This window comes from Rhinoderma darwinii, chromosome 1 (assembly GCF_050947455.1).
Source record: "Rhinoderma darwinii isolate aRhiDar2 chromosome 1, aRhiDar2.hap1, whole genome shotgun sequence".
NCBI classification, from domain to species: Eukaryota; Metazoa; Chordata; class Amphibia; order Anura; family Rhinodermatidae; genus Rhinoderma; species Rhinoderma darwinii.
In genome coordinates, this window is record NC_134687.1 from 409,079,096 (window position 1) to 409,151,184 (window position 72,089).

Here is a 72,089-nt window from a genome sequence, read left to right on the forward strand (position 1 = left end):
CAGCTAGTATCGAATGATAAAACAAAAGCGTATTGTGCTCATCTTTGGAAAATGTTTTGAACAGGCACAACTCTGTGGTAGGGTAGGTACCTCACAGCCGAGCATGAAGCTGCTTCACAGACAGTATGAGAGGCTGAGGCTGGAAGGAAAGGGGATCATTTCAAAGAGCCATATCTCAGGCTGTGGACCACTTAGAACAGTGAAAGATGAGATTCTAATCGTTCATATGACACCAGGATCACATTTCTAGCTGTGAAACAAACGGAGATATCACTAGTTGAATGAAAGGTGTATACTCTCATGATCCCGGGGTATGTGGACCCACTAGGTGTACCTGTAAGCGTCCAGACAGACACTGGGTGTAGCAGACGCTTTGGCACAGATGATGCTTGGCGAGGCAGACAACACTGGACATGGCAGATGACATAACACAACTCTAACACTAGACTTCAACTCTGGAACAAACACAGGTACAGGATACGGGAAGCAGGATAAGGAAACACTGGGAACAGGAATACAACTAAGGGTAGACAACATGGGTAGACAACAACAACAACGCTCAAGCTAGGAGTAGAAGGGCAGAACCCTTTTTATAGTCCAGGGTGATCTGGGGATTGATTACGGAACTTTTTACATGTTCGCACACCGGCAGGAAGTCAGAGGACTGCGGCCGCCGGGAGGAGAGAGAAGGTGGCGGGCCGTTGCTATTACAGTACCCCCCTTATGCACCCTCTTCTTGGGTCCAGAGCGTGAGAGAGTAGGGGCATTAAGGTTCTCTTGTGGCTCATAAGCCAGATTTTATGGGGCATTTCTCGTGGGGAGCAACTCCTAAGTGATGTAATACAATTAAGTCTCAGACTGGAACCTCCTCTATCCTTCTCCTGATCACTTAATTTAACCCGTTAGTGACCGCCCCATAGTGTTTTTACGGCGGCTACTAACGGGCTTTATTCCAATGCATAGTCCTTTTTATAGCGCTGCATCGGAATAAATACACAGAGCAGGGAGCCATTAAATCTCTCTGCTCTCAGCTGCCAGAGGTAGCTGAGGGCTGTGGGTCTCCCTGCTCTAACGGGTGAGATCGATACCAGTATCGATCTCACCCGTTTAACCCCTCAGTTGTTTTGGAGAGAGGGAGGGAGCTCCCTCTCTCTCCCACCGGCAACCGGATCGCCAAGTATCTGTGTCTCCGATGGCAGCCGGGGGCCTAATAAAGGCCCCCAAGTCTGCCTGTAGTGTATGCCTGCTAGGTCATGCCTGGGGCATGGCCTAGCAGATGCCTGTCTATTTTACACGGACAGGCATAATACATTGCAATACAGAAGTATTGCAGTGTATTATAAATGCGATCGGACGATCGCGTAGTGAAGTCCCCTAGTAGGACTAGTAAAAAATTGTAAAAAAAACTTCCTCTTACAATCTTCCAAACTGCTTTATTATTAAAAAACAAAATAAAGTAAAAAAAATCACACATATTTGATATCGCCGCATCTGTAACGACCCCAACTATAACGTTTTCACATCATTTAACCCGCACGGTGAACATCGTAAAAAATAAAATAAAAAACAATGCAAAAATTGCTGTTTTCTTTGAATCCTGCCTTAAAAAAAATGTGATAAAAAGTAGGATCTACTCCAAAATGGTACCAATAAAAACTACAAGTCGTCCCGCAAAAAAAAAAAACACTCACACAACTTCATTGGCGAAAAAATAAAAAAGTTATGGCCCTTCAAATATGGAGACACAAAAACAAATAATTTTGAAAAAAAGTGTTTTTACTGTGTAAACGTAATAAAATATAAAAAAATCTATATAAATTTGGTATAGTTGCAATCACAACAACCAGGTATTGTGTTATTTATACAACACTGTAAACGGCGTAAATTTAGGACGCAAAAAAAGTGTGCCGAAATTGCAGGGTTTTTTTCTATCCCCCCCCACCAAGAAAAAGTTCATAAAAGTTAATCAATAAATTCTATGTACTCCAAAATGGTGTTATTAAAAATTGTAGCTTGTCCCGCAATAAACAAGACCTTATACAGCTATGTCCACGCAAAAATAAAAAAGTTATAGCTCTTTGAATGAGACGATGGAAAAAACATAAAAAATGGCTTCGTCATTAAGGTCTAAAATAGGCTGGTCATTAAAGTGTAGCTAAACGTTCGACAAACTTCATAGTGACATGTCAGAAGTTTGGATTGGTGGGGGTCCGAGCACGGAGACCCCCACCAATCGCTATAATGGAGCAGCTGAAGCACTCGTGTGAGTGCTCTGCCTCTTAGTTTCTGTTCTGCTTTTTTCGGAAAGCCTATGTATCGGTGTACGGGCTCAGACTTTGCATTGAGTCCGTACACCGATACATTTATTTCTGGAAAATGCCGAACAGACTCGAAGCGGCTGAGCGCTCACACGAGTGCTTCAGCTGCTTCGTTCTAGCGATTGGTGGGGGTCTCCGTGCTCTGACCCCCATAAATCCAAACTTCTGACATGTCACTATGACATGTCAGAAGTTTGTCGAACGTTTAGCTTCACTTTAAGGGGTTAAACAATGGATTAATTCTGAAAGTGAAAAACCGCTTCATGGATACAGCATGCCATACCTGGCTACACCATGCCATTAAGGATACCCCATGTTATCCTCTCCCTGTCCTATTGCTAAGGTATAAGTATAGAAATAAAACGTTACAGGTTTAGTTTCTGGTCTGAATTTTCTTTTCTGAATTTTTCTTTTATTTCCACTGAGAAGTTATAATTTACACAGTTATAACACGCTGCCACACCATTTATCTGACGCATGCCTCCAGTAGTCCAATTGTAATGCATGCTGATCCAGAACTTTACATGAAACTTAACCTCAGTATTTAATATTCCCACGTTTCTTGAGTCCCATTAGCAAACAAACATGCTAACTTTTATTCTGTTTTGGGATAGCATCTTGAAAGCTGCTGATAACTTAGCCATTGTGCAAACACCAGTTTAATCTTTGTGATTATAAGGCATAGCAGTTTTTACCCCAAACACAATACCAATGTACACCACGTTCCAAATTATTATGCAAATGTTATTTTTCGCTGATTTTCCTAAATAGTCGATGCAAATGACAGTCCGTATAATATTCAAGCCATCAAAGGTTGGAGTATAATGCAAATTTTATTGAACAAATCTAATGATAACAGATTTTTTTTTAGAAGTAAAAAACTCAAAATGCACTTTTTCAAATTATTATGCACAACAGAGATCAAAACCATTTTAAAGGTTGTAAAGAGAACTAAAATGGTAATTTGTTGAATTTGCAGCATCAGGAGGTCATATTTACAGAAATTAAAAGCTCTTTCACTCAAAAAAAACTTAACAGGCCAAGTTACATGTTAATATAGGACCCCTTCTTTGATATCACCTTCACAATTCTTGCATCCATTGAATTTGTGAGTATTTGGACAGTTTCTGCTTGAATATCTTTGCAGGATTTCAGAATAACCTCCCAGAGCTTCTGTTTTGATGTGAACTGCCTCCCACCCTCACAGATATTTTGCTTGAGGATGCTCCAAAGGTTCTCAATAGGGTTGAGGTCAGGGGAACATGGGGGCCACACCATGAGTTTCTCTCCTTTTATGCCCATAGCAGCCAATGACACAGAGGTATTCTTTGCAGCATGAGATGGTGCATTGTCATGCATGAAGATAATTTTGCTACGGAAGGCACGGTTCTTCTTTTTGTACCACGGAAGAAAGTGGTCAATCATAAACTCTACGTACTTTGCAGAGGTCATTTTCACACCGTCAGGGACCCTAAAGGGGCCTACCAGCTCTCTCCCCATGATTCCAGCCCAAAACATGACTCCACCACCTCCTTGCTGACGTCGCAGCCTTGTTGGGACATGGTGGCCATTCACCAACCATCCACTACTCCCATCCATCTGGACCATTCAGGTTTGCACGGCACTCATCAGTAAACAACACGGTTTGAAAATTAGTCTACATGTATTTCTGAGCCCACTGCAACCGTTTCTGCTGGTGAGCATTGGGGATGGCCGAATAATAGTTTTATGCACACTTGCAAACCTCTGGAGGATCCTACACCTTGAAGTTTGCGGGACTCCAGAGGCACCAGCGGCTTCAAATACCTGTTTGCTGCTTTGTAATAGCATTTTAGCAGCTGCTCTCCTAATCCTATTAATTTGTCTGGCAGAAGCCTTCCTCATTATGCCTTTATCTGAATAAACCCGTCTGTGCTCTGAATCAGCCACAAATTTTTTCATAGTTCAATGATCACGCTTACGTTTTCTTGAAATATCCAATGTTTTCATACCTTGTCCAAGGTATTGCACTATTTCACGCTTTTCGGCAGCAGAGAGATCCTTTTTCTTTCCCATATTGCTTGAAACCTGTGGCCTGCTTAATAATGTGGAACGTCCTTCTTAAGTAGTTTTCCTTTGATTGGGCACACCTGGCAAACTAATTATAACAGGTGTCTGAGATTGATTACAATGATCCAAAGAGCCCTAAGACACAATACCACCCATGAGTTTAATTAAAAAACTAATAATTAAATGTTTATGACACTTAAATCCAATGTGCATAATAATTTGGAACGCGGTGTAGAGGCATTCTAGTGTAAATGCACCAGGGTAAACCATAAGTAGCTTTTGACACTGCACCAAATATGACTATATGCACTCTGAGATTTTAACAGAACATTTACCACTAAGGATATAACACATCATGGACAGCATTTTTCAAACCAAAAAATACCAAATGTCACATAACACAACTTCAGAGCTCTCATTGCTGCCATGTACGCCTTACTTATGAGTGTCAACAACTAGTGACCTTCACCCCATAACTCTACATAAAACACTTTTTAGTTTGCAGTTCTGATATTTACATACATTATAGTTATAAACCCCAAACAATATAAACAATAAGGCCATAGCTAATAATATTAAACCTGCTATCACCAATCTTAGTACCCCCCACCCCCAGGTTTGGGTCCCATCAGTGCACTGACAAGTCCCGTACATCTTCATCTTTTTCTGTCTTCTGTACTTCACTGATTGTCATCCTGAGGGTATGTTCACGCAACCTATTTTCAGTCGTTTTTCGGGCCGTAAATGTCCCGAAAAACGGCCGTGTAAAAAAACACCAGCGAAAAATAAGTGCATGTCACTTCTTGAGCCATTTTTGGAGCCGTTTTTCATTGACCGCTCCAGAAAGGGCCGTAAAAAATGCGAGTGGCTTAAAAAACGGCTGAAAATCATGAGCGATTTTCCCTTTGAGCCTGTGCCATACGTTGCGGGTGTCAGCTGTGCATTAAAGCTGACACCCAGGACTAACGGACAGGAACAGCGATCGCGCTGTTACAGGAGCTTGTTAAAATTACAATATACTGCAATACATTAGTATTGCAGTGTATTGTACCAGTAATCTAATGATCGCTGGTTCAAGTCCCCTAGGGGGACTAATAAAATTCGTAAAAAAATAGAAGTTAATAGTTATTATTGAAAAAAATTAAATAAATATTTAAAGTCCAAAAGAAAACCTTTTTCCCAATTTTTTCACTAATGCAATGTAAAAAATAAAAATAATACACAAAATTGGTTTTCCTGCGTCCGTAAAAGTCCAAACTATTACAATATACCATTATTTAACTCACACGGTGAACGCTGTAAATAATAAAGAATTTAAAATGACAAAATTGCTGTTTTTTGGTCACCTCAGCTCTAAAAAAATGTTAGTAAAAAGTGCTCAAAAAGTTGTACGTAACAAAAAATGGTACCAATAAAAACTACAGTAGGTCCCGCAAGAAATGAGTCCTTACACCACTTTATTGACGAAAAAGAATTTTTTTTATGGCTCTTGGAATGCGGGGAGTGAAAAACGAAAATAAAAAAGCAAAAAATGGATCAGTCCAGAAAGGGTTAATTAATTTCTAATAGAAAAGCATTTATTACCACATGTGGGGTAATGCTGTACTCGGGAGAAATTGCTTTACAAATTTTGGGGTGCCTTTCCCTCCTTTATTCTTTGTGAAAATTAAAAAATTCAACATTTTAGTGGGAATAATGTTGATATTCATTTTCACGGCCTAATTGTAATAAATTCTGAAAAAGACCTTTGGTGTCTAAATGCTCACTGTACCCCTAGATAGATTTCTTAAGTGGTGTAGTTTCCCAAATTGGGTCACTTTTGGGGTAGTTTCACTATTTTGGTCTCTCAGGGGCTTTGCAAATGCGACATGACACCTAAAAACTATTTCAGCTAAATCTTAGCTCCAAAAGCCAAATAGCGCTCCTTCACTTCTAAGCCCCGCAGTGGGTTCAAACAGCAGTTTATTACCACATATAGCGTATTTCCGTAATCGGGAGAAGTTGCTTTACAAATGCAGGGGTGTTTTTTCCCATTTATTCCTTGTAAAAATTAAAAATGTCTATGTTTTTTCAGAAAAAAAGTAGATTCTCATCTTCACAGACTAATTCAAATACATTTAGCATAAAAACTGTGGAGTCAAAATGCTAACTATACCCTTAGATAAATTCAGTGTGGGGTGTAGTTTTCAAAACGGGGTCACTTTTGGGTGGTTTCCATGGTTTTGGTCCCTCCTGTTCATTGCAAACGTGACACAGCACTGAAAACGAATCCAGCAATATCAGCGCTCCAAAATCCAAATGACGCTCCTTCTCTTCTGAGCCCTGCTGTGGGTCCAAACAGTAGTTTATTACCACATATGGGGTATTTCTCCTTTATGCCTTGTGAAAATTAAAAATGTCTATATTTTTTCTGAAAAAAAGTAGATTTTCATCTTCACAGACTAATTCAAATACATTTAGCATAAAAACTGTGGGGTCAAAATGCTAACTATTCCCCCTAGATAAATTCATTGAGGGGTGTAGTTTCCAAAATGGGGCAACTTTTTTTTTTTACTGTTTTGGCACCACAGACCTCTTCAAATCTGACATGGTGTCTAAAATATATTTTTAAAAAAAGGAGGCCCCAAAATCCTCTAGGTGCTCCTTTTCTTCTGAGGCCGGTGCTTCAGTCCATAAGCATACTAGGGCCACATGTGGGATATTTCTAAAAACTGCACAATCTGGGAAATATATATTGAGTTGCATTTCTCGTGTAAAACCTTTTGTGTTACAGAAAAAACTGTATTACAAATAAATTTTGGCAAAAAGAAATGAAATTTGTAAATTTCACCTCTACTTTTCTTTCATTCCTGAGAAACGCCTAAGGGGTTAAAGCACTTTCTGAATGCTGTTTTGGATACTTTGAGGGGTGCAGTTTTCAAAATGGGGTGAGTTATGGGGACTTTCTAATATATAAGGCCCTTAAAGCCGCTTCAGAACTGAACCCTGAAAAAATGGGCTTTTGAAATTTTCTTGAAAATATGAGAAATTGCTGCTAAAGTTCTAAGCCTTGTAACGTCCTAGAAAAATAAAAGAATGTTCAAAAAATTATGAAAACATAAAGTAAAGATATGGGATATATTAAATATTAACTATTTTGTGTTGTATTACTGTCTTTCTTACAAGCAGATACATTTAATTTTAGAAAAATGTACATTTTTGCACATTTTCTCAATTTTGGTATTTTTCCACACATATTACATTTATCGACCAAATTTTTTTACTAACATAAAGTACAAGCCTTTTTCTCTATAATGTCCCTCTCTGATTTGGTGAGTCTAGTTTTTACTGAAGATTCTAATCTCAAAAAATCCTTGTGATTTTTGAATTTTTCTAGCTTGGTCCATGTATTGTTAATGAGTTGGGAAAAATGATCTGCTAGAGAAGATCTTTTTTTGAAAAGACACTCTAACATACCTCTCAAACATGTAGTCATATATTCACCCCATTCTTGTGAAAAGGACATATCATCAGGAAATGCAGATAAAAAAGGCATTCTTAAACCTCTAGGTAATAAATTCTCAACAAGATACATTTTAAGAAATGTGGCATATAAATTATGCATAAGTTCAGCCTTGCTGTAGTCTTCACATTCTAAAAAGCAGTCTGTCATATGTCTGGTTTCTTCTATGGTATATACTCTGGAACGTATTTTCCTTGTGGGAGTTCTTATCTCTGATGGAGTGATGTCAGTGAATAATTGGATTCGTTTATTCCTATTATCCAGAGGATGATGAAAGTACTCCATCTTATGAAGAAAGTTGTTATGTTCGTAATCACCCCGGTATGCTTGCCGTATTTCTCAAAGAGAAGACACTCCTGACTGGGTACTTCTGATACTTTGATCCGGTATAGTTTGGAAATATCCGGTGTAATGATGCTTGAAGAAAAGCAAAAAAAGAGACAACGCTCCTCTAAGGTAATACTGTATGTGCTGGTGGTATGTTTGATATACATATAATGATAATGGCAAATCCTTCCAAAAAATTAGTTCCCTTTTGGCATCATCCAGTACCGGCACAAAATTCATCCTGTAAATATCATGTATGTCTCTCCCAATATAGATCCCAGATATTTGATCTGGTCTTTTACAATGTTCAATCCAATCTCTCGATTCCATCCCACATCCATCTGTTTATCCAGCAATAAAACCTCAGTTTTTGTGCTATTAATTTTATAACCCGCCAAATTTTCAAACTCGTGCAGTCTTTCTAATATTTTCCCTATCTGCTCTTTTATATTGTGTACAAACAAAATCAAATCATCTGCAAATAAAACGATTTTAACTCCCTCTTCCCCAACTTTTATACCTTCTATCTGTGAAGACTGTGATACATATCTCCCTAGAGGTTCAATAGTTTTTTTTGAATAATAATGGTGATAAAGGGCATCCCTGCCTTGTGCCACGATACAATCTAAACTTTTCTGATATGACTCCTTGTGTAACTAATTGTGCATATGGATGATGATACATAGCATTAATTGCTGCTAAAAAAGAACCCTTTATCCCTATCCTTTGCATCACTTTGTTGAAGCAGGAACTTTACTATAAATTATATCTGCTATAAAAACAATCACCACAATCATGAACAAGTCATTAAAAAGCTTGAACAACCAAGCAGAAGACGTTAACGCAGCCTCAGGATTTGAATGGCCCTTCACAGCTGTTTTTTTTAGACCAAAATGGATAGCAGGGATCAATCCGAAGAACTGGCAGGTCAACAAGCACCTCCTACCAAGAAGTACAAGTCTGGAAGCCATAAAACAAAAGAGAAGCAGTTATTGGAAGACAAAATCAAGAAGCTACCTTCCATCGATCGCTTTTTCAGGAAGAGCACACATAAATAAAATAAAGAGTCTTCCATTTCTACTAGTCCTGATGCTGAACCAAGTGTCAGTGCTCCTCTAGAATCATATTCCAGCATTGAGGAAGGTGGTGATCTCCACACCAGCAAGTCCTGCCCTATACATTATGGACCTCTGCCAATGATGATCTGAGATACCAAACCATCAAAAGGGGTCCTAAACAAATGAAACTTGAAGATTTCCCACTCCACAGATTTTCTGGATAGTACAAAGAGACAATTCTCTTCTGTTCAATATTAAAGGTTGATAGGTACTAGAGAAAAGGTTGCATGTGATTGGCTCATTTACTCAGTGCTTGGAGAATCCTTATATTGTTTTTGTTGCAGGTTATTTGACAAAGATGCTAAATCAATATTCTCCAGCCCAGGTGGATTTCATGTAGCCATATGTCAAATTATGCCAAATGGGAAGGAGCTGGAGGCAAGCATAAGATCAGAAAGAACTATTGATAAAGATTTGCACCATCAACTACGCCTGGAACAACAATGATGGCGTGAAGTATTCTTGCGGTTACTAAAAGTAATTCGATAGATGGCTAAAAATAATCTGCCATTCAGAGGCTCATCGAATACTGTATTTACAGAGCATGTGAATTTTTCTTCAGTTACTGGAGCTGATCTATGAATTTGATCTGGTTCTGAAGGAACACTTGCAGCATGCTAAAGAATGAACTAATGTGCATTATCTGAGCAAGGATATGCAAAACAAGTTTCTACAATTGATCGCAGAGGGAGTGATTGAAATAATCATACAAAAGGTGAAACAAGCTAAATTCTTCAGCATCATAGTGGACTGCACACCAGACATCTCCAAACAGGAGCAGTTGTCACTTGTGCTGCGATATGTGGACATTGACGAAATTTTCAAAGCAGTGGCGGTCAAGGGAAGCTTTCTGGAATTTGTGCATGTCACAGACACAACTGGAAGAAGTCTTGCAAGTGTTGTTTTAAAAAAAAACAACAGAACAACATGGATTATGTGTGTCAGATATTCGAGGTCAGTGCTATGACAATGGTGCCAATATGAGGTGACAATACAAAGGAGTGCAGGATATTGCTTTAGAAAGAAATCCCTATGCCTTCTTTGTACCATGTTCTCCACATAATTGGAACCTTGTAATTGTACATGCTGCAGAAAGCTCCAGCCAAGCCAATCGTTTTTATGACCTCTTGAATCGCATTTATACGTTTTTCTCTGGAGCAACCAAGAGGTGGGAAGTGGCCTCAGAGCATTTGTCCCAACTGACACTAAAGGCTCTCTCTCAGACACGGTGGTGTGCTCGTCTTGAATCAGTGAGATCCGTTTTATTACAGTTTCCCCAGCTTGTCGAAGCTTTAGAAGTATTTTTACATGGTACTAAATATTCCAGTCAAACATACAGCAAGGCAAATATTATATTGGATTCCAAATGCACATACCCTTTTGTTGTCTCGTTATGTGTATGGTATGATATTGTTCTGCAGGTTAACCAAATTAGCCTGGCTGTCCAAACAAAAACTATTAACCTTTCTGACGTTATTCCACTTGTTGAATCGGTTACTACTGCTTTTACAGAATATTTGCTGTCAGGTTTCAAACAAGCAGAATGTAAAGCTGCAGGTATTTATGAGAAGCTTGATATACCCAACACACAGAATTAGGAAAAAAACACGACAATGCAGTGATAACGATTGTCAGGAACCAGCATGCCAGCAGGCAAGTGGATCATCATTTTTAAATGCAAGGACAGAATTTGAGGAGTCCTTCTTCAAGCCTCTGCTTAAAACCGTCCTTGAAGAAATAGAAAATAGATTTACATTTTTGAAAAGATTTACTGCCAAGTTTGGATTTCTTAATGACCTCAAGAAAACAGCCACTGACTTGTCTGTGTTAGAGCGCCATTACTTAAAGAGGCTCTGTAACCAGATTTTGCAACCCCTATCTGCTATTGCAGCAGATAGGCGCTGCGATGTAGATTACAGTAACGTTTTTATTTTTAAAAAACGAGCATTTTTGGCCAAGTTATGACCATTTTTGTAGTTATGCAAATGAGGCTTGCAAAAGTCCAAGTGGGTGTGTTTAAAAGTAAAAGTCCAAGTGGGCATGTATTATGTGCGTACATCGGGGCGTTTTTACTACTTTTACTAGCTGGGCGTTCTGACGAGAAGTATCATCCACTTCTCTTCAGAACGCCCAGCTTCTGGCAGTGCAGACACAGCCGTGTTCTCGAGAGATCACGCTGTGTCGTCACTCACAGGTCCTGCATCGTGTCAGACGAGCGAGGACACATCGGCACCAGAGGCTACAGTTGATTCTGCAGCAGTATCAGCGTTTGCAGGTAAGTAGCTACATCGACTTACCTGCAAATGCCGATGCTGCTGCAGAATTAACTGTAGCCTTTGGTGCCGATGTGTCCTCGCTCGTCTGACACGATGCAGGACCTGTGAGTGACGACACAGCGTGATCTCTCGAGAACACGCTGTGTGTCTGCACTGTCAGAAGCTGGGCTTTCTGAAGAGAAGTGGATGATACTTCTCGTCAGAACGCCCAGCTAGTAAAAGTAGTAAAAACGCCCCGATGTACGCACATAATACACGCCCACTTGGACTTTTACTTTTAAACACACCCACTTGGACTTTTGCAAGCCTCATTTGCATAACTACAAAAATGGTCATAACTTGGCCAAAAATGCTCGTTTTAAAAAAAATAAAAAACGTTACTGTAATCTACATTGCAGCGCCTATCTGCTGCAATAGCAGATAGGGGTTGCAAAATCTGGTGACAGAGCCTCTTTAAACTTCTCAGATTCAGCAGTTGATAGAGAGGTTATGTTGGAAGAACTGAAAACACTGGCTAGGATGTTGCGTAATCATCTGTGTCCAAAGGAGACTTTACAGTATGTCGTCTCTCACTCATTAAATTTAGCGTTCCCAAATCTTGTTTTAGCGTTGCAATTGTTGTTAACGGTACCCGTTTCAGTTGCATCAGCTGAAAGCAAACTGAAGCTTATTAAGAACTACCTTAGGTCCCAGATGTCTCAAGACAGGTTAAATGCTTTCGCAATTCTATCAATTGAGTCACAAGAAGCAGAATGTGTCGATTTTAATAAAGTTATACACCATTTTGCTTCTGAAAAGACAAGAAGAAAAGTTTTTTAACTGTTCATATATTTTTGTTATATAACAAAATAGTTTTCCTAGCAGATGAGCCCTTTTGTCTCATGTGATGTAACAAAATTTGCAGTTCTTTGATATCTTGCACTTTACAAATGTTTTGCACTAGTGTTTTTCAAAGATTACGTCTTTACAATGTTTTCGAATAAAATGTTTTCATATTCACTGTCTAGTTTCTGCCTTTATACCGCGGCCGCTCGAGTTACACTGCAAAGGGGCCCACTAAGGCTCTGTTGCCCAAGGGCCCACATAAACCTGGTGTAAAGGGTTTGCATGACACAGGTTCTGTGTCGACGCCCGAGGTTAATCAGCCCTCATCAGCTCCAAGGTCTGCTAGGGTGACGCGATCTGTTACCACTCAGGCTTGCAGGCTGAGGAGAGGGAGAACCTATCACAGCCAGGCCTGACGGTTCTAGCTCCCGCCCTTGGTCTATTTATACCCTCACTTGCAGCATGTTCCTTGCCTGTGATTCTCTTGTTTCCTGGCTCTGCTATTCCTGCTATTTACATGATTGACCGCTGTTACTAGAGATGAGTGAACTTATCAAAAGTTTGGTTCGGCTAGTTCGCCGAATTTCACGCAACAGTTTGATTCGGACCGAACTAGTTCGGACCGAACCTGTAATTTCCGTGCGCCGAGCATGGTACTGTCCAGGGTGCTGATAGAGTTAATGGGCTGCACTAACTCTTTCAGCAACCTTGACAGTACATGCTCGGCACGCGGAAAATACAATTTTAATGTAATAAAAAAATAATAATAATACGTTCATACTTACTTTCCTCCCATCCAGCCTCCAGCGATGACGTTTCATCCATGTCGTCGCTGCAGCCAATCACAGGCTGTAGTGGCGGTCACACACGTCATGATGACGTCAGAAGGCCGGCCTCCAGGGATGACGCTTCATCCCACGTGACCGCCTCTGCAGCCAATCACAGGCTGCAGCGCACTCTACACTACACTACACTACATTACATTACATTACATGCGTTGTGGCGCAGATGACGTAATCATATCAGGCACACGTGATTACGTCATCTGCGCCCACCGCTCTGTTATTGTGAATGGGAACAGTAAGAAGAAAAGTGACGGGACCGTTCAAATCTTCGTGGGAACGTCTTAGGTGAGTTTATTTATGTATGTATGTTTGCATGTATGTATGTATGTATGTATGTATGTATGTTATCATGTATGTATGTTGTCATGTATGTGTATATGTGCATGTATGTTTGCATGTATGTATGTTTGCATGTATGTATGTATGTATGTTGGCATGTATGTATGTATGTATGTTGTCATGTATGTATGTGTATATGTGCATGTATGTTTGCATGTATGTTGGCATGTATGTATGTTGTCATGTATGCATGTATGTATGTATGTTATCATGTATGTATGTTGTCATGCATGTATGTATGTGTATATGTGCATGTATGTATGTATGTATGTATGTATGTTGGTATGTATGTATGTTGTCATGTATGTATGTGTATATGTGTATGTATGTATGTATGTATGTATGTATGTTATGTATGTATATATGTGCATGAATGTTTGTATGTATATTTGCATGTATATATTTTCATGTATGTTTGCATGTATGTATGTTTGCATGTATGTTGGCATGTATGTATGTTGTCATGTATGTAGTCATGTATGTATGTATATATGTGCATGTATGTTGGCATGTATGTATATATGTGCATGTTTGTATGTATATTTGCATGTATATATTTTCATGTATGTATGTATGTTTGCATGTATGTATGTTTGTATGTATGTATGTTTGCATGTATGTATGTTGTCATGTATGTATGTGTATATGTGCATGTATGTTTGCATGTATGTATGTTAGCATGTATGTATGTTGTCATGTATGTATGTATATATGTGCATGTATGTTTGCATGTATGTTGGCATGTATGTATATATGTGCATGTTTGTATGTATATTTGCATGTATATATTTGCATGTATGTATGTATGTTGGCATGTATGTATGTATGTATGTATGTATGTATGTATGTAGGTATGTTGTCATGTATGTATATATGTATGTTGTCATGTATGTATATATGTGCATGTATGTTTGCATGTATGTTGGCATGTATGTATATATGTGCATGTTTGTATGTATATTTGCATGTATATATTTGCATGTATGTTTGCATGTATGTATGTTTGCATGTATGTATGTATGTATGTTTGCATGTATGTTTGTATGTATGTTTGCATGTATGCATGTATATATGTGCATGTATGTATGTTTGCATGTTTTTATTTTTGCATGTATGTTGGCATGTATGTATGTATATATGTGCATGTGTGTATGTTTGCATGTTTTTATTTTTGCATGTATGTTTGCATGTATGTTTATATATATGTGCATGTATGTAATTATGTTTGCATGTATTTATGTTTGCATGTATATTTGTGCATGCTTGTATATATGTATGTAAGTATCTTTGCATGTTTGTATGTATGTATGTATGTTTTCATGTGTGTGTGTATGCATGTATGTATGTATGTATGATAGTTTGCATGTATGTATGTATATATGTGTGTATGTTTGCATGTATGTATATTTGCATGTATATATGTGCATGCTTGTATATATGTATGTATGTATGTATGTATGTTTGCATGTATGTTTGTTTGTTTGTATATATGTCTGTATGGCCATGTATGATACTGTCTGCTGGCGCCCTGTATCTAAGTCAACTTCGCGGCAGGCTTCTTTACATGGTATAACAGTCAGTATCACACATTAAACTGAATCTAAGCCTACGACATGTTTTATTTCATTATTACGTCGGTTTCGAGGACTACTTAGATGACGTTTTTTTTTTCTACAATAAAATGGTTAATGAGGGTTGTGTTGGGGGTGCTTTATTTCAATAAAATATTTTATCTATATCTTTGTCTTTTCTTTTCAAATTTTATTACTACCACTTTAGTAATGGCCGCTGTCTGAGTGACAACATCCATTACTAAGGCAAGGCTTAGTGTTTGCCGGTGCAGAGGATAACACTAACCACCATTATTACCCCGGTACCCACCACCACCAGGGGTGCCGGGAAGAGCCAGGTACGATCCAGTACCCGACCATCTGTTGTGCTGGTCGGCCTCTGTGGCGGCCGCAGGCTGGTATTATGAGGCTGGGAAGGGCCAAAAACAGTGGCCCGTGCAAGTAGGCAGGGACTGAGTTGCGGGTAGATTAGGGCTCACTTGTCATCTCCCCACCCCGTACCATTACATAATCACAGACCACATACCTTTTCGTACCCTGGTCCCTGACTCTACTATGGATCCCCTTGAGGCCCTGGCTCAGCAAATGCAGGGTCTCTCCCTACAGGTCCAAGACCTGGCTCAGAGGTTCAAACAGCGTGATGCTAACCAGGTAGTCCCCTTCACCTCACCTCTTGAACCACACCTCTTTTTTCTCTTTTCGGGGGAGTTGTAGACTCTATTTCCAACTAAGACCCCACTCCTCATGTTCTGAGAGCCAGCGAGTGGGTATAATTAGGTCCCTTCTCCAGGACGGCCCCCAGGAATGGTCCTTCTCCTTGGCTCCTGACGCCCCTGAACTTTCTTCTGTTGACCTTTTTTTTCTGCTCTCGGGCTCATCTATGACAAGACTGACAAGACTGCCTTTGCCGAGAGTAAGCTGGTGACCTTACGTCAGGGTAAGAGACCCGTTGAGGAGTACTGTTCTGACTTTAGGAAGTGGTGTGTAGCTTTTTGGTGGAATGACCCTGCCTTGAGGTGCCAGTTTAGATTGGGTCTGTCGAACGCTCTTAAAGACCAGTTAGTTAGCTATCCCACCTCTGACTCTCTAGATCAGGCTATGGCTTTAGCGCTACGTCTTGACTGATGTCTCCGGGAATGACGACTTGAACGTTCTGGAGCCTTCACTTCTGGCTCCCCTATGATGGCTCCAGAGGTTCCGCTGCTTCATTCTTCCACGGGAAACTCGGATGAACCTATGTAACTCGGGGCCTCCGTGTCTCCCCAACAAGGTAGAGATTTCCGCAGGAAGAATGATCTCTGCTTCTACTGTGGGGATGACAAGCACCAATTGAACTCCTGTCCCAGGCGCAAAAATAATCAGCCGGAAGGACTTCCGCGTCTAAGTGACCATCGGGGAGGTCGCTTGGACGCACAGGTATTTCCCGTTAACATGAAGCCTAATAAAATCTTGCTTCCATTTCATGTCTCTTTTGATGGAAGGTCTGCCACCGGCAGTGCCTTCGTGGATTCAGGGTCTGCTGCTAATATTATGTCTGTGGAATTTGCCATGTCTCTAGCTATGCCACTAATTGATTTGCCTAAACCTGTCCCGGTAGTGGGTATTGACTCCACTCCGCTTTCTAATGGTTATTTTATGCAGCATACCCCTGTTTTTGAACTCATTGTTGGCTCCATTCATTTGGAGCAGTGTTCTGTGTTAGTGATGCAGGATTTGATTTTAGGCCTCCCTTGGTTGCAGACGCATAATCCCACTTTTAGCTGGAATACTGGTCTTACTAAATGGGGTAATGAATGTATGAAGTCATGTTTTTCTATTCATTTGGTTTCTCTCGCTGAGGAGGTGATCACTCTACCTGAGTTTATTCAGGACTTTGCGGATGTCTTTTCCAAATAAGCCTCCGAAAAGTTACCTCCTCATAGAGATTACGATTGTGCTATCGACTTGGTACCAGGAGCTAAGTTCCCTAAAGGAAGGATATTTAATCTCTCTTGTCCTGAACGTGAAGCCATGGGAGAATATATCCAGGGAAGCCTGGCCAAGGGTTACATTCGCCCCTCTACTTCTCCGGTAGGTGCTAGCTTCTTCTTCGTGGGGAAGAAGGATGGTAGTCTTAGGCCGTGCATCGATTACCGAAGGTTAAATAAAATCACTGTAAGGAACCAATATCCCCTTCGTTTGATTCCTGATCTCTTCAATCAGGTTCAGGGGGCCCAATGGTTCTCTAAGTTTGATCTTCGGGGGGGCTTATAACCTTATCCGGATCAGAGAGGGGGATGAGTGGAAGACTGCATTTAATACACCCCAAAGTCATCTCGAATATCTCGTCATGCCCTTTGGGTTGTGTAATGCTCCCGCGGTCTTCCAGAATTTCATAAATTAGATTTTAAGAGACTATCTGGGGGTATTTCTTGTAGTGTACCTTGATGATATACTTGTGTTTTCCAAGGACTGGTCCTCCCACATTGAGCATGTCAGGAAGGTGCTCCAGGCCCTTCGGAAAATCAAACTGTTTGCAAAAATCGAAAAATGTGTGTTTGGGGTGCAGGAGATACCATTTTTGGGTCAGATCCTCACTCCTAACGAATTCCGCATGGACCCTGCCAAGGTTCAGGCTGTGGCAGAATGGGTCCGCCATGCCTCCCTGAAGGCCTTACAGTGCTTCCTGGGGTTTGCTAATTATTACAGGAGATTTATTGCTAACTTCTCGGTCATCGATAAGCCTCTTACGGACCTAACTCGTAAAGGTGCTGGTCTCCTCCACTGGCCTCCGGAGGCGGTTCAAGCTTTCGAGATCCTTAAGAGGTGCTTTGTCTCTGCCCCAGTGCTGATTCAGCCTAACCAAATGGAGCCATTCATCGTGGAGGTTGACGCTTCCGAGGTGGGAGTGGGTGCTGTCTTGTCCCAGGGTACTAGGGCTCTCACCCATCTCTGTGCCTATTTCTCCAGGAAGTTCTCCTCCACTGAGAGAAACTATGACGTTGGCAACTGCAAACTCTTGGCCATTAAATGGGCATTTGAAGAGTGGCGCCACTTCCTGGAGGGGGCTAGGCACCAGGTAATGGTTATTACTGACCACAAGAATCTGGTGTTCCTAGAATCTGCCCGGAGGCTAAACCCGAGACCAGCTCGATGGGCATTGTTTTTTACGAGATTCAACTTTGTGGTTACCTATAGGGCTGGGTCAAAAAATATCAAAGCTGATGCTCTGTCACGTAGCTTCATGGCCAGCCCTCCTCCTGAGGAGGATCCCGCTTGTATTTTGCCCCCAGGTATAATCATATCCTCTGTGGATTCAGGCTTAGCCTCCGAAATTGCAGCTGATCAAGGTTCTGCTCCCGAGAACCTTCCTGAGAACAAGCTGTTTGTTCCCCTGCAATTCCGGCTAAGGTTGCTCAGGGAGAATTATGAATCCACACTATCTGTCATCCAGGCATCCTGGGTACCAAGCACCTAATTTCCAGAACCTATTGGTGGCCTGAGTTGCTTAAAGACGTTAAGGCCTACGTCGCCGCTTGTGAAATTTGTGCTAGGTCCAAGACTCCCAGGTCCCGACCTGCGGACTTACTATGTTCTTTGCCCATTCCCCAGAGACCCTGGACCCATTTCTCTATGGATTTTATCACCGATCTGCCTCCATCCCAAGGCAAGTCGGTGGTGTGGGTTGTAGTAGACCGCTTCAGTAAGATGTGCCACTTTGTACCCCTCAAACTACCCAATGCCAAGACGTTAGCTACCTTGTTCATCAAACACATCCTGCGTCTCCATGGGGTTCCGGTCAATATTTTTTCCAACAGAGGGGTACAATTTGTTTCATTGTTTTGGAGAGCTTTCTGTAAGAAGCTGGAGATTGATCTGTCCTTTTCCTCTGCCTTCCATCCTGAAACTAATGGCCAAACGGAGAGGACTAATCAGTCTCTAGAACAATACTTAAGGTGTTTTATCTCAGATTGTCAAGATGATTGGGTCTCCTTCATTCCCCTCTCTGAATTTTCCCTTGATAACCGGGTCAGTAGCACGTCGGGGGTCTCCCGCTTCTTCTGCAGTTTTGGGTTTAATCCACGGTTCTCCTCCGTTACAACTGGTGGTTCCAACAATCCAGAGGTAGATGTCATTCATTGGGAACTGTGCACAGTCTGGGCCCAGGTTCAGAAGAACCTTGAGGTGTCCCAGAGCATCTAAACGACTGAGGCAGATAAAAGACGTTCAACTAACCCCCTATTTGTGGTCAGGGATCTGGTGTGGCAGTCTTCTAAAAATTTACGCCTTAAAGTTCCGTCCAAGAAATTTGCTCCCCGATATATATAGGTCCGTACAAGATCATTGAGGTCCACAACCCTGTCTCCTTCCGGCTGGAGTTACCCACGTCTTTTCAGATACACAACGTGTTCCATGCCTCCCTCTTGAAAGGCTGCTCCCCGTCCTTGGCTACATCGAGGAAACCTCCGGTCCCTGTTCTCACTCCTGATGGGGTAGAATTCGAGGTAGCCAAGATTGTGGACAGCAGGATGGTCCAAGGCTCCCTCCAGTACCTGGTCCATTGGAGAGGATACGGGCCTGAGGAGAGGACTTGGGTACCCGCCCGGGATGTTCACGCCGATTTATTGCTCAGGAAGTTCCATCTTCGGTTCCCCAACAAGCCAGGCCCACCTAGGAAGGGTCCAGTGGCCCCTCATAAAAGGGGGGGTACTATAAAGGGTTTGCCTGACACAGGTTTTGTGTCGACGCCTGGGGTTAATCAGCCTTCATCAGCTCCAAGGTCTGCTAGAGTGACGCGATCTGTTACGACTCAGGCTTGCAGGCTGAGGAGAGGGAGAACCTATCACAGCCTGGCCTGACGGTTCTAGCTCCCACCCTTGGTCTATTTATACCCTCACTTGCAGCATTTTCCTTGTCTGTGATTCTCTTGTTTCCTGGCTCTGCTATTCCTGATATTTACCTGATTGACCGCTGTTACTTTTTGACCCTGGCTTGCCTGACTATTCTCCTGCTCTGTTTTGCTACTGCGTACTCTCCTGGTTTGATTTGGCTCATTCACCACTGCCTGTTGCTCATGGTTTTCCGTGGGCAACTGCCCTTACTCCCCTTACTCCCCTTTGCTTCTGTGTGCCCTTGTCTTGTGTTGTCTGTCTTTGCACTTACTGAGCGTAGGGACCGTCGCCCAGTTGTACGCCGTCATTTAGGACGGGCCGTGCAAGTAGGCAGGGACTGAGTTGCGGGTAGATTAGGGCTCACCTGTCGTCTCCCCACCCGTACCATTACACCTGGAGCCGGCCCTGTTCTCAAATGGTAGATTGTTACACAAGTTTGGGTAAGACTTAAGGAGTATAAGGTGACATTTACAAAATTTTCTTCACTGTGGTATATTAAGAATCTTAAAGAGGTTAGAAAACTGACGACACCTGCCTTTTGGGTTAAAAAAGGTATTACTAAATTATCACAATTATTGGATATCGGTAAATTTATTAGTTTTAACCACTTAAAGGATTTATATGCACTGACTGACAATATGGATACATTTAAATATCTCCAAATACATCATGTATTACGTGCAGAGGCTTTGGAGTCGTTTGTAGTGGATAATTGGACATTTTCCTACATTTTGGAAAGCACAATAACTAGAAAAGGGTGTTTAGGAAAAATTTATAAAAACTTAGGACTGTCATCTTAAACATTTACTTACTTGAGGATAAGAGATTAAAATGGTCTTGGGATTTGGGTAATATCTCTGAAATTTAGACTACTCTATTTAGTTCTAGGCTGAGCTCTTCATATAATTTGGTATAATATTAAATATTATACAGCATATACTATACACCAAACTTTTTGTATAAAATTGGTAAACGTGACTCTTCAATCTGTCCTAAATGTGGAGAACAAGACGTAGGTCTAGTTCACCTTTTGTGGCGCTGTCCAAAACTGTTCAGTTTTTGGCAAAAAGTTATAGAACATATCGCCTCGATTTATGATCTTCCTGTGCAATTGTCTGTTAATAACCGTGTGTTGGGGCTGTGGGAATCCTCTCTGGGTACTTGGCAGACCACTATGTTTATCAATTCATTATTTATTGCAAAATATTGAATCGCCAAAAATTGCCTGGCCAAAAATTCTACACAAGTATTAATGGGGAAGAAATTAGTTAATGAGATGATTTCTTTAGAAATATGTGACTTCAGGAAGAACACTGGTAGGGAAATTACAAATCTTTAGGAGTGTTGGCATAGTTAAAATGTTTGATTTTTTTGTTTGACTTTTTTCTCTTTTTTTCTCTCTCTATCTTCCGTCTCATCGCCCTCTTGTGGGGTTGGGTTAAGGGGTTAAGAGAAATATAATAATAATTTTTATGTCTTATTGTATCATTTGCAGATAATGTCTGAAAATTCGGTTCGGTACTCGTGGTTTTGCATATACAGCAAGATAAACATGTACCTTTTCCATCTTTTGTGCTTATAGTAGACATGGTTTGAAATATGATATTGTACAAGTGGTTTATGTTTATGTATTTACAGTAGATATTTGTTTTTGAAATAAAGAGATTAATAAAAAAATAAAAATAAAACAACAACAAAGTTATAACAACAGCATGTGAGGCATGTCAGATTTGAAAAATTTGGTTCGGTCAGGAAGGTCAAAACTAGCTGCAGCGGCCAAATTTTAAATATCGAGTTCAATAGGAGCTGTATAAATCCAGATGCAGTGAACTCTCTCTTGTGGTAGCTGCAAGCAGACAAATTTGTATCATGTGCACACATCTGTAACAGAAAACCAGATCTCCATCCCCTATAAAGGACACTGGACCTATTTAGATTTCATAAAATAAAACTCCCTTACCATAGACCACCACTATTAACTAATTCACGATCCTAAACAACTTAATATTAACAACCATGTACAAAATGCCAATTTTGTTCACAGCAGATTTGAGGGAATGTTACAGATCTTGCAGGATGTCATGGATTTGCTGCAAATTTTCACCGCTGATTTCACCCATTTCAATGTAAATGATTTTTTAACAGATCCACAGTGCATTTGACAGACTTGTGCAATATCCACAATGGAAATGTGTGAATTTACCCTATTTATATAATTATATGATATTAAAGGTTCACCAGTAAACCACCCTAAATCTCCGCAGATATTAGATGTTAAACCATAAACACACTACCACCATGTTTAAAGGGGTATTTCCAAGATAGGTAATCAGTATATGATCGGTGGGGGTCCAAAACCTGGCCCCTGTACCGATCAGCTGTTCCAGCTGCCTCCGGCACCGTAAGTTATGCAGGGGTCGGTGCCGGAAGCTGATGGCTATGACTACTGAATAGCGACCATACTGGAGTACTGCAGCTCTGCTCCTATTCAAGTGAATAGGAGCAGAGCTTTAGTAACCCAGCACGGCCGCTATACAGTGTACGGAGCTTTCTGCTTAACTTCTGCCGCAACAGCTGATTGGTTCAGGGTCTGGGTTTGGGACCCCCAACCAATCATATACTGATGACCTATCCTGTGGATAGGTCATCAGTATGAAAAAACCGCCCCAAGCCCTTTAAATAAATATTTAATCTATTAACCCTTTCCCGCAATGTGACTTAATAGTCCGTCACAGGAGTTGTCCTGTTAACGCAAACTGACGGACTATTACGTCACAGCATTAACAAAACCGAGGGCTGCATCTATCGTGTTTACAAGCCGATAGGAACCCTGCAATGAAACCATGGGGTTCCGATGACTGCTCCGGCAGACTGGAAGCCTAACAATGGCCTCCCGTCTGCCAAGTGCGGATGCCTGCAAGGTCCCGCCCAGACATCAGCCATTGGTGTCTGCTGTATGTAACATGTAAATGGAGCTTATTATATACACATTTGCTTTTGCAATATAGACTGTTTTCCCAACTAACCATAAAAAATATATAGTAACTTTTATTAGGCTAGTAAACAAAATAGACGAACCACATATAGATTCAAAATTAAACGTGCTTGCTGCTGAACTTAGTAACACCGTAGGAAGCTACCCACGCTGAGTAACGAATACTATATCAAAGAGGCTGGCGGCTGCAGAATGCCACGCAAAGTCTAAAGTGCAATTGGTGAAGACCGCAACAGAGGCACGTTATTTTAAAAAAGTAGAAAGAGCCCCCCCGACATGTTTCACCACACAAGTGGCATCTTCAGGGGTACTGGGGCTAATGACAGCGCGCCGCCGATTTCCGGAACTAAAATAGAGTCCGAAATGACGTAGTTTGAGGGAAATCTCCCAATCCAATGTTGCCAGCAGAGTAGAACCTCCCATAGTTAAGACAGGCACTCCAATCATCCTATGTGAGTTTAGAGACGATAGCCAATGGAGTAATTGTATAACAGACCAATCAGGTGTCAGCAGAGAGGTCGAGCCTTCTTTAGTGTGATAGACATTCATATTAGCCAATAGGAATGCCATATGAGTGGCCAATGACGTAGTTGGATTCACGCATGCGTATATGGACATTTTGTCAAGATAATGAAAATAGCTATTAGCCCGATGTACAGGCCGGTAAGTATTAACCTGACGTGATCCATGGACTTAGTATGCTGGATATCTTCGATGTATTATGCAGATTCCTTTATCAAATAGAATCCAATCATAATCTAATGGAATTGGACCGAAAAACCGGAGAGTAACATAGCTGTCAATTTGTTGTAATAAAAACTACATAATGGTTCGTCAATATATGTAAATGAGAAGTAGTAATCAATATTTGTCATGGTATTACAGAAGAGGTAAAGATCTCTCATAAAAGCAGAGACCCCTCTAATGTCAGAACACACTATTGTAGAGAAATGTATTCGTATTCAACAAAATATTTTATTTTTTAATTTTTTAATTGTGAAACCCAGTTGTAAAATTGAAGAATAAAGAATCCTTGGTTAATGTTTATAAAAAGGCTGCAAAGGTGAAGCCTTCCTTCAATCCCATAGAATTCAGAGTGCCTAGCCGATGGATCCACCTAGCTTCCTCCTGTAATAATTTATGATCGAGATTTCCTGCTCGTGGACCCAGTTTGATCTGGGTAATGCCCCAAAATTTTAATGATTGTGTATTTCCATCATGGACAAGTTGGACATGTCTAGATAGAGGGGTGTCTTCTTTGTTGTTTATAGTAGAGAAATATTTAGAGATTCTTCTTCTCAGTTCTTGAATAGTTTTGCCCACATAAAGCTTGGGGCATGGGCATTTTGCCCCATAAACTACTCCACTACTTTGGCAAGTTATAAATTGTTTAACCTGATAGACTTTATTATCTAGAGGGTTGCAAAAACTTTTGGTACTGGGCATAGATGGGCAGAAGGAGCATCTACCGCAGGGATGAGATCCTATAACTGTCGATTTTAGCCAGCATTTGGGTGCTGATGAGGGCTGAAAATAATGACTATGTACGAGATAGTCAAGTAAGTTTTTACCTCTTCAATAGGTAACACTAGGATTGATGAAAATTTGATCACAGAGAACAGAATCTGCACGGAGAATAGGCCAATGTTTTTGTAGAATTTTAGGAATTTGATGAGAACAAACATCAAAAGTACCCATACATCTGACCATCGAAAGGGATTGTGCAGATTTTGCAGAATTACGCAAACTGTTAGTTTCACACAAAAGATCTTTTCTATCTGTCGCCCTGGCCCTGGCATAGACTCTGTGTAAATGTTTTTTAGGATAGCCACAGGCAAGGAATTTTGAAAATAACCCATCGCATTCGGTTTTAAATTATTGTTCATCTGAACAATTCCTTTTTGCTCTCAGGTACTGTCCAATTTGGATGCCCCTCTTTAAGGAGGGAGGGTGGTGACTCTCCCAGTGCAAAAAGCTATTGGTAGCTGTCGATTTTCCGTGAGATATTGGTTTGAACACCACCACTAGGGTCCAGGGAAATTTTTAAATCAAGAAATTTAATTTTCGTTTGATGAGTCTCAAAGGTGAATTTCATGCCAATTTGGTTGCTATTGAGTATTGACATGAAGTCAATGAATAAAGAGCGATGACCATCCCAAAAAAAATCTAAATATCATCGATATATCTACCCCAGAACAGAATGTGACAAGCAAAACACAGTAGGTCTTCAGAAAAAACAATAGTGTCTTCCCACCACCCTAAAAATAAATTTGCATAGGTGGAGGCACAGGCTGTGCCCATAGCAGTGCCTTTTAATTGGTGATAGAATTTTTTGTCAAAAATGAAATAATTGTGAGTTAACAGAAACCAGAGAATTGACAGTACAAATTTGTTGTGTGTATGAAATTGTGTACCTCTGGTGCTTAAAAAATGAGTGACGGCTGTGAGACAATTTTCATGTTGAATTTTGGTGTATAAGGACTCAACGTCAATACTCGCGATCATGGTGGTTGGAGTGAAATGGATCTCCTGGATCCTAGTGATGGTGTACTTAGTATCTCTCAAATGTGACGGTAGGGATGTGACAAAAGGCGCCAGGATTTCGTCCACATACAGACTAATTCCTTGTGTGAGGCTGTCGTTGCCCGATACGATAGGCCTGCCAGGGACAGGGCGAATGGTTTTGTGGATTTTAGGTAACGCATAAAAAGTGGCAATGGTAGGGGTAGCATTAACCCCTTAATGACCGGGCATGTTTGTACCTTAATGACCAAGCCAGATTTGTCAAATCTGGTATGTCTGACTTTATCAGAGAATAACTCTGTGAAAGTTTTGAATATCCAAGTAATTCTGACATTGTTTTTTCGTCACATGTTGTACTTTATTTTAGTGGTAAAAGTAGACTGATACGATTTGCGGAAATTAATTAAAAAATAGAAAAATGGAAGAAATTTTGTAAAAATTACCATTTTCCCCTATTTTTAACTGCAATATGTCACATATGTACACACATACTGTACAATTTTTTTAATTAAATATATATTTCTATCTCTTTACTCCATTTTGGCAGCACTTTTGAAAAAATAAAATAAATTTTCAGCAATTTAGAGGACTTACAAATTGAATAATAATTTTATAAATTTTGAAGTACATTTTGTTTTCCGGCACCAAGCCAGGTTTTCAGAGGCTCATAGGTCTCAGAGTGATGGAGACCCCCACAAATGACCCCATTTAGAAAACTAGACCCCTTAAGGTATTTACCTAAGGGTATAGTAATTATTTTGACCCCACAGTTCTTTGCTAAATTTAATGCATATCAGGTGAAAAAAATAATAATTTCACTTTTTTCATAAAAGTATTTGTTTGAAGACCGATTTCTTTGTAAAGCGACCATGAAAATGAAGAAACACACCCCAAAATCAATCACCCTCTTTCTCCTGTTTTCAAAAATACCCACATTGTGGCCCTAATGCGTTGTTTGGACACACGGCAGGGCCCCAAAGGAAGGGAACACCCGGAGGCTTTCAGGACTCATATTTTGCTTGAAAATGTTTTAGGCCCCAATGTACATTTGGAGAGGCTTTGAGCTGCCAGAATGATAGAAACTCCCCATAAACGACCCCATTTCGAAAACTAGACCCCTTAACGTATTTATCTAGGGGTATAGTTAGCATTTTGACCACACAGGTTTTTCGCTAAATATATTGAAATTAGTTTGTAAGAATTAAAATGTACTTTTTTTCTGAAACAACATAGAAATTTTTATTATTTACAAGGAATAACGAAGAAAATGCACCCCAACATTTGTAAAGCAATGTCTCCCGATTACGACAATACCCCATATGTGGTAATAAACTGCTGTTTGGACCCACAGCAGGGCTCAGAAGGGAAGGAGCGCCATTTGGATTTATGATTTTGCTGGAATGGTTTTCGGTGCCATGTCGCATTTGCAATGCACTGGAGGGACCAAAACAGTGGAAACCCACCAAAAGTGACCCCATTTTGGAAAAACCTTCAAGGAATTTTTCTAGGGGTATAGTGAGCATTTAGACCCCACGGGTCTTTTGCAGAGTTTATTAGAATTAGGGCGCGAAAATTAATATCAAAATTTTTTCCACTAAAATGTTGCATTTTCTCATTTTCACAAGGGATAAAGGAGGAAAAAAAACAACCATTTTTTTATAAAGCAATTTCTCCCGAGTACGGAAATACCCCACATGTGGTCATACGTTTTTTCATTAGAAATGAATTAACCCTTTCAGGACTGATCCATTTTTTGCTTTCATATTTTAGATTTTCACTCCCCGCTTTCCAAGAGCCATAACTTTTTTATTTTTCCATCAATAGAGTGGTGTGAAGGCTTATTTGTTGCGGGACAATCTGTAGTTTTCATTGGTACCATTTTGGGGTACATGCGATTTTTTTTGATCACTTTTTATTCAATTTTTTTGCAATCCTGAGCAAAAAACAGGAATTCTAACACAGTTTTTTTAGGTTTTTTTTTTGCGGCGCTCACCGTACGCAATAAATGACATTTTTACTTTATTCTGCGGGTTGGTACGATTACGGCGATACCATATGTATATACTTTTGGTCCTTTTTTTTAGCGTTTGCGCAATAAAATGACTTATTTATAAAAAAAAAAAATTCTGTGTCACCATATTCTGAGAGCCATAATTTTTTTATTTTTTTGTCAAAAAAGCTGTGTAAGGGCTTGTTTTTTGCGGGACGGATAGAAGTTTTTATTGGTACTATTTTCGGGTACATGCGACTTTTGGATCACTTTTTATTCTTTATTTAGGGAGCGGTGGTGACCCAAAAAATTGCGATTCTGTCGTAGTTTTTTATTGATTTTTTTTGGGGTGTTCATCGTGCGGGAAAAATAACATTATAGTTTTATAGTTGGGTTCGTTACGAACGCGGTGATACCAGATATGTGTACTTTTTTAACGTGTTCATTTTTTTTCTATAATAAAAGTCTTATTATAGGAAAAAAAGCATTTAGTGTTTATAGAACTTATAACTTTTATTTTTACACTTTTTTTAAAACATTTTTATTACTTTTTTTTACTTTTTTAACTTGTCCCACTAGGGGACACTTAGTCTTGCAGCTTTGATCGCTGCTAGAGTACATTACACTACACACGTAGTGTAATGTACTCTAACTGTCATTGTGACGTGACTGTCACACTGACAGGAAGCAGAGGAGGAACGGCCGGAGGCTGTTCCTCCGAGGCTTCCGTGCATGGCAACCCGGAGGTCATTATCTGACCTCCGATTGCCGTGACAAGCATCGGTAGCCCCCACGATCACTTCGTGGGGGCTGCTGATGTGCTTCAAACCACTTAAATGCGGCGACGGCAATCCGTCGCCGCACTTAAGGGGTTAACTGCCGAAATCAGCGGCGATGGTCCGCTGTCCTGCAAGACTAATGTCTCAGCTGTCGGGGACAACTGTCAGCGCGGGTCTGTCACTCTGTGTTTACACAGAGTGACAGTTTGAAATGCGGACGAAAATGTACGTCATTGTGCGGGAACTAGCAGCCGACCATGACGTACATTTTCGTCCTTGGTCGTTAAGGGGTTAAACAAAAATTTAAATTCATCCTGTGTGATGATATTAGTAGTTATAGCTTCGGATAGAAGAACACATAGTTCTGTCAGAAACAAATGTGTTGGATTATTATCTAGGATGGTATACGTAGTGGTATCATTAATCAGTCTACCGACCATGTACACATAGTCTTTCTCATCCATGACTACCATGTCCCCCCCCCCCCTTGTCTGAGGGTTTCACAATCAGATGTTAATTTTTACATAAGTCCTCTAATGCCAGTATTTCGGTTTGGCATAGATTGCTAGAGATCTGAGATTTGTCATATCTAAGTTTTTTTTAGGTCAGCACTTACCATCTTGACAAAAATGTCAATGTGGGAATATTGTGAAAAAGGAGGGGTTAATTTAGAATTGGGACGTAATGAGAAAGGACCTTGTGCACTGGTAGCCTCCACCTCGTTTTCCAGCAGTAGATTCTCAAGATCTCTCAAAATATTTGTTTCAGTCCTATCTATCTTGCTTCTTCCTTGTGTATTATTTTAGAAAAATTTACGTAAAGCCAACTTTCTGGCAAATAAGTTAATGTCCTTGGTCCAGATAAACTCGTCGAAGGTAGGGATTGGGGTGTATGACAACCCTTTGTGTAGTAAGGACTCATGATGTGGCTTTAGATGAATAGAGGAGATATTACAAATTTGTATCTCATCGCTACATGGATTACCAGATGGAGGGGCTAATGTAGTTGTTGATTCAGACCCCAACGCAGATTGGGTGGGCCTAAAAAAGGGAAGCCACTGCTGGGTCCTGTATTGGTCGTACTTGTACTCATGAGACCTCTTGTGATCCCTCCACTCAAATTTGAGTTTATACCCACCGGTCGAAGGGTGGAAGGTATATTGGAAGAGATAAAAGCACAGGAAGTTAAAGAAGAAGTATTGGAAGTACCAATAGGATATGTGGCGGTTACATTGGTTTGACATGGTGTAATTGGTTTAGATTGTGTTAATGACCTCCTGGAAGAACTGTGTCTATAGTTTTTAATTTTTCATTTGGTACCAATCCTGGAACCAATAGATTCATCAGTACCTGAGATATCGGATTCCGAAAAGTCTGTGTTGATGACAGTACGTTTCGGAGCAGGGTAGGCACGTGTCTTATAAACTTGACCTGTATCAAAGTCTCTCCTATCTCTAATATACTTCCGATGTTTCCTTTCTTTGATGTCACCCTGTAATTTCTCAATATTTTTCTGTAATTTATTTTCACAGCTACTGAATGAGGAACTAAATGCTTTAATGTCTCCAATTTCCTTTTCTAATTGCACTGTAACTTTATTAAATTCTTTTTTCTCAAAGTCCAGAATATAAGTCAACATACGTAACGAATTAGCGGTTAGTAATTCTTCCCATCCCTTAATAAATTCAGCATCGTCTCGATAGGAGTTCGGGGTAATATTAATCCGTACACCCCTATATACAATTTGTTGTTCAATATATGTTTGCAGACTGGCTACTTCCCAACAGGATCTAACATATTTTTGGTATGTTTTCTGTAGATCTCTAAATAATATCTGGATATCAAATTGGTGCAGAGGAATACTCTCAGTGGAAAACACATAGGCTACTTCTGCAGATATACTATCTGAATTGGGTTTATGTGACAGGCAGGGGCGTAGCTAAAGGCTCGTGGGCCCGGGTGCAAGATTTCAACTTGGGCCCCCCAACCCCTCCCCAAGCAGACCCTGCTCGCGCCAATACGCAGTCGCCTTGCCCAATGGCAGGACCAAAATCTTATTAGGGGAGTACATTATAATAATAGGGATAACATCTCATAGTAGTAAATAATTATTTTTTTTTATTGAAAAATAAAAAAAAATCTGAAGATAAAAATGTTGAGGCCCGGGTACTGGAAGGACACACTGTGGCAGACCTATGAGCAGGAAAAATGTTTGTAGTTAGAAACGTTAATAGCATTTTAAAGTGCTCTATTTAATGTCCGATGTACATAACCTGGTGTTTTATTCATGAGAGATCATGAAAATTATTATGTACGTACGTACGTACGTACGTACGTACGTACGTACGTATGTATATATATATATATATATATATATATATATATTACGTAAGAATGGGGTTTACATAATCCCACATGATTAGTGCATCAGGTCATTCAGACAGTATAGAACAGTAATTGTTTGAACATAATGTCCATATTTTACTTTGTGTTTAGGAGTGAGACAAAAAGACCAAAAAAAAAACACTTACCTTCAATATGGCTCTAAATTCTATAATTCTATAATTCTGTGATCTTCTAGATTCTGAATCTTTGCAAATCAACCAATAACTGGAAAACAAACTCACCTGCAAAATTAAGGAAATTATCAGCATTTGGGTCAAAAATCATAAAGGGTATGTTACAAATAAAAAAAAACACAGAAATTCATTCAAAACAAATGATACTTACTGGTAACTTGAAAGAGGTGAACTGCGTATTTGCTTTGAATATCATTCATGGATAACGAACCCCAAAACAGTCAACAAAACAAGGGAACTGAACAAGTAACGTTGAATGGTCATCCTGTAAAAATAGAAGAGGAACAATGAAGTCTGGAACATATATTAAATATATTAGAAACAGTCCAACGTTTGTAAGCATCTGCCATGACTTAATTCACACAGGAGCAATCAAATGCTATTCTGGTTTAAGAAAAGTTTTTACAGTAGTCATCTCTGGTGAAATATACATCTATATACAGAGTTTTATCCTTTGGTTTCTAGCTAGGCAGATGCTATACAAACGTATCACTCTGAACCATGCAAAAGATTAGTAAACTGGAACCATGTCACGGAGAACAGGAAATGAGTTAGTATAAACCGTTTAACTAGGTGAAACTCAAAACTTCCAAACCGATATAAAACTGGTCACACTGAACTGGTAAACTGTATACTCACAAATCCTACTGAAAGGTATGTCTCCGTGCTTTGGCCTCAGAAAACTTGTCAATCATGCTCTGTATATCAAGCTTTCTAGCCCTCTCATTTTCAACACTTAGTAGAGCAAGATGACTTAGTTTCTGTTGAGACATTGTACTCCTAAGGTAATTTTTGATCAGTTTTAACTTTGAAAATGATCGTTCTGCTGATGCTACGGTCACTGGCAGAGTAAGAAAAAGCAGAAGTGCTATGCAGACATCAGGTAGAGTGGAAGCCAATCCAGAGCTGTCAACCAACTCTCCGGTAGCTAGATCTCGAACAGATGAAGATCTTTTGATATCCTCTGGAAGCGCAGACCAGAAACTTAACAACTGACCAGGAAAATCATTGGATAAGTCATCCTGGTAGAAGTCTTGCAATTTTGTTGCTTCTTTGAAGACTACATCATCAGATTCTCCTGAAAGTGTTGCTGGTTGCAGAATTTTGAACCTCTGTAGAACAGTATTCATGGCAGAAAACCGGTTTTGCAGCTGATTTATAGCAATATCCAAACATTGGTAAAAGACTGTTGTTTTGAATCTTTCTTTTGGGTCCTGTAATCTTTCATCCAAACACAGCTCATCAAAGTGTCGCTTAACTTTCTTCACTCTTTTATTTACAAATTTTGCTTGGATGCTCCATGTTTCTGCTAGAGTTATTGCTGTCCTTTTTGCCTCGTCATAATTATTTCGAAAGTCGCTGAGCACTTGAGTAGCATTATCTACCAGTTTGGTTGCAGTACAAAGATCCATGTCTTTTGACTGCAACATTTTAGAAACCAAATTAACATTTTCTAAAACTTTGGCTTGCAGGACAATTATGAAAATAAAATGGAAGGATTCCATTTTTGCCTTCAATGCGCTAGCCTCATCTCTCTCTTTTGGCTTGGTGGAAATAATAATAATTTTAGACAAAGCCTTTAAGATATCCTGAAACCTAAATCTTAGAGCTAGGACAGAATCATATCGAGAAGCCCATCTTGTTGGGCAAAGTTGTTTTAAAGTTATGGAGGATTCAGAGGTAAAAGATGCTAAAAATGCCCATCTCTTCACACTGTCACCAAAGAAAGTATATAAAGACTGAACATTGTCAAAAAAAATAGCAATTTCAGGTATATTTGAAACTGCATCATGCAAAACTAAATTGAGGTTATGGGCAGCGCAATGTATATAAAGAGCATTTTTTTCTTTGCTGAGAATGCGAGCCTGAACACCAGTGTAAATGCCACTCATGGTGGCAGCTCCATCATAACCCTGGCCTCTGCATTTTGATAGATCCAGACCTTTCTTCTCTATGGATTCTATAATTGGCTTTTCAAGGCCAGCTGCTGATTGATCCTCAACAGACTGGAAACCTAAAAAGGCTTCCTCGATTTTAATACTGGTTGCTCGAAAGTTTTCATCTCTCTCAACAACGACGTATCTAATCACCTGACTGAGTTGATCAATTTTCCCAATGTCTTGAGTTGTATCCATTATGATAGAATAAAATTGTGACTTCTGGATTTCAGAAATTATCTCCTCCTCCACTTTGCTCGCAAGAAGACTAATCAGTTCATTCTGTATTTGTGGACTAAGATATTTCACTGTTCCTTGGGGTCTCTGCAAATGGTCCTTTAGTATAGGATCATATTCAGCGAGTAACTCAATTATGGTGAGAAAATTGCCATTGTTTACCTCCCCTAGTTTTTCCCTGTGACCACGAAAAGCAAGGTTGGCCATAGCCATTGTTAATGTAACATTAACAATCCTATGTAAAGCTTGTCGCCAAAATGTACTCTCTCTCCTTATATTTTTTTTCATTTTCCTCATCTATGGTTTTATTACGTCTCCATTGGTCATACACTATACATGCCTCTATGTGGCATTGACTAGTTTCATGTATTTTGATTTTTGCGGACAACCTTTGCCACTTCTGGATACCTTTTGCCAATGCTGGTTCAAATCCCTGTCTCTTGTGATCTCCAAACAACCAACAAGGCTCGCAATAGGCTGCATTAAGTCTGGGCGAATAACACAGCCAAGTAACAGGTATTTTTAGGCCCGTTTTAGTGACTCTCTCATAGAAACTTGCCGAGAAACACCTTCCATCTATTTTATCTCTAGGAAATGACCCTTGTGGTCTGCATGGACCATTACTTATAATAAATCTTTTAACATTTCCATCTTGAATGGTAATAGGGTAATGGCCTCTGTCTGTTACGTGTTCCTCGGATAGAACACCTTCAATAAGGCTAGACTGTGTAGTTGACTCTGACACAGACTGACTTTCCATCTGTTCCTCTGTTGTACTTGCGCTACAGCCTGCATGTACACTTGTTACACTCTCCTGCAATGAACTCTGTACAATACTGCCAGGACTTAAATTTACATCTTCTATTGATGACGTTTCTTCAGTTCTACTGTGAGAGGCAGATGATGTACTTGCATCTCCAGTTGCTTTAAAGAAACTACATATTTTTTGAAGTTTGGCATATTTCTCTTCTTCTTCCCTCTTCCTTTTGCGCTTTTGAACACCACTCAAAGCATGGTGAGACATGATGCAGTTTTATAAAAAAAAATTGTTCTGTGAAAAAATAGACTTTTTTTTATACTGCATGACAAAATGCATATCTATGGTACAATAACAACAACTATATAATCTATAATAAAGCAGCATATGTACAATAGGCCCATATGAAGAAACTGCTGTCCGTATACTATCCATAATTGCAGATAGTATAGGACACATTCTATCCTATTGGTCAATGCACACGACCATGGTTTCCATGGTCGCGTGCATTGGCTGGGAGCCCAGACCGCAAAAAGGTAGGACATGTTTGTTTCAAGGAAAGTATGGAATGTACGCCGCTGTGCCTGGTATACAATTAAGATGAAGTGGTGCTTGTCAGAGCTCCCGGGTGCCTTCAATCAGCTGCAAATTTGTGAAATGTTCCGGACTGATATTACTAATGCCCCCATAGCTTCCCACACACAGTATAATGCCCCATAGCTGCCTCCACACAGCATAATGCCCCCATAGCTGCCCCCACACAGTATAATGCCCCCATAGCTGCCTCCACACAGTATAATTCCCCATTTCTGCCTCCACACAGTATAATGCCCCATAGCTGCCTCCACACAGCATAATGCCCCCATAGCTGCCTCCACACAGTATAATGCCCCATAGCTGCCTCCACACAGCATAATGCCCCCATAGCTGCCTCCACACAGTATAATGTCCCCATAGCTGCCTCCACACAGTATAATGTCCCATAGCTGCCTACACACAGCATAATGCCCCCATAGCTGCCCCCACACAGTATAATGCCCCATAGCTGCCTCCACACAGTATAATGCCCCCGTACCTGCCTCCACACAGCATAATGCCCCCATAGCTGCCCCCACACAGCATAATGCCCCCATAGCTGCCTCCACACAGCATAATGCCCCCATAGCTGCCTCCACACAGTATAATGCCCCCATAGCTGCCTCCACACAGTATAATGCCCCATAGCTGCCTCCACACAGCATAATGCCCCCATAGCTGCCCCCACACAGTATAATGCCCCCATAGCTGCCTCCACACAGTATAATGCCCCATAGCTGCCTCCACACAGTATAATGCCGCCATAGCTGCCTCCACACAGTATAATGCCCCCATAGCTGCCTCCACACAGTATAATGCCCCATAGCTTCCTCCACACAGCATAATGCCCCCATAGCTGCCCACACACAGTATAATGCCCCATAGCTGCCTCCACACAGCATAATGCCCCGATAGCTGCCCCCACACAGTATAATGCCCCCATAGCTGCCTCCACACTGTATAATGCCCCATAGCTGCCTCCACACAGCATAATGCCCCCATAGCTGCCTCCACACAGTATAATGTCCCCATAGCTGTCTCCACACAGTATAATGCACCATAGCTGCCTACACACAGCATAATGCCCCCATAGCTGCATCCACACAGTATAATGCCCCATAGCTGCATCCACACAGTATAATGCCCCATAGCTGCCTCCACACAGCATAATGCCCCCATAGCTGCCTCCACACAGTATAATGCCCCATAGCTGCCTCCACACAGTATAATGCCCCATAGCTGCCTCCACACAGCATAATGCCCCCAAAGCTGCCCCCACACAGTATAATGCCCCATAGCTGCCTCCACACAGTATAATGCCCCATAGCTGCCTACACACTGTATAATGCCCCATAGCTGCCTCCACACAGCATAATGCCCCCATAGCTGCCCTCACACAGTATAATGCCCCCATAGCTGCCTTCACACAGTATAATGGCCCTCATAGCTGCCCCCACACAGTATAATGCCCCATAGCTGCCTCCTCACAGTATAATGGCCCCCATAGCTGCCTCCACACAGTATAATGGCCCCCATAGCTGCCTCCACACAGTATAATGGCCCCCATAGCTGCCTCCACACAGTATAATGGCCCCCATAGCTGCCTCCACGCAGTATAATGGGACCCATAGCTGCCTCCACGCAGTATAATGGGACCCATAGCTGCCTCCACACTGTATAATGGCCCCCATAGCTGCCTCCACACAGTATAATGGCCCCCATAGCTACCTCCACACAGTATAATGTCCCCATAGCTGCCTCCACACAGTATAATGGCCCCCATAGCTGCCTCCACACAGTATAATGGCCCCCATAGCTGCCTCCACACAGTATAATGGCCCCCATAGCTGCCTCCACACAGTATAATGGCCCCCATAGCTGCGGCATTCATGGCTCACGGGCACAGTGAATTCTGGAGCAAGGGGCCGTCAGCTCCTTGCTCCAGCATTGAATTAAATTGTATCTGTGTCCTGCACAGATACAGTACATGAACCTCGTTTAGTGACCTCCTCACCAAGTCTCGTTGTTTTCTAGTGATTGGCTCCAACTTGCGTCCAGGCTCTCTTCCTCCGTCCGCACCACGCTGCATCCTCTTCCTGAATGCATGGAACGCCCCTCACGTGATGTCACATGGTACACTAAGTGTACCATGTGATCGCGATATCACGTGAGGGCCCTTCCTAGTGCGCTCACCGCATGTAAATGTTTTTAAAAATCTGTTCTACTACGTTTGGCAACTGGGGCCCGTGGGCCCCCCAGGCTTAGGGGCCCGGTCGCAACTGCGACCGCTGCGACCCCTATAGCTACGCCAGTGGTAACAGGAAACCTGCCATTACCAGTGTATTCTGAATGTGCAAGAAGTTCCCAGTGGGAACAGGGTCAGAACTGTGGGCGATTAAACCAATATTGGTTTATGCAAAAAAGGGGAAGGGAAGAGGGAGACCCTAATAGTTGGTGGGCTTTAGAACATATTATATACACGTTTGCTTTTGGCAAAATAGACCCTTTTTCCAACTAACCCTAAAGAATATATAGTAACTTTTATTAGGCTATTAAAGTAAAATAGACGAACCACATATAGACTAAAAATTAAACATGCTTGCTGCTGCACTTAGTAACCCACGCTGAGTAACAAACACTATGTCAAAGAGGCTGGCGGCTGCAGAACGCCACGCAAAGTCTAAAGTGCAATTGGTGAAGACAGCAACAGAGGCACGTTATTTAAAAAAATTATCAAGAGCCCCCCCCCATCATGTTTCACCACACAAGTGGCGTATTCAGGGGTACTGGGGCTAATGACAGCGCACCGTCGATTTCCGGAACTAAAATAGAGTCCGAAATGACGTAGTTTTAGGGAATTCTCCCAATCCAATGTTGCCAGCAGAGTAGAACCTCCCATAGTTAAGATAGGCACTCCAAACGTCGTATGTGAGTTTAGAGACGATAGCCAATGGAGTCGTTGTATAACAGAACAATCAGGTGTTAGCAGAGAGGTCGACCCTTCTTTAGTGTGATAGACATTCATATTAGCCAATAGGAATGCCATATGATTGGCCAATGACGTAGTTGGATTCACGCATGCGTATATGGACATTTTATCAAGATAATGAAAATAGCTATTAGCCCGATGTACAGGCCGGTAAATATTAAGCTGGCGTGGTCCATGGACTTATTATGCTGGATATCTTCGATGTATTATGCAGATTTCTTTATCAAATAGAATCCAATCGTAATGTAATGGTATTGGACCGAAAAACCGGAGAGTAGCATAGCTGTCAATTTGTTGTAATAAAAACTACATAATGGTTCGTCAATATATGTAAATGAGAAGTAGTAATCAATATTTGGCATGGTATTACAGAAGAGGTAAAGGACTCTCATAAAAGCAGAGACCCCTCTAATGTCAGAACACACTATTGTAGAGAAATGTATTCATATTCAATTAAATATTTTATTTTTTAATTGTGAAACCCAGTTGTAAAATTGAAGAATAATTAATCCTTGGTTAATGTTTATAAAAAGGCTGCAAAGGTGAAGCCTTCCTTCAATCCCATAGGATTCAGAGTGCCTAGCCGATGGATCCACCTAGCTTCCTCCTGTAATAATTTACGATCGAGATTTCCTGCTCGTGGACCCAGTTTGATCTGGGTAATGCCCCAAAATTTTAATGATTGTGTATTTCCATCATGGACAAGTTGGACATGTCTAGATAGAGGGGTGTCTTCTTTGTTGTTTATAGTAGAGAAATGTTTAGAGATTCTTCTCAGTTCTTGAATAGTTTTGCCCACATAAAGCTTGGGGCATGGGCATTTCGCCCCATAAACTACTCCACTACTTTGGCAAGTTGTAAATTGTTTAATCTGATAGATTTTATTATCTAGAGGGTTGCAAAAACTTTTAGTTGTGGGCATAGATGGGCAGAAGGAGCATCTACCGCAGGGATGAGATCCTATAACTGTCGATTTTAGCCAGCATTTGGGTGCTGATGAGGGCTGAGAATAATGACTATGTACGAGATAGTTACGTAAGTTTTTACCTCTTCGATAGGTAACACTAGGATTGATGGATATTTGATCACAGAGATCAGAATCTGCACGGAGAATAGGCAAATGTTTTTGTAGAATTTTAGTTATTTGATGAGAACAAACATCAAAAGTACCAATACATCTGACCATCGAAAGGGATTGTGCAGATTTTGCAGAATTACGCAAACTGTTAGTTTCACACAAAAAATCTTTTCTATCTGTTGCCCTGGCCCTGGCATAGGATAGCCACGGGCAAGGAATTTTGAAAATAACCCATCACATTCGGTTTTAAATGATTGTTCATCTGAACAATTCCTTTTTTCTCTCAGGTACTGTCCAATTGGGATGGCCCTCTTTAAGGAGGGAGGGTGGTGACTCTCCCAGTGCAAAAAGCTTTTGGTAGCTGTCGATTTACGTGAGATTTTGGTTTCAGTAAGGGTATGTGCACACACACTAATTACGTCCGTAAATGACGGACGTATTTCGGCCGCAAGTACCGGACTGAACTCAGTGCAGGGAGCCGGGCTCCTAGCATCATACTTATGTACGATGCTAGGAGTCCCTGCCTCTCCGTGGAACTACTGTCCCGTACTGAAAACATGATTACAGTACGGGACAGTTGTCCTGCAGAGAGGCAGGGACTCCTAGCATCGTATATAACTATGATGCTAGGAGCCCGGCTCCCTGCACTGTGTTCGGTCCGGTACTTGCGGCCGAAATACGTCCGTTAATTATGGACGTAATTAGTGTGTGTGCACATACCCTAACTCTTTCAGCACCCTCGACAGTGAATGCCGAACACAATATACAGCAACCTGTTAAAAAAAAAGAAAAAGTTCGTACTTACCGAGATCTGCCCTCCCGGCCGTTGCCTTGGTGACGCGCCTCTCTTGACATAGGGCCCCACCTCCCTGGATGACGCGGCAGTCCATGTGACCGCTGCAGCCTGTGCTTGGCCTGTGATTGGCTGCAGCTGTCACTTGGACTGAATTGTCATCCCGGGAGGTCAGACTGGAGGAAGAAGTCGGGAGTTATCGGTAAGTCAGAACTTCGTTTTTTTTTTACAGGTTCATGTTTATTGGGATCGGTAGTCACTGTCCATGGTGCTGAAACAGTTTAACTCTTTCAGCACCCTGGACAGTGACTATGTCCTGACGTCGCGTACCGGACATTTTTTTGCCGTGTTCGGCCAAAACGAGTTCCGCCGAACCCGGTGAAGTTCGGTTCGCTTGTCCGGGTTCGCTCATCTAAAAAGACACTCCGTTTGGATGTTCGGAAACAGAAAAGCACGTGGTGCTTTTCTGTTTACATTCATCCTGTTTCTGTCGGTTCGCACGGAAGTGCTTCCGTGCAACCTGCGTCGTTTTCACTCACCCATTGACTTCAATTGGTGCGTGATGCGCGAAATACGCAGAGTTATTGAACCTGTCGCGCTTTTTGCGCTGCTGACAAACGCTGCGCAAAAAGCACGGACTGTCTGTACTGCCCCATAGACTTGTATTGGTCTGTGCGTGGCGCGTGAAAGCCACGCGGCCCGCACGGACCGAATACACGCTCGTGTGAATCCCCCCTAAAGATCAGAGGTGCAGGACCTCAATTCCCCTAGTGGGACAAAAAAAAAAAAGTTGAAAAAAGTTAATAAAAAAGTTTCATAAAAGTGTAAAAATAAAAGTTTCAAGTTAATAAAAACAAACACTGCCTTTTTTTCCTATAATAGGCCTTTGTTTGTTAAAAACAGTGCACATATTTGGTATAGCCGCGTCCGTAACGACGCAAACTATAAAACTAGAATATTATTTTTCCCGCACGGTGAACGGCGCAAAAAAAACCCGCCAGAGTCACTATTTTTTTTATCACCACCCCTCACAAAACATGGAATAAAAAGTGATCATAAAGTCACATGTACCCCAAAATACTACCAATAAAAACTACAACTGGTCCTGCAAAAAACAAGCCCTTACACAGCTTTTTTGACTGAAAAATAAAAAAAGTTCTGTCTCTCAGAATATAGCGACACATAATGTGCAGTGTCTAAAAGCGGATAACGTCTGGCCCCATTTATTAGTGCGACGCTGGCCACATATATCTGAAATATTATTTCTTTACCACATTATTATACCCTCTTATTATACCCTGATGTACCCCTCACAGATTACGTATGCCCCCACATTATAAACTGAAATACCAGCAAAACCCCAAACAGAACGACTGCCAAGCAAAATCTGCGCTCCAAAAACCAAATGCCGCTTCCTCCATTTTTAACCCTACAGCGTGCCTAAACATCAGTTATGTCCACATATATGGCATCACCATACCCGGGGGAACCAGCTTAGCAGTTTACGAGATGCGTGTCTTTGGTGGCACAAACAGGGCACAACATATTGTGCACTAAAATTGCATATCAGCGGAAAATTGCAATTTTCACTTTGCACCATCCGCTGCGCATTAATTACTGATGTAAAAACACCTGTGGGGGCAAAATGCTCACTACACCCCTTAAAATGCCTCAAGGGGTGTCGTTTCCAAAATAGGGGTCACTACTTCGGGGTTTGTTTTGCTATTTGACCGCAGAGCAATTGTGGGCCAATGCTGTGAAAATCACCAAAATGCACCTCAAATGCGCATATTGCTTTTCACTTCTGAGCTCTGTCATATGTCCAGGCAAATATTAAATGCCTTGAGGGGTTTAGTTTCCAAAATGGGGTCACTTCTTGGGGGCTTCTACTGTACTCTGGTACCTCAGGGTTTTGCAAATGCGACATGGCGCCCAAAAACCAAGCCAGCAAAATCTGCATGCCAAATAGCGCTCCTGCCTTTCTGAGCCACATATGGGGTATTGCCGTACTCGGGAGAAATTGCTTTATAAATGTTGGGTGCTTTTTCCTCTTTATTCTTTGTGAAAATAAGAAAATTCAACTTTTTAGTGGAAAAAAATGCTGATATTAATTTTTACGGCCTAATTCCAATAAATTTTTCAAAAGACCAGTGGGTTCTAAATGCTTACTATTCATCTAGATAGATTCTTTCAGGGGTGTAGTTTCCAAAATGGGGTCACTTTTGGGGGTTCCTACTGTTTTGGTCCCGCAGGCACTTAGCAAATGTGACATGGCACCCGAAAGCCATTCCAGCTAAATTTGAGCTCCAAATGGTTTTCCTTCCCTTTTGACCCCTGCCGTGTGTCCAAGCAGCAGTTTATGACCACTTATGGGGTATTGGCGTAATCGGGAAAAATTGCTTTTCAAATGTTGGGGTGCTTTTTGTCCTTTATGCCTTGTAAAAATAAAAAATGTCAACATTTTATTAGAAAAAAATTTTGATTTTAATTTTCACGGCCTAATTCCACTAAGGTCAGGATAACACCTGTGGGGTCAAAATGCTCACTATACCCCTCGATATATTCCTTAAGGGGTGTAGTTTCCCAAATGGGGTCACTTTTGGGGGGTTTCCACTCTTTTGGTACCTCCAGGACATTGCAAACGCGACATGGCACCGAAAATAATTCCAGCAAAATCTGTGCTCCAAAATCCAAATGGAGCTGTTTCCCTTCTGAGCCATGCCGTGGGTCCATACAGCAGTTTATTACCACATATGAGTATTCCCGTAATCGGGAGAAGTTGGTTTACAAATTTTGGGGTTCTTTTTCTCCTTTATTTTAGTAAAAATTAAAAATTTCTACGTTTTTTCAGAAATAAGGTGGAGCTTCATATTCATGGCTGAATTCCACTACATTCTGCAAAAAACCTGTGGGGTCAAAATGCTAACTATACCCCAAGGGTAATTCCTTGAGGGGTGTAGTTTCCAAAATGGGATCCCGTTTTGGGGGTTTCCACTGTTTTGGTCCCTCCAGGACGTTGCAAACGCGACATGGCACCGAAAATAATTCCAGCAAAATCTGCGCTCCAAAATCCAAATGGCGCTGTTTCCCTTCTGAGCCTTGCCATGGGTCCAAACAGCAGTTTATTACCACATATGGAGTATTGCCGTAATCGGGAGAAATTGTTTTACAAACGTTGTGGTTCTTTTTCTACTTTATTCCATGTAAAAATTGAAAACGTTTTTTCAGAAAAAAGGGGGATTTTTAATTTTACAGACTATTTCCAATAAATTTAGCAAAAAATCTGTGAGGTTAAAATGCTAACTATACCCCTCGATAATTTTCCTGAGGGGTGTAGTTTTCAAAATGGGGTCACTTTTGGGGGCTTTCCACTGTTTTGGCACCACAAGACCTCTTCAAACCTGACATGGTGCCTAAAATATATTCTAAAAAAAGGAGGCCCAAAAATCCACTGGGTGCTCCTTTGCTTCTGAGGTCCGTGTTTCAGTCCAAGAGGACACTAGGGCCACATGTGGGATACTTCTAAAAACTGTAGAATCAGGGTAATAAATATGGAGTTGCAATTCTTGGCTAAAACCTTCTGTGGTACAAAATGTTTTTATTACAAATTAATTTAGACAAAAAAAAATTTAATTAGTACATTTCACATCTATTTTGCTTTAATTCCTGTGAAACGCCTAAAGGGTTAAGAAACTTTTTGAATGCTGTTTTGAATACTTTGATGGTGCGTTTTTTAAAATGGGGTGATTTATGGGGACTTTCTAATATATAAGGCCCTCAAAGCCTCTTCGAAACTGAACTGGCCCTGTAAAAATCGCCTTTTGACATTGTTGTGTCCTGAAGGCCAAAACAGGCTGTATCCTTAACCCCTTAATGACCGGGCATGTTTGTACCTTAATGACCAAGCCAGATTTGTCAAATCTGGTATGTCTGACTTTATCAGAGAATAACTCTGTGAAAGTTTTGAATATCCAAGTAATTCTGACATTGTTTTTTCGTCACATGTTGTACTTTATTTTAGTGGTAAAAGTAGACTGATACGATTTGCGGAAATTAATTAAAAAATAGAAAAATCGAAGAAATTTTGTAAAAATTACCATTTTCCCCTATTTTTAACTGCAATATGTCACATATGTACACACATACTGTACAATTTTTTTTAATTAAATATATATTTCTATCTCTTTACTCCATTTTGGCAGCACTTTTGAAAAAATAAAATTAATTTTTTAGCAATTTAGAGGACTTACAAATTGAATAATAATTTTATAAATTTTGAAGTACATTTTGTTTTCCTGCACCAAACCAGGTTTTCAGAGGCTCATAGGTGTCAGAATGGTGGAAACCCCCACAAATGACCCCATTTAGAAAACTAGCCCCTTTAAGGTATTTACCTAAGGGTATAGTAAGTATTTTGACCCCACAGTTTTTTGCTAAATTTAATACATAGCAGGTGAAAAAAAAAATAATTTCACTTTTTTTCATAAAAGTATCAGTTTGAAGACCAATTTCTTTGTAAAGCGACCATGAAAATGAAGAAACACACCACAAAATCTATCACCCTGTTTCTCCTGTTTTCAAAAATACCAACATTGTGGCCCTAATGCGCTGCCTGGACACACAGCAGGACCCAAAAGGAAGGGAGCACCCGGAGGCTTTCAGGACTCATATTTTGCTTGAAAATGTTTTAGGCCCCACTGTACATTTGGAGAGGCTTTGAGCTGCCAGAACGATAGAAACTCCCCATAAACGACCCCATTTCGAAAACTAGACCCCATAAGGTATTTATTTAGGGGTATAGTAATTATTTTGACCCCACAGTTCTTTGCTAAATTTAATGCATATCAGGTGAAAAAAATAATAATTTCACTTTTTTCATAAAAGTATTTGTTTGAAGACCGATTTCTTTGTAAAGCGACCATGAAAATGAAGAAACACATCCCAAAATCTATCACCCTCTTTCTCCTGTTTTCAAAAATACCCACATTGTGGCCCTAATGCGTTGTTTGGACACACGGCAGGGCCCCAAAGGAAGGGAACACCCGGAGGCTTTCAGGACTCATATTTTGCTTGAAAATGTTTTAGGCCCCAATGTACATTTGGAGAAGCTTTGAGCTGCCAGAATGATAGAAACTCCCCATAAACGACGCCATTTCGAAAACTAGACCCCTTAACGTATTTATCTAGGGGTATAGTTAGCATTTTGACCACACAGGTTTTTCGCTAAATATATTGAAATTAGTCTGTAAGAATTAAAATGTACTTTTTTTCTGAAACAACATAGAAATTTTTATTATTTACAAGGAATAACGAAGAAAATGCACCCCAACATTTGTAAAGCAATGTCTCCCGATTACGACAATACCCCATATGTGGTAATAAACTGCTGTTTGGACCCACAGCAGGGCTCAGAAGGGAAGGAGCGCCATTTGGATTTATGATTTTGCTGGAATGGTTTTCGGTGCCATGTCGCATTTGCAATGCACTGGAGGGACCAAAACAGTGGAAACTCCCCCAAAAGTGACCCCATTTTGGAAAAACCTTCAAGGAATTTTTCTAGGGGTATAGTGAGCATTTACACCCCACGGGTCTTTTGCAGAGTTTATTAGAATTAGGGCGCGAAAATTAATATCAACATTTTTTCCACTAAAATGTTGCATTTTCTCATTTTCACAAGGGATAAAGGAGGAAAAAAAACAACCATTTTTTTATAAAGCAATTTCTCCCGAGTACGGAAATAGCCAACATGTTGTCATACATTTTTTCATTAGAAATGAATTAACCCTTTCAGGACTGATCCATTTTTTGCTTTCATATTTTAGATTTTCACTCCCCGCATTCCAAGAGCCATAACTTTTTTATTTTTCCATCAATAGAGTGGTGTGAAGGCTTATTTGTTGCGGGACAATCTGTAGTTTTCATTGGTACCATTTTGGGGTACATGCGATTTTTTTTGATCACTTTTTATTAAATTTTTTTGCAATCCTGAGCAAAAAACAGGAATTCTGACACCGTTTTGTAGGTTTTTTTTTTGCGGCGCTCACCGTACGCTATAAATTACATTTTTACTTTATTCTGCGGGTTGGTACGATTACGGCGATACCATATGTATATAGGTTTGGTCCTTTTTTTTAGCGTTTGCACAATAAAATGACTTATTTATAAAAAAAAAAATTTCTGTGTCACCATATTCTGAGAGCTATAATTTTTTAATTTTTTAGTCATTAAAGCTGTGTAAGGGCTTGTTTTTTGCGGGACAGATAGAAGTTTTTATTGGTACTATTTTCGGGTACATGCGACTTTTTGATCACTTTTTATTCTTTATTTAGGGAGCGGTGGTGACCCAAAAAATTGCGATTCTGTCGTAGTTTTTTATTGATTTTTTTTGGGGTGTTCATCGTGCGGGAAAAATAACATTATAGTTTTATAGTTGGGGTCGTTACGAACGCGGTGATACCAGATATGTGTACTTTTTTAACGTGTTCATTTTTTTCTATAATAAAAGTCTTATTATAGGGAAAAAAGCATTTAGTGTTTATAGAACTTATAACTTTTATTTTTACACTTTTTTTAAAACATTTTTATTACTTTTTTTTACTTTTTTTACTTGTCCCACTAGGGGACATTTAGTCTTGCAGCTTTGATCGCTGCTAGATTACATTACACTACACACGTAGTGTAATGTACTCTAACTGTCATTGTGACGTGACTGTCACACTGACAGGAAGCAGAGGAGGAACGGCCGGAGGCTGTTCCTCCGAGGCTTCCATGCATGGCAACCCGGAGGTCATTATCTGACCTCCGATTGCCGTGACAAGCATCGGTAGCCCCCACGATCACTTCGTGGGGGCTGCTGATGTGCTTCAAACCACTTAAATGCGGCGACGGCAATCCGTCGCCGCACTTAAGGGGTTAACTGCCGAAATCAGCGGCGATGGTCCGCTGTCCGGCAAGACTGATGTCTCAGCTGTCGGGGACAACTGTCAGCGCGGGTCTGTCACTCTGTGTTTACACAGAGTGACAGTTTGAAATTTGGACGAAAATGAACGTCCTGGTGCGGGAACTAGCAGCCGACCATGCCGTTCATTTTCGTCCTTGGTCGTTAAGGGGTTAAGGGGTTAACTCCTCTTGGACCACCGGAGATATTAGATGGTATTTGCTTAACCATTAGGAGTTTGACAGGAACATTATCACTATCCTCTAAGATGGCAAAGCCCGTATAATCGGGGGAATTTTGCCATCTCTGCGGGTGACACCAACGCACTTGGAAACCACACTATAAAAAACCCCTCTGTTTACCCTTCTGTATAATATAAACAATGCAGCAATGTTCTTTGTATAGGAAACTACACAGGACATACTGTACATACAGGGGCCTCAACATTTGCCCAACCTGGTTCAGTTTATCACCTTTAGGTCAGAATGTTCATTTGTTTTTAGTAAATCAGTTTATGTACATGTCCTCAGTCCATCTGTTACACTGTGTGTATCTAGCACAATAATATTTCCCTGATTCTTCAGGTTTCACTCCAGTGAGTTTAAGATAAACTTCTCCTTTATTTGTGTCTCTTGTAAGAGTTATACGTCCCTGGACAGACTGGCCATAATCTATGTGATTGTTATGACATATTCTCCCCAACCAGTCCAGACCTTTCCCTTCAGGTTGTCTGATCCAGGTTACACAATGCATGTTAGTGCTGTCAGTGAGGGAGGCCCCGGTCACTTTACAGGTCAGGTCCAAAGTCTCTGTTGGTTTCACCGTTCCAGGACCAGACTCCATCATAGAGATTTGTGAAGAGACATCTGTAAATAAATATATAAATAACACATGTAGATAAATAAGATAATAATCACATATCAGATCATCCTGTATGTCATATTATTACGAATATGATTATATGTTTTCATTTAAGTTAACCCACATTGTAGAGACAAAACACAGCACAGTAACCACAGGAGAGTCTTCATGTCTGGTCTGATAATCCTCTGCTGAGAGTTTCAGGGCTCTGCTGTTTTTTTATAAAGGCAGTAATCTGCATATATTTACATACCCACATGCTGCTCTAATGATAATAGGTTCAGTGTTTAATTTGGGCAAAGATATGAAAAACATCCACATGAAGGATGCGCTATTTTCTTTTATGTTCCTCACAAGAAAGAATTATAATACAGTTGTAACAGTATCCCATGAAGAGGGCTGTATTTACAGGTAACGCTGCCCTAGGCACTAAGCCTGAATACACCCCCATTAACCAGTTCCCGAACGCTGGCTGTGTATATACATCCGGCGGTCAGGGTCCCTAAAATCTGTGCCATAGTTTATTTATGGCGCGGGTATTAGCTGGCTGCCTGAGGGATCGGGCAGCTGAATGTCAGGTCTCCGTCAGTCAGTGACTGCCGGGGACCGTTATGAGAAGATAGAATCAGCTTTCGCTGCTTCTATCTTATCTGATCTCTTCTACAAGTCTCTCATTGAGCTGTCCCTATTGGTCCTGGTGATGTGACCGGTCACATGATCGCCGGGTGCCGTTAATGGCAGGCTGCTACTGGGTCTTAGTAGACCCAGCGCAGCCCTATTAGTGACAGTAGTCACTCTAAGAGGGCTGATTTCTCCTGTAACTGGAGTGGCTGTGCAGCCCCAGTTACAGTGGAAAAATAAGGTGTAAAAGAAAAAAATAAAGTCCCACAAAGATCTTTTATGACCATTGAGGGACAAACCATAATGGACCACAAATGGTCTCAGGATCATGTCTACATAGGTACTTGCTCCATGAGATATGCTACCAATGGCAGAGACAATCGGGCACCCTCTCAGTGGATTATAGCCCTTGTGCACCTTCGGCAGGCAGTAAAATGTAGCTGTTTGTGAACCATTTGGTCTACGAAAGGTCATTTCCTTATTGCTGATAAGTTTGTCTCTAGTTCCCTAGTGAAAATTACTGTGGGGTCCGAGTCTAAAATCATATAGCATTCCTCATGGGACAATATGTCAAGGCACATCTCTGTGTATTGGGTCCTATCCAGAATAACAATGTTATCACACTTGTCGAAGGGCTTAATAATAGACCATTAGGATGGCAGGGAAAAGGAGAGTTAGCCTGGACAGGAAGGGGATTTGCAGAGCTTTTCCTGTTTAGACACATGTGTGTAGAGCTTCTTTACAGAGTGGGATGTGACATGCGGCTGGCACAGGGTAAGCGGAGCAGGCTCAATATGGCGCCTGGAGATATGTCTTAACAGGGCCTTGGTCTTCGTCAAGGTGGTTAACAGACGTACTGTAATCTTTCCACTTTTACCTGGGCTAAACGGACACCAGTGATGAGAGGGGGTTTGCATTAAGGGCATGTTCACATGGCGCAAAAAAAAAAAACGACGTGTAAACGTGTCAAATACACTAGCTTTTCCTTGAAGCTTTTTAAAATACAGGCTTTTTGGCGCGTTCTTAGCGTGTTTCTTGACAAGTTTTGTGCGCGCTTTTTGTGCATTTTTTATGTATAATTAGGACTCCCATTGACTATGGGAATATTTGGCACGTTTTCGGTACGTTTAACACGTCAAAGAATTGATCTGTTTTTTTTACGCGACACATTTTTTAAACAAGTTTTTGTTAAAAAAAAAAAACGCTTTGTATGTACTAACTGCGCGATTTTCCATTAATTTGAATGGGAAGCTTAATCAAAAGTTTTTTGATGCATATTTCGGTGCGTAAAATGCACCAAAATAAGCGTCAAAAACACGCCACAGGGTGAAAGGGTGAGAGAATGACAATCTCTAGTTCTCTCCCGGGACACTCTCGGTGTCTACACTTTTCATGATGATGTTAGAGGTGTCCTTGTTATTTGAGGTCAAGACAGGAGGCTACGGTGGCAGTTGAACAGGCTTAGCTCGAGGCTCAGTTTACTTAAACATCAAGTGTAATGGTTTCAACATCCACAACATGGAGGCACTACAATCATTATAATAAACACAGTCCTTTTATAGTACCCTGCCTTGGAACTCCCTGTCCTCTCTTTTCTCTATGGCGACCGAAGCTATCCGTGACAGAATGTACAGCTTCTGGGTATGGGTGACCCTATTATGCTGTGGACTTAGATTCCTGTCAATCTATCTGTGTCCTCAATACATAGACCTCTCCTGGTCTAAGATGATTATGCCTCTCTGAAGAGTAGTCATGGGATATGTTGACGCCACAACTGAGCCAAAGTATATTAGACTGAAATTCGTAATGGGTATGTCAACCGATACCTGCCCTCCAGTGATTTTATCCAGGTCCAAATCATGTTTTATCAATATATCGAGAGAGGAATTTGACACACAGACACTGATGGTATGCTCAAAATACTGAGGTTTATTGGTGAAACAAGTACAATAATATGATTTATAAAAAAATATAAAAAAGGTGTAGGCTTGATTTCAGCCAATCATTTACAATATGATAATAACTCTGATTCAGCCAATAAGAATATTTCAAATGCATTATTAGAATTCTTCATACATCAGGTTTGCAGGTAACTTATTTCTCTTGGCAAGAATATAATGGATAGTTCTACTAAGATGGGGGAGTTTTACTCAAATACATATGTGAGTGTGTCTCTCTCGCTTATCTCACTCCCTCCCCCTTTCCTTCTTTCCACAAGTTGCGCATGAGAATCAAGGCCAAAGATAACTAACTTAGAAACATACAAACTTTTCTTATAGGAACAATGACTTTCTTATTCACTACAAAATATACAAGATGGAGACTCCAGGCAAGATGGCTGCTGCACGAAATGAAATCATTTAAACATTACTTTAATGACTTTCACATTTCCCACCTTTTGTTTATATAAAGAGAACCTTTCACCTGCCCATACATGTGCAGGTGAGTGCAGCATGTAATAGGCTGGGCTGCATAAACCCTGGGGCACTTTAAAAAATGTTAACGGTGCCATTATATTTGGTGCTTTAAATAACCCCCTGAACTGTCAATGGGGCGTTTAATTGGCAAGGGGCGTGTAACATCGCTGTGACACTGTCCAATCAGCTACAGACAGTGTCACAGCAAGAGCTGGAGAGAGGAGAGCGTGTGCGCGCACATGTGCAGCTCGGAGCTGTGCGAGCATGCGTGCGCACGCTCTCACTCTTTAGCTCTCAGCAGACAAGCTGAACAAGACTGATCTCACGCGAGAGAGCACACAATCTTGTCCGTGTCTGCCGAGAGCTGAAGAGTGAGTGAGAGCATGCGCGCGCCCACACGCATGCGCGCACAGCTCCGATGCCGCTGCCGAAGTTAATCCCGCCGCCATAGATCAGAAAATGAAGAATTCACATTCTCCTCCTCTTCTGTTCCGTGGTGGCGGCGGAGTTGTGTGCGCACACGCTTCCGCCCTCCTCTGGCTCTTGCTGTGACACTGTCCATAGCTGATTGGACAGTGTCATAGCGATGTTACACGCCCCCTTGCCAATTACACACCCCATTGACAGTTGGTTTATTTACATATCGGGCGCCAAATATAACGGCACCGATATCTAAATAACGGAGAAAGATAGGAAAAAATGTATAGTGAGACAAGGTTTGTACAGCCCTCCACATTACATGTTGCACTCAGCTGCACATGTATGGGCAGGTGAAAGGTTCTCTTTAAGGACATTTTGTATCCAAGCCAGGTATTTAATTATCTAGCAAATGCAGAAGTTACATTCAAAACATCAAATATATCATCTGTAACATTGTCAAATATTTCCGCGAATTTCTCTGTATTATATGCCTCCTTTACTGTTAAACCTACTAATGTTCGCAATAATCCAAACTTCTCCTGCCGTGGTACATATATTGGTCATTATAATTGTCACTTACTGTCCTTATGGGACCTTTACCCCTCCAGATCTAACAGGTCGTGGGCAGTATCTTTCTCAAACCTAAAGACACGCAAGTAACATAACCTCAGGGTTCTCATTGCGGCCATGTTCTTCTTACTTATGAATGACAACAACCAGTGATCTTCACCTCATTACTCCACATAAAACCCCTCAAATTGTAATTGCAGTACCGTGGCATATTTTCATACATTATAATTATAAACCTCAGACAATATAAACAATAGGGCCTTAACTAATAAAATAATGCTATCACCAATCTCATGCTATCACCCCTCAGGTTTGGGTCCCATCAGCTCATGCTCAAGTCCTCATCCTCTTCTTCTTTTGTCTTTTGCTTTTCACTGACTGTCACCCTTACGGTAACCCACACAATTATGGAATCAGACTGTACGGTGGTGTCCAGTGGGGGATTTATTATTACCCACCTCCTGGTCACTTATCTTCCACTATGAAACACTTGGATGCTGCTGACATGTTCACTCAGGTCTTTGGCCTTTACTTTACTTTGACAATTGCTGATGTAATCCGGACTTGGATTGATCCTTCTCATCTGTCAGTCACTGTCTCTTCTTAGAATACATCACCGGGCTGTACACAGCACCTCATACTGTAAGCCTTGGTTGAGTTCCCACGTAGAAGCATTAGTGGAGTTTTATTGTAGCTGCCACAAAACCCTCCGCATCTGTCCTTTACCTCCGGCAAGTTGCTTGTCTACACGACTACTTAGAATTGTGACACTGCTTTCAGTTCATGAGAAGCGCGTTGTATTGGCTCAGGCTGCGCCTGCCGCATCTCAGTGATGGGGTTCAACATGTTAAAGTCTTTTTGTTCAAGTTTAGTGGCACTTGCTGGGGACCCAACCTTTATCAATTGTTAAAATAAATGTTCATCTTGTGATAACAACATCTACATAATATAAAAATTGTTCAAAGTACATACAATAACAACGTCAGGCCCTTAAACCCTTAAGGACACAGCCTGTTTTGGCCTTAAGGACACAGCCAATTTTTCAAATCTGACATGTATCACTTTATGTAGTAATAACTTTGGAATGCTTTTGTGTATCCAAGCGATTCTGAGAGTGTTTTCTTGTGACACAATGTACTTTCTGTTAGTGGTAAAATTTGGTTGCTATATATTCAGTGTTTATTTGTGAAAAACACCAAAATTCAGAGAAAATTTGCAAAAATTAGCATTTTTCTCAATTTAAATCTACTTGCTTGTTAGACAGATAGTAATACCACACAAAATAGTTACTAGTTAACATGTAGCATATCTCTACTATATGTTGGCATCGTTTTTTAAAAGTCCTTTTATTTTTCTAGGACGTTACAAGGCTTCTAACTTTAGCAGCAATTTCTCACATTTTCAAGAAAATTTCAAAAGGCTATTTTTTCATGGACCAGTTCAGTTCTGAAGTGGCTTTCACAGCCTTATATATTAGAAAGTCCCCATAAATCACCCCATTTTAAAAACTAGACCACTCAAAGTATTCAAAACAGCATTCAGAAAGTTTTTTAACCCTTTAGGCGTTTCACAGGAATTAAAGCAAAGTGTAGGTGAAATTTAAAAATTCTGATTTTTTTTTGCCAAAATTTATTGGTAATACATTTTTTTCTTTAACAGAGAAAGTTTTACCAGAAAAACACAACTCAATATTTATTGCCCAGATTCTGCAGTTTTTAGAAATATGCCACATGTGGCCCTAGTGTGCTAATGGACTGAAACACAGTGAAAACAGGCAAAGAAGCACCTAGAGGATTTTGGGGCCTCCTTTTTTTTTTAGAATATATTTGTCAGGTTTGAAGAGGTCCTGTGGTGCCAAAACAATGGAAACCCCCCAAAAGTGACCCCATTTTGAAAACTACAACCCTCAAGAAATTTATCTAGAGGTATAGTGAGCATTTTGACCCCACAGTTTTTTTTTTTTTCAAACTTATTGGAATTAGTCTGTAAAAATGAAAATCTTTTTTCTGAAAAAACTTAGAAATGTATAATTTTTACAAGGAATAAATCAGAAAAAGCACCCTAACATTTGTAAAGAATGGCAGGGCTCACAAGGGAAGGAGCACCATTTGGATTTTGGGGATCAGATTTTGTTGGAATAGTTTTCAGTGCCATGTCGTGTTTGCAACGCAGTGGAGGGACCAAAACAGCGGAAACCCCCCAAAAGTGACCCCATTTTGGAAACTACACCCCTCAAGGAATATTTCTATGGGTATAGTTAGCAGTTTAACCCCACATGGTTTTTGAAGAATTTGTTGGAATTATGCCGTGATATTGAAAATCAAAATTTTTTCTAATAAAATGTCGTTTTAGCTCATATTTTTTCATTTTCACTATAGATAAAGGAGAAAAAGCACCCCAACATTTGTAAAGCAAACTCTTCTGAGCACAGAAATACCCCATATGTGGTAATTGATTGCTGTTTGGACATACGGCAGGGCTTAGAAAGGACGGAGCACCATTTGACTTTTGGAGCTCAGTTTTGCTATAATAGCTTGCTTCACATTTGCAAGGCCCTTGAGGAGCCAAAACAGTGCAAACCCCGCAAAAGTTACCCCATTTGGGAAAGTACACACCTCATGGAATTTATCTAGCGGTATTGTGAGCATTTTGACCCCACATTTGTTTGACCCCACAGTTTTTAATTTATTGGAATTAGGCAGTGAAAATAAAAATCTACACTCTTTCCACTAAAATGTTGCATCTTTTTCATTTTCACAAGGAATAAAGGAGAAAAAGCACCCCAACAATTGTAAAACAATTTCTCCCAAGTACAGCAATATCCCAGATGTGGTAATAAACTGCTGTTTGGACCCACGGCAGGGCTCAGAATTGCCAGAGTGCTACTTGGCATGCAGATTTTGCTTGATTGTTTTTTGGGCCAGTACAGTAGAAACCCCTGAGAAGTGACTCCATTTTGGAAACTATACCCCTCAGGGCATTCATCTAGGTGTACTGAGCATTTTGATCCCACAGGTGTTTCATAGATTGTTTTTAGAATTAGGCAGTGAAAATGAAAATTTTTGTTTTTTCAAAAAAAATTTAGTTTTGCTCCCACTTTTTATTTTCACAAGGGGTAATAGGAGAAAAACAACACACAATTTGTTTCCCAATTTCTCCCGAGTACGACAATACCCTATGTGTGGCCCTAATCTGCTGTTTGGGCACATGGCAGAGCTCAAAATGGAAGGAGCACCATTTGACTTTTAGGCCTTATTCACACGAACGTGCTATACGTCTGTGCTACGCGCGTGATGTTCACGCGCGTCGCACGGACCTATGTTAGTGAATGGGGACGTTCAGACTGTCATTGAATTTCACGCAGCGTATGTGCGCTGCATGAAACTCACGACATGTCCTATACTTGCCCGTGTTTAGCGCAGCATGCACACATTGAAGTCAATGGGTGCGTGCAAATCGCACACGGCACACAGAAGCACTTCCGGGTACCGCGCGTGATGCACGCTACAGTAGTAAAACAAATGAATGAAAACAGAAAAGCACCTCGTGCTTTTCTGTTTGTAAACATAAAAACAGAGTGTCATAATGATGCCGGCTGCGCGAAAATCACGCTGCCACGCACCATATGCTGATGCCACATGGACCTTTTGCGCATGCAAAACGCAGTGTTTTTTGCGCGCGCAAAATTGACACGTCCGTGTGAATAAGGCCTTAGAGCACAGATTTTGCTGGACTGGTGTACGGGTGCCATGTCACATTTGCAGAGCTCCCTTAGGTACCAGAGTAGAGTGGAAATCCCTGATAAGTGACCCCATTTTGTAAACTACACCCCTCAAGGCATTTATCATTTGCCTGGACATATGACAGAGCTTAGGAGTGAAAGAGCAAATGCGCATGTGAGGCCTATTTTGGTGATTTTCGCAGCATTGGCCCACAATTGCAGGGCTCTGGTGTCAAATAGTAAAATAAACCCCCGAGGTGTGACCCCAATTTTGGAAACTGCACTCCTCCAGGTATTTTTTAAGGGGTATAGTGACCATTTTGACCAGACATTTTTTTTTTTTATTAGAAATGAACGCTCAGTGGATGGTGTAAAGTGAAAATTGCCATTTTCCACTGATATGCCATTTTAGTGCACAATATGTTGTGCCCAGTTTGTGCCACTGAAGAAAAATACTTCATAAACTGTTAAGCATGTTCTCCCAGGTATGACGATGCCATATATGTGGACGTAAGCTGCTGTTTGGGCACTCTGTAGGGTTCAGAAGGGAGGGAGCGTCATTTGGCTTTTGGAGCTCAGATTTTGCTTGGCAGTTGTTCTGTTTGGTGTTTTACTTGTATTTCAGTTTATAATGTGGGGGCATATGTAAGCTGTGCGGAGTACATCAGGGCATAATAAGAGGGTATAATAATGCGGTAAATAAATAATAATTCATAGATATGTGGCCAGTGTCGTACTGATAAATGGTGCCCGATCTTAACCGCTTTTGAAACGCTCTGCACATTTTGCATCGCCATATTCTGAGAGCCAGAACTTTTGTATTTTTTCACCACCGGAGCCGTGTGAGGGCTTATTTGTTGTGGGACAATCTGTAGTTTTCATTGGTACCATGTTGGGGTACATGCGATTTTTTTGATCCCTTTTTATTTCATTTTTTGGCAAGCAATGTGACCAAAAACCATCAATTCTGTTGCGTTCCCCGTCCGCTGTAACAAATGTATATAGTTTTTTTTTCATGTTTTACAGCGTTTGCACAATAAAATCACTTTTGTTTCAAATAATTTATTTTTTGTGTTTCCATATTCTGAGAGCCATAACTTTTTTAATTTTTTGTCAAAAAAGCTGTGGGAGGGCTTGTTTTTTGCGGGACGGGCTGTAGTTTCTAATGGTATAATGTTGGGGTACATGCAAAATTTTGAACACTTTTTTTATTCTGTTTTGGGAGGGGTAGTGACCAAAAACACCAATTCTGGAATTGTTTTTTACTTTTTTTTTTGGTGTTCACTGTTCGGGGAAAATAGCGTGATATTTTTAGAGTTTGGGTCGCTACTGACGTGGTGCTATTACATATGTGTACTTTTTTTTATGTTTTATATTTTTCCCTATAATAAAATACTTACTATGGGAAAAAGGGCAGTTATTGTTTTTTTAACTTGAAACTTTAATTTTTTTACCACATTTTTATTAGCTTTTTTTTTATCCTACTATCAGACTTGAAGGCATGGAGCCCTGATAGCTATTCTAATACACTACCTACATAGTGCAGTGTATTAGAGCTGTCAGCTATTCACTGACAGCAAGCCTATTAGGCTTCGCCTACCGGCGTGGTCTGATAGGCTTCCTTATTAGGCCATTGTTAGGCCTCCGGTTGCCATTAGCAACCATCGGGTGCGATCTAACCACCTAGATGCAGCAATCGCTTTTGATCGCTGCATGTAAAGGGTTAATCGTCTGGATCAGAGGCTAGCTCCGGTCCTGGCAATTACAGCAGGAAGTCAGCATCATACACGTCTATTCACAACGCCCAGCTAGTAAAACAAGTAAACACACCCAGATGTTACAAACACAATACACACCCAGTTGGAAATAAGAGAAAACACACTCCCAGTTGTCCATTAGAAAGGCTCATTTGCATAAATATAAAATTGCTCATAACTTGGCCAAAAATGATCGTTTAAAAAAAAAAGAAAAACGTTACTGTTATCTACATTGCAGCGCCGATCACATGCAATAGGAGATAGGGATTTGATAATCTGGTGACAGAGCCTCTTTAACCTAATGTTGCCCATTATAACTGTGAGCAAGTTACTTGATGGGATCACTTACTATAATGATTATAATGGGCAACATTGGGTTATTGTGTGAGGGAGATATGGGTTGATTACTATTAGTCCTTATTCACATGGCTGTGTTCGGTGTGTGAGATACAGACCATATGTCGCCCGCTTTTCCTGCACCCAACACAGTTCAGGAAGCCGGGCTTCTAGCATCATAGTTATCTATGATGCTAGGAGTCACTGCCTATCTGCGGGAATACTGTCCGGTACTGAAAATGTGATTAAAGTACGGGACAGTATTCCCTCACACATGAAAATGAAAATAAAAATAAAATACAAATGTGCAATACAGATCATTTTCCATTACAATCTGTTCTGTTTTTGTATTGTATCCTTTATTTGTTAAAGCATTATAATTTTTTGCTGTTTTTGTGAAATGGAACAAATATGCACATGTGAAAAATGTGGTTTTAAAATCAACCCAATGACGTTTACGGGTATAAAACCGTACCAATACGGATCCATTGGAACATGCTGCATATTAAAGAAAAAGCATGCGCATAAAAAAATTGTGTGAACAAAAAAAAGAATGTGAATAAAATCATGAAGGTATATTGACATTGTTTTTAATACAGATCCGAGATATTTGGAAGTGGGAATGAGCCCATCATTTTCCTTTTTGTCTATTCTTGGCTCAGGCTTTTAATCCTTGAATCTCCTTTAGTAGATTTTTAGTTTATGTACATGTCCTCAGTTCATCTGTTACACTGTGTGTATCTAGCACAATAATATTTTCCAGATTCGTCAGGTTTCACTCCAGTGAGTTTAAGATAAACTTCTCCTTTATTTGTGTCTCTTGTAAAAGTTATACGTCCCTGGACAGACTGACCATAAACTTTTCCATCTTGGTAGATTATTGCTCCCAACCACTCCAGGCCTTTCCCTTCAGGTTGTCTGACCCAGTTCACACCATACATGTTAGTGCTGTCGGTGAGGGAGGCCCCGGTCACTTTACAGGTCAGGTCCAGAGTCTCTATTGGTTTCACAGCCCCAGGACCAGACTCCATCATAGAGATTTGTGAAGTGACATCTATAAAGAAACAAATAAATACACAACAATATATAAATAACATATTACATCTCATAAAAATAATATAATTAATAATATATTTTTTTATATATTCAGACTCACATTGTAGGGACAATACAACACAGAGGAACCATAGGAAATTCTTCATGTCTGGTGTGAGCAGTTAGTGAAACTCAGCTTAGGATCTGTGTGTGATGATTCTGCTCAGTGAATATTTCCTGATGTCTGTTCTCTATTTATATGATAAGTAATCTGAATATATTTACATACTCAACAAATAAAACCAATGATAGTCTGTGCAATCTCCTCTTATACTATGAGTGCACAACATCGGTCACATTGTACTGAAGGTATTAAATGTCACAATGCCCACCCTTTAACGCCACTTCATTTTTAGGAACAACATTCAGGGTGATTAATTTCCTATCTCCTTTTTATATCTTTTTAGTGGTCAAAGTAAAATTTTGCAAGATACAGGATGATAAAACTCTGGCTGCCTATAGTCCCCACTAAGGAAGTGTACTGTATACTGCTTAAAGGGGTATTTCCAGGATCATAAACCAGGCTTATTGTATCCCATTTGTAAAATAAACGTATTTGCAAATATGTGTTTGCAAATATAATCATTGATTAAAAATAAACTGTTTAGCTGCCATGACCCCCCAAATTACCTCATGCTAGTCTGATGTTAATACCTTATTGCTCATGGAAAAGTCCTCCAGTAGTTCTAGCTTTCCCAGGTCGAGCATGCGCAGTAGGACACTGGTAGTTCCTCAGTAGTTAACTACGGTATTGCTTCCGTCAAAATGACGGAACCATTGCACAATGGAGACAAACGAAACTATTTGCCCCGGATCCATCACCACTGAAATTAATATTGATGCAAACAGAAACCTATGGTTTCCATTTTTTTCAGTCAGGGTTACGTTCTGACAGACAGCTCAGACGGAAACGTCTGACGCAGATGTGAGATAAGCCTTACAGGCTAGCATGTGCAGTCTACAGCACTATCCAACAAGTGCTCCTGGGAACTTTAGTTTTTGAGTGTGAAACAGCATTCATGTGTCCTCCTCAGCATGGCCGCCCAGCTCAGACATTGACTGTACGCAGCACAATGGCAGATCGAAGGAGAAAAAGAATACTGCTACAACAGTCAGTAAGTGTTTAGGGGAATCTTCCAGGGTCTTTTCAATAAAGAAGAGTGTGCAGAGGTTCCCAAAAAAATTGCTGATTCTGAGATCATTTTTTTAAGCGTAGCTAAACTTTTAAAAAACCTTTAACATGTCATAGTGACATGTCAGAAGTTTTGATCAGTGAGGGTCCGAGCGCTGAGACCCCTACCGATCACCGCAAGTGAACGCTGTGCCCCTTAGTTTCTGATCAAAAAGATTTTCTATTGAGCCCGTACAATGCTCACTCAGCTTTTCAAGGAGAGCTGAGCAAAGTCAATCAGAAACAAAGGAGCATAGTGCTGATCTGAGCACTTCTGCCGCTTAGTTTTAGTGATCAGTGGGGGTCTCAGTGCTCGGACCCAAACTGATCAATAATTCTAAGGCTTCGTACATATCTACGTCACGGCTCCGTTCCAATGTTCCATATGAGCTTTCAGTCGGAACGGACCCCTGACTGACATAAACTGAAACCAAAGGTTTCTGTTTCCATCACCATTGATTTCAATGGTAACGGATCCGGTGCCAATGGTTTCAATTTGTCTCCGTGGTGCAAGGTTTCCGTGGTTTTGATGGGATGAATACCGTATTCGACTACGGTATTCAAAGTCGCATGTACCTCAAAGTGAAACCAATGCAAACTACAGATTGTCCCGCAAAAAATAGCCCTCACACAACTCCGTCGACGAAAAAATAAAAAAGTTATGGATCACAGAATATGGTGACACAAAAGGTGCAGAGTGTGTTCCAAAAGGGGGATAAGATCAGATACCATTTATCAGAGTGACACTGGCCACATATCTGTGCATTATTATTTATTTACCCCATTATAATATCACCTTATTATCAACTTGCTTCCAAAATAAATCAATAAAAACCACAGCATATACTGTAACCCCTTATACAACTACGTCAACTGAAAAAGTAAAAATTTATGGCTATTGGAAGCTGGTCATAAAAAAAACATTGTGATGGGCAGGCCTCAGAGAACATTCCCTAGTTTCAAGAGGTGGTTATCGAGGCCCTAATATTTTGAAACCATGAATGGTAGGGCCCAAGCACATTTCTAGAAGTGATGGCGCCCATATTATACCAGGGCCACACTTTCCCAGAGAAGTCCCCCAGTCTGCAAAAAACTTGCAGAATATGTTTCTAAAGACGGATAAGAATGGATAGCATTTATCAGTGCAACACCTGCCCTGAAATACCTGGCCTGTGCATAAGGAATTGATTCAAAGCCTACCAAGCATCCATAGACTATTAACTTTTTCAATGGTTTCAATGGTGACGGATCCGGTGCCAATGGTTTCAATTTGTCTCCGTGGTGTAAGGTTTCCGTCGTTTTGATGGGATGAATACTGTAGTCGACTACGGTATTCAAAGTCGCATGTACCTCAAAGTGAAACCAATGCAAACTACAGATTGTCCCACAAAAAATAGCCCTCACACAGCTTCGTCGACGAAAAAATAAAAAAGTTATGGATCACAGAATATGGTGACACAAAAGGTGCAGAGTGTGTTCCAAAAGGGGGATAAGATCAGATACCATTTATCAGAGTGAAACTGGCCACATATCTGTGCATTATTATTTATTTACCCCATTATAATATCACCTTATTATCAACTTGCTTCCAAAATAAATCAATAAAAACCACAGCATATACTGTAACCCCTTATACAACTACGTCAACAGAAAAAGTAAAAATTTATGGCTATCGGAAGCTGGTCATAAAAAAAACATTGTGATGGGCAGGTGTAATGGCAGGAAGGAGGTGAAGGGAACAAGTGAGCCCTAATCTACCCACCGCCCTGTCCCTGCCTACTTGCAACGACCCGCCCTAGGCGACGGGGTACAACTTGGCGGCGGTCCCTACGCTGTCTAAGTGCAAGGGAGTACAAACAGGGAACACGCAAGGGAAGGGGCGATAGCCCACGGAACGCCGCGAGGAAACGGAGCAGTGAATGAGTCAGTCAGGATCAGGAGGTAGTGGAGTATACCAACGAGAGCACGGAGCAGGAAGCAAGCCAGGGGCAAAGCGAAGCAGGATAAGCGGAACTGAAGCAAGGCAGAAGCACGGCAGAAGCAGGCTGGAGCAAGGCAGCAGTGTGGCCAGGAATCCAAGAAGAATAACAAGCACTGAAGAAGAGAACACGGCAGGTATAAATGGACAGGGGGCGGAGCTAACTCCGACTGACCAGGCCGCGATAGGCTCTCCCATTCCTGAGCCTGCCACCCTGGTTGGTGGGAGCCGGTGTCAGTCTAAGAGGTCTGGCCTCAGGTGTCGACTGATTAATCCCGGGAGTATACCCAGACGTAGTACCTGGCAGATCCTTTACAGCAGGCCTCAGAGAACATTCCCTAGTTTCAAGAGGTGGTTATCGAGGCCCTATTATTTTGAAACCATGAATGGTAGGGCCCAAGCACATTTCTAGAAGTGATGGCGCCCATATTATACCAGGGCCACACTTTCCCAGAGAAGTCCCCCAGTCTGCAAAAAACTTGCAGAATATGTTTCTAAAGATGGATAAGAATGGATAGCGTTTATCAGTGCAACACCTGCCCTGAAATACCTGGCCTGTGCATAAGGAATTGATTCAAAGCCTACCAAACATCCATAGACTATTAATTTTTTCAATGGTTTCAATGGTGACGGATCCAGTGCCAATGGTTTCAATTTGTCTCCGTGGTGCAAGGTTTCCGTCGTTTTGATGGGATGAATACTGTAGTCGACTACGGTATTCAAAGTCGCATGTACCTCAAAGTGAAACCAATGCAAACTACAGATTGTCCCACAAAAAATAGCCCTCACACAGCTCCGTCGACGAAAAAATAAAAAAGTTATGGATCACAGAATATGGTGACACAAAAGGTGCAGAGTGTGTTCCAAAAGGGGGATAAGATCAGATACCATTTATCAGAGTGACACTGGCCACATATCTGTGCATTATTATTTATTTACCCCATTATAATATCACCTTATTATCAACTTGCTTCCAAAATAAATCAATAAAAACCACAGCATATACTGTAACCCCTTATACAACTACGTCAACAGAAAAAGTAAAAATGTATGGCTATCGGAAGCTGGTCATAAAAAAAACATTGTGATGGGCAGGCCTCAGAGAACATTCCCTAGTTTCAAGAGGTGGTTATCGAGGCCCTAATATTTTGAAACCATGAATGGTAGGGCCCAAGCACATTTCTAGAAGTGATGGCGCCCATATTATACCAGGGCCACACTTTCCCAGAGAAGTCCCCCAGTCTGCAAAAAACTTGCAGAATATGTTTCTAAAGAGGGATAAGTATGGATACCATTTATCAGTGCAACACCTGCCCTGAAATACCTGGCCTGTGCATAAGGAATTGATTCAAAGCCTACCAAACATCCATAGACTTAATTTTTTTATTTATTTACCCCATTATTAAACTACATATTTTTACTCTGATGTACTTCACACAGATTACATATGCCCCAACAATATAAATTAAAATACCAATAAATACCCAAACAAAACTACCGCCAAGAAAAATCTGTGCTTTAAAACCAAATGGCGCTCCCTCCACAGGGTGTTTATAAACCAGGAAACAGCATATAAATGAGAGAGCTGTCTTTTCACAGCGGCTCAAGCTGAGCGTAACATATTGGGCAGTGAAAAGACATAACTGTGAAAAAAAATTTTTTTTTGCTTTGCACTATCCGCAAGTATATTAATGGGAACCTGCCAGTAGATTTGGAGTCACTAAATCACCAGCATGATATTATGCAGCTTGGATTTAGTGTTCCAAACCTGACTACCCCTAGAACAGACATTTAGGAAATAGTTAATAAAGTAAATTAAAACTTACTATGATAAGACTAGGAGCAGCATCGGGCGCAAGCACATTGCACACAAGAAGCAGTGAAGTGAGATATACTGTCCTTGGCTTCATGTGCGCAATGTGCATTCCTTTCGGTAAGTTGTAACACACTTTACAAGTGAGACTGTCGATACTATATATTTCTTATCAAAAAAACTTGCTGGTGAGTTTTTCTTTGTGTCTTTTCAATGCGGTCTATCCCCAATAAAACTTAAGTTGGGAAATAATCATTCCTACGTTTGGAGTATCTTGTTGTAACCGTCGAGCTACCACCAAAATGATATAAATCATCTGTTGGACATCTGTTCTCCTTGCCGTCTCGCAATCTGGGGGCCTAATTTGGTGAAAACTGAAGAAATTGGAGAAAAAGCAGAATATTCAAGGGCGCAGCTGTAGATTGTTTGCTCCGTAATCGTGTCGGTCCGGTGTGAAAACCAGGAGAAACAAAAACGGATGGAGTTCAAACGAAGTTTTAATTGTACAGATAAAAAATAAAAACGACGCGTTTCAAGGCCGAACTGGCCCCTTCATCAGGTTTGGTACAAATGATGCATGAGTTCACGATACACACTTTTTTATAACAAAATCAAAGGTTGACAGTCACAACAACTACCGGGTCAAGGTTATATATAGGTCAACATTCGCTTCATTATGCGGTCCAAAGAGGAAACGTTAAATCTTCATTATAGGAAATGTAGACATATAAGTATCACAATTAAAATGAATAATGTGGGTATAAATAAGCACCACACTATATTATTTATAAAAGATGTTTAAAAATAATTATCATATATCGGTAGTAAAATATTAACATTTCTAATAGATGCACATAATAAGATGAGGACTATAATCATAAAAATTAAATGAGGATTATAAATATAATTAGATAGTTATGCAGTGAATAATGTTCCATGGATACATGGTTGTCATAGTGATATGACACTAAGACACTACGGAGGCCTGAAAGGCTTCATTCGAAACAACATAATAGATACCGACATGAGAGGAAGTGAACGGGATATTTCGAATGGTAAGAAAAGGAAAAAGAAGATGGAACCAGAAGAAATGGAGTGTTCTAGGGAGCTCTAAAGATAAGTATATGGTTATATATAAAACAAAATTGTAGACTATAGGTAATTAATTAACAATTAATTTTTTTACACGTTTTCTAAAAGCAAACGGTCAATAGTGTATCCAGTGGCGGATTAAGTAGACCATAGGCCCTGGGCTGTTCCACAAACTTGGGCCCCCCTTCCCCACCGCCGCTCTACCGTATCTATAGTGAACACCACCTTTCTGTATGAGCATTTGACAAATGGTTGTTACGATTGCCCTTGTTAAAGGGCTGTGTCCCTACATACTGACAGTCTCCAACCATCGCTGACAGTATCACACTGTGTAGGGACACTTCCTCTTTACAATGGGAATGGTAACACGCATTTGTCTATTAGTCCTGGGTACACAGAGATATGTAGAATACAAGGACTAAAAGAAAGAGAGGATCCAGCGATGCGTGATATAAGTGGGGAAACTCGGTTTCCACTTTATTGAAATGTAAGCAAACAAAGCTTTGAAGAACACCAGGAGGAATGACAAGGTGGTAGGGATGGCAAGTAGATGAAAGCCTATGCGTTTCAAGCACTGACTGTGCTCTTATTCATGGCTAGGTCGAGCTAGCCATGAATAAGAGCACAGTCAGTGCTTGAATCGCATAGGCTTTCATCTACTTGCCATCCCTACCACCTTGTCATTCCTCCTGGTGTTCTTCAAAGCTTTGTTTGCTTACATTTCAATAAAGTGGAAACCGAGTTTCCCCACTTATATCACGCATCGCTGGATCCTCTCTTTCTTTTGTTCTCCTTACCTGCCGTGTGCCGTCGCGGAGATCCGGCCGATATTAGAACACAGGAGCGTGGAGCTGGTGAGCTGGAGGTTTCCTCCGATCCCCTATTTCCCTGCTATTACTACTAGAATACAAGGATTACCTGCAACAGACATGTCAGGAGAGGTGTCAGATCCCCTATAGATCCAGTGACTCACAAGTGACGTCTTCTCTGAGGGGAGCCGTTTTCTTTTCTTCTCCATCTGACACAGACCGTTATGTCAACTTCTCCTGATAAGACATCTTTGCCCATCACTTCTGCAGCCATTTCCAGCCTCTATATAAACACACAAATTCAGACACCAAGGCCCAGGACCATACAACGGGGTTGTACGGGCACGAACCGTTTTTTATACTGATGACCTATCGATGTGCCTGGACAACCCCTTTTACTCAGACTAATAAATTTGGACCCCAGGCTAGGTCATAAAATACATACAGACCCCAGACTTTCTAAACTATTGCAGTCCCCAGACCACACCCCCCTAAACAAATACAGACCCCAGAACAAGCACCCTAAATAAATACAGACCTCAGACCAGACCCCCCTAAACAAATACAGACCCCAGAACAAGCACCCTAAATAAATACAGACCTCAGACCAGATCCCTAAACTAATAATGACCCCAGACCTGACTCCCTTAATACAGACCCCAGATCAGACCCCCTAAACTAATACAGACCCCTAAATAAAGACCCCTAAACTAATACAGACCCATAAGTACAGACCCCATAAACTAATACAGAGCTCAGACTAGACCCCTAAATACAGACCCCAGACCAAACCCCCTAAATACAGACACCAGACCTCAAACTAATACAGACCCCCTAAATGTAGACCCCAGACCTGACCCCTACACTAATAATGACCCCAGACCTGACTCCCTTAAGTAATACAAACCCCAGACCAGAACTCCTATTCTAATACAGACCCAAGACCAGACCCCTAAATATAGACCCCCTAAATAAAGACCCCCTAAACTAATACAGACCCTAGAACAGGCCCCCTAAATAGACCCTATAAACTAATACAAACCCCAGACCAGACCCCATAAATACAGACTCCAGACTTCAAACTAATACAGACCCCCTAAATACCGACCCCAGACCCCTTAAACTAACACAGACCCCTAAATATACAGACCCTAAACCCCTTAAACTGACACAGACCCCAGACCAGACCCCCTAAATACAGACCCCTTAAATGAATACAGACACCAAACCTCCTAAATACAGTCCCCAAACCAGGCCCCCTAAATACAGACCCACACCAGGCCCCCTAAATACAGTCCCCCTACATACAGACCCCTTAAACAAATCCATCCTCTTATACTTACATAGCAGCTCTCCTCAGTCTTCTCTGTGGAGTCTTGCTGCTGTTCATGGAGCTGCGGTCATGTGACCAGCAGGCTCTAATCAGCAGTAAGAACTTCAGAGATGAGGTCATGTCACTCGCGGCAAAATCGTGACAAAACTACAATGTACTTTGGCCGGTCATGGGCCCCCCGGGAGCCCATGACATCCCAAAACGCCCTATGATAATCCACCATTGAGTGTATCCCGTCTTAATATGGAACCCACTGCTGAATGTCCCTAAAAATAATTTGCATTAAATAGTTTGTATTTTTTTGTATTATTAAGCTTAGGGTAATCATGTTGCAATTAAAAAATATACTTTTTATTTTTTTGTGTTTATTATTGTGGCGCTAATCTCAGTGTGTTTATATATAAACACACATAGTTAGATATGCATGCAATATACTGGGTTTACTTCCCAAATTGAAGGTGATTCACTTCAATTTGCAGAAGAATATAAATAAATGGTTAGTTTCAGATGATGGTCTCCGTGATTTAATTTAAACTCACTGGTGTCAATGTTTTTAATTTATAAATCTAAAAGATCTCCTGTTTGCATAGGGAATTGAAGCATGTGCAAGAGTACAGTGTCTAGAAACACTGTGAAGGAGGAATTTGTTTTTACAATTTCATCTGTGCTTATTGAGCCGAGTGCAGAGGTTGGATTGTCCTTCCCACATATTGGAGTCCATATTTACAATTCATTCGATAAATCACAAATTATGACTGACAGTTCAATCTATTCTCAATTTTGAATTTTTTCCCAGTTTGTTGGGAATGAAATGTATCCGTTTTATTGGTAATAGTTTGACAGCACAAACATCTAGTTCTTCCACATTTGAAAGTGCCTATCTTGCTTATAGGTACATTTTGATGTTTATCTTGCTTGGAGTTATTTAATGTTCTAGAGAAATTCACACGGCTAGGAGCCAATATATGTTTAATTGTTTTTGCTCTTCTGAAGGGGATTTTTGGTTTTGGAGGTAAAATCGTTTGAAGGAAGGGGTCAACTTGTAAAATATGCCAATGTTTATTTAAGATGTCCCCAATTTTTTTATGTGCAAAGTTATATTTTGTGATAAAGTTAAAACTGAAATTGGGGTAGTTTTTAACTTCACCATAGCTTTGTTGTTCTGTTGTGGTTTTCTTTTTTTTTTTATTTCCCAGTAAACAATCCCTTTGTGTAAGAGTCTCAGTCTTTTTATAAGCATCTGACACGAGGATAGCCTTTTTCTTTAAAATGTTTATATAAAATCTGACTTTGTTTATTAAAATCTACTTTTAGAGTCCAATTTTTCCTTATTCTTTTATATTGGCTGTAGGGTATATTTGTCAGCCATTTGGGATGGTGGCCACTATGGAAATCCAGGTAGCTGTTCGCGTCTACTTTTTTGAAGTGTGTTCGCGTGATGAATTTCTGTGTTAATGAAACTATAGTGAGATCTAGGAAATCTATCTCATCTTTTTGAATATTAAATGTAAAATTGATCCCCCACGTATTGTTATTTAGTGAATGGCAAAAGTTGGTGGCACTCGCTAGATCCCCTTCCCATATAAGGAACAGGTTGTCTATGTACCTTTTATAGAGTAAAATATGATTAGCCGCCCAGGGATGTTTCCAAATATGATGTTCTTCAAAGGCCCCCATAAAGATTTTGGCAGAACTGGGTGCTACTCTTGTACCCATCTCAATTCCTTTGACCTTATGGTATATAGTCTGGTCAAAGGAAAATACATTATTTTGGAGAAGAAACTCCATACTTTTACAGAAAAATAAAATAGATTTGGAGCGGTTGTAACTCTATATCTCTATCAAGAGCATATTTGAGATTTTTTAATCCTAGGTTATGTTCTATATTACTATATAATTAACTTACATCTAGTTTAATAAGAAGTAGGTTATTTTTGAAAGGTATTGAGTGGAGATCTTTATTGAGTTTGGTGGAATCTTTTAAATAGCTCAGGAGTTCTATTACGTATTTTTTAAAGATCAAATCTAAATAGTGTGAAAGATGACATGTGGGTGAGTGCATGCCAGATATAATGGGTCTACCTGGGGGGGGGGGGGTGGGGGGTTTGGAATCTTAAATGGTATATGGTAAATGGTAATAAAAGGGCATATTGATATTTTTTGGGGAGAGATAATTTATTTTTATTTTTATTTAGAATCCTATCTGAGTATGCCTTATTGATCATAAGTTTTAGATTTTCTGTAATGTCCATAATAGGGTTGTTGGTAAGACTGATATAGTAGTTGGTGTCAGATAGCTTCAGAGTGATAGTCGTCCACAATGTTTTGTATAACTGTCCCTCCCTGTTTGTCCGCTGATCTAATAATTATTAATAATAATTTTTTTCTTTCTTTGTTTCTTCCTTTGTTTAGCTAATTTGGTGAAAAAGCATAGATTGTGGGGTTAGCAGTAGTTTGAGGTGCCAGTGTGTTTCTATATAGCTAGATATTATTGCCAATATAGTCGACTGCACTATTCATTCCGTCAATGCGACGGAACCCTTACACAGCGGTCACAAACGGAAACGATTTGCACCGGATCCGTCACCATTGAGATCAATGGTGATGCAAACGGAAACCTACGGTTTCCGTTTGTTTCAGTTCGGATTCCGTTCATGGGCTCTCCTGACGGAAAGCTCAGACGGAACCCATGAACGGAGTCCCGACATAGATGTGAACAAAGCCTTAGAGAGAGGAACATGACATTTTGAAGAGGCTATGATCCTTTTAGGGACGTGTGGTGAAGGTAGAATATTGAAACAATATAAAGCAGAGTGCATCAGTGTAACCCTTTAAGGACCGGGCCAATTTTGTCCTTAAGGACCAGAACATTTTCTTGATTTTTATCTCTGTGCGTCCTGGCGCTCATAACTTATACTGATCACCATAAATTATGCTAGAGATTTGTTGTGCAGGTTATTACAGTTCTGAAAATACCAAATATGTGATTATTATTTTATGTTTGGGACCTATATTTAAAAGAATTAATTTATTATAAAAATGTGCATTTGTGTATATTTGTTTTACAGATTTTATTTTAAAATGAACAATTTTTTTTCAAATAATTTTACTTCTTTTTATTAGAATGGGATCATAATGGGATTTTTAATTTTGATTACGCTGCGGTATGGGCACCCGGCAGGGCTCAGAAGTAAGGAACTTTTGGCTTTTGGAGCGCAGATTTTGCTTGATTGGTGTTCAGGCGCAATGTCACATTTGCAAAGCCCCTGAGGTACCAGAGTACAGTGAAAACCCCCGATGAAGTGACTCCCTTTTGGAAACTACACCCCTCAAGGAATTTATAATTTTCCTGGACAAATGACAGGGCTCAGTTATGAAAGTGCACCATGCACATTTGAGGCCTATTTTGGTGATTTTCACAGCATTGGCACACAATTGCAGGGCTCCGAGGTCAAATAAAAAAAAACAACCCTATTTTGGAAACTACACACTTTATGGCATTTTAAAGTGTGTTGTGTAGTGAGCATTTTGACGCCACAGGTGTTTTTTCATTAGAAATGACTGCATAGCGGATGGTGCAAAGTGAAAATGCCAATTTTGCACTGATATGCCATTTTAGTTTATAATATGTTGTGCCCAGTTTGTGCCTCTGAAGACAAATACCTCATAAACTGTTAAGCGTGTTCTCCCGGGTATGGCAACGGAGCTGTGTGAGGGTTTTTTTTTGCGGGACAATCATTGGTTTTACTTTGAGGTACATGCGATTTTGTGATCACTTTTTTGTTCAATTTTTTGGGAAGCAAGGTGACCAACAAACAGCAATTAACATTGGTTTTTTTTCATCGATCACTGTGCGGTATTAAATGCATGTTAATTTCATTCTGCAAGTCGATGTGATTACGACGATACCAAATTTATATATATTTTTTTGTTTTACAACTTTTGCACAAAAAAATCATCAAGTTTTTAAAATTCATATTCAAAGAGTTAAAAGCTTTTTTTTTACTTTCTTATAGATTGAGCAGTGTAAAGGTTGTTTTTTCTAAAACAAGCCATAATTTTTAACGGTACCAAAAAAACTGCAATTCCGGTATTGTTTCTTTTTTTTTTTTTTACAGTATTCACCGTGCACTATAAATTACATATCAACGTTATTCTGCGTGTCGATACGATTACAGCGATTCTTTATGTATATCTTTTTTTATGTTTTACAGTGTTTGCACAATAAAATCACTTTTTAAATCTTTTTTTTTTGTGTCACTATTTTCTAAGAGCCATAACATTTTTATGTTTTCATTAAGAAAGCTACTGTATGTAAGGACTTGTTTTTTGCAGGGCGGACTGTAGTTTTTTTTATTTTGGTACCATTTTGGGGTATGTGCAACTTTTTGATCACTTTCTGTTCATTTTTTTGGGAGACAAGATGACCAAAAACTAGCAACTCTGGTATTGTTTTTACTTATTTTTTAAGTCGTTCACTGTGCGGGATAAATATTATGATCGTTTTATAATTTGGGTCGTTACGGACGCAGCAATGCAAAATATGTGTACTTTTATTAATGTTTTCATTTTTATCCTATAAAAAAAGACTTATTATGGGAAAAAAGGCAATATTTGTTTTTTTAACTTAAAGCTTTTATTTATTTATTTTTGTACAACATTTTTATTAACAGTTTTTTTAGTCCCACTACGGGACTTAAAGGCCTGCACCACTGATCGCAGTTCAAATACATTGCGCAGACTATGTAGTGCAATGTTTTAGAACTGTCAGATTTGCACTGTCAGCAACCCCATTAGGCCCTGCCTCTGGCGAGGCCTAATAGGTTTCCATACTTGGTAGACCAGGAGGCCATTGTTAGGCCTCCGATTGCAATAGCAACCATTGGTAACCCCGCGATCGCGTTGCAGAAGTGCCGATCGCCCACAAACCACTTAGATGTTGCAATCGCTATTGATCCCAGCATCTAAGTGGTTAATCGGTGGGGATCGGAGCTAGTTCTGGTTACTGCCATTACAGAAGAGTGTCAGCTTTAATATAAGGCTGACACCCGCTGGTGATGGTTCAGGCTGAGCTCCTGAGCCCGCGCCATCACTGCAACGTACAGTTACGTGGATTTGCGCTAAGACATTGGCGGCAATGACATAACTGTAAGTTGCATATTGTTAAGGGGTTAAACATAATAGCCTATGCTGCAGTATAAAGGCAAAAAAAAATAGCTTGAGTGCTCCTTTGAAAGTAGACCAGGCAGTCAGAAGATGTGCCAAATTTCTAACAGCATACCTCCCAACTTTCAAGTATCGCAAAGGGGGACAACCCTTAGTGGTTGCTATAAACAGGCAGCTAGAATTTTACCATTTAACTCTTCGGCCGTATAAAGGGAATCAATTGATATGTAGCACTCTAAAAAAATTTTTTTATTAAGGCCTTATGCACATGGATGAATTACAGCTCCTTACAACCTTTGAGTCTCACTGAGTTGTAATAAGGCGTCCATTTACTGTACCTCCATATGCCTCCAATTTCATCCAGAGGCATATGGAGATTTGTTCTGTCATATTCTGTACATTGCATTGCATCTAGGAGAGGTCTGTACATAGGGTAAATGACAGAGCATGCATACCTCCCAACACAAAGAGGGACAACCGATGCAGCGAGCACAGCAAGGCACAGCACATTTTTTTTCTTTTTAAGCTACGCCTCTAATCCTGTCCAATCCCGGCCCATTCACCTCCGGTTCAGCCCACACAGTATCATGCTCCCATAGTGCCTCCCACACATTATGCCAAATATCTGCCCCCACACAGTATAGCTGCCACTATACAGTTTAATACAGTTTAATGCCCCCATAGCTGCCACCTTACAGTATAATGCCCCATAGATGCAC

At 40.5% G+C, this 72,089-nt stretch overlaps 1 protein-coding gene and 1 gene segment (V, D, J or C); both read right to left on the reverse strand.

Annotated features, from left to right (window-relative positions):
* Positions 1-31,550: 31,550 nt before the first annotated feature.
* LOC142758946 (zinc finger MYM-type protein 1-like) lies at positions 31,551-33,293 on the reverse strand. Its single transcript, XM_075860760.1, has one exon. It carries the CDS (start codon positions 33,291-33,293, stop codon positions 31,551-31,553), a length of 1,743 nt encoding a protein of 580 aa, XP_075716875.1.
* A 24,339-nt stretch (positions 33,294-57,632) lies between these two features.
* LOC142759026 (immunoglobulin heavy variable 4-59-like) lies at positions 57,633-58,115 on the reverse strand. The segment is given in 2 exon segments: positions 57,633-57,967; positions 58,070-58,115. Coding segments are annotated over 2 exon segments (381 nt in total).
* Between the last annotated feature and the right edge of the window lie 13,974 nt (positions 58,116-72,089).

Bases quoted from the DNA above. Each gene is read 5' to 3' on its own strand.
- LOC142758946 (XM_075860760.1), bottom strand. From the start codon at position 33,293: ATGGCTATGGCCAACCTTGCTTTTCGTGGTCACAGGGAAAAACTAGGG.